The 72089-nt window shown below is 43.0% G+C and overlaps 1 protein-coding gene across 3 annotated transcripts; it reads right to left on the bottom strand.

The window, feature by feature from the left end:
• Positions 1-7034: 7034 nt before the first annotated feature.
• On the bottom strand, positions 7035-44368 carry CEP83 (centrosomal protein 83). 3 transcript variants are annotated; one of them, XM_075856839.1, is made up of 17 exons: positions 44160-44368; positions 41027-41187; positions 40297-40555; positions 39621-39771; positions 36987-37076; positions 35068-35199; positions 34446-34697; positions 33732-33863; positions 24463-24577; positions 23253-23397; positions 22669-22818; positions 20839-20914; positions 15262-15419; positions 13424-13553; positions 11236-11339; positions 8572-8755; positions 7035-7302 (listed from the first exon to the last, which is right to left on the bottom strand). In XM_075856839.1, the coding sequence occupies exons 3-17, from the start codon at positions 40476-40478 to the stop codon at positions 7096-7098; spliced, it is 2208 nt and encodes a 735-aa protein (XP_075712954.1). In that variant the 5' UTR covers positions 40479-40555; positions 41027-41187; positions 44160-44368; the 3' UTR covers positions 7035-7095. The 3 variants fall into 3 exon arrangements, with proteins under 3 accessions (XP_075712954.1, XP_075712952.1, XP_075712955.1); XM_075856837.1 differs by lacking the exon at positions 41027-41187; XM_075856840.1 differs by lacking the exons at positions 41027-41187; positions 44160-44368 and adding an exon at positions 40928-40949.
• Between the last annotated feature and the right edge of the window lie 27721 nt (positions 44369-72089).

The raw sequence follows: 72089 nt of genomic DNA on the forward strand, positions 1-72089 counted from the left end.
TTACTCAGCATATGCACCTTATCTGCCGTAAGATGCGTTTCCTGAAGGCATATAATATGAGGCATGTGCCTCCGTAGTATAGAAAAGACCACATTTCTCTTACCCGGCGTTCCCATCCCCCTCACATTCCAGGACATAACTTTAAGTGTCGCCATATTCCACTCTATACCATATCTCTATGTGAAGGCACCATCCCCCCACAATCAGCGAGCAGTGATAATGGGACCCTGTTCCCATGTCATCATGTAGCAGGCATGCAAAACCGTTTTGAACCTTAAACCAATAACTTTGAACAATTAAGCTCATCAGGAGCTGCTTAAGCCTACAAGGCATAAAAAATGCAAAGTGCATAAAAACGGGGGAAGTTTCCACTGCTTAGGTTAGTAACACAGAGGAATCAAGATAAGCAATAGTACCTTTTCAATGGCTTCACCCTTTGTTAAAGAGGCTCTGTCACCAGATTTTGCAACCCCTATCTGCTATTGCAGCAGATAGGCGCTGCAATGTAGATTACAGTAACGTTTTTATTTTTAAAAAACGAGCATTTTTGGCCAAGTTATGACCATTTTTGTAATTATGCAAATGAGGCTTGCAAAAGTCCAAGTGGGTGTGTTTAAAAGTACAAGTCCAAGTGGGTGTGTATTATGTGCGTACATCGGGGCGTTTTTAATACTTTCACTAGCTGGGCGCTCTGATGAGAAGTAACATCCTCTTCTCTTCAGAACGCCCAGCTTGTGACAGTGCAGATCTGTGACGTCACTCACAGGTCCTGCATCGTGACGGCCACATCGGCAGCAGAGGCTACAGTTGATTCTGCAGCAGCATCAGCGTTTGCAGGTAAGATCGACTTACCTGCAAACGCTGATGCTGCTGCAGAATCAACTGTAGCCTCTGGTGCCGATGTGGCCGTCACGATGCAGGACCTGTGAGTGACGTCACAGATCTGCACTGTCACAAGCTGGGCGTTCTGAAGAGAAGAGGATGTTACTTCTCATCAGAGCGCCCAGCTAGTGAAAGTATTAAAAACGCCCCGATGTACGCACATAATACACACCCACTTGGACTTGTACTTTTAAACACACCCACTTGGACTTTTGCAAGCCTCATTTGCATAACTACAAAAATGGTCATAACTTGGCCAAAAATGCTCGTTTTTTTTAAATAAAAACGTTACTGTAATCTACATTGCAGCGCCTATCTGCTGCAATAGCAGATAGGGGTTGCAAAATCTGGTGACAGAGCCTCTTTAAGCTGTATTTCAGCCATATAAGATTCCATGTTTCCTTCCTTATAACTTAGATAAACGTGAGGGTAATTAATCCAGTTATTTAAACTATAACATTTTACTCCTATGCCGCCTCAATATATCTGCCCCTCTCCCCTTATCTTCTTCAAGGTTTAGTACATACATATACTCCGTACATCAAGAACACTTCCATGTATATAACCCATGTGTGTGCGGGATCAAACATCCACTGCATAGGGACCCCTCATAAAATGCATAGTGCAATCATGTAAACTCACTGTCCCCTTCATATAACACATGGTCCTCAAGTCAGCGTCGAGGAGATCGTCCATGTCTGGTGAGCCACTCATCTGCCGCCTCAGGGGTAGTGAAAAACACGGATCTCTCTCCATCCACAACTCTCAGTCGCGCAGGGTACGCCATAGAATATGGGATCTGACGCTCCCGAAATTGTCTCTTGACGTGCATGTACGAGGCCCTCTGTCGTTGTAGCTCCGGGGAAAAATCCGGGAAAATGGACACCGTCGTGTTCTCCACTCTGATCTCTCCTTTGCGCCTTGCCGCCTGCAGCACCAAATCTCGGTCCTTGCAATTTAGCAATCTCGCCAGCAATGGTCTGGGATTCGCCCCGGGTGGTGGTGGTTTCGCTGGCACTCTGTGCGCCCTTTCAACTGCAAAGGCCATTGAAAATACTGTATCCGGAAATAGGTCTTTCAGCCACTTCTCCACAAATTCATCTGGTCTGGGCCCCTCCGGCCTTTCAGGGAGGCCTATTATCCTCAGATTATTTCTTCTCAGTCGATTCTCGAGATCATCTGCTTTTTGGCGCCACAACTCCACTTTTCCCGACAGGTCTCTCAGCGTGCGCGGTACTCCTGCCGTTACATCTTCCAGGTCCGAAACCCTTGTCTCAACCTGAGTTACCCGGTCTCTCAGATTATGGAGGTCCTGCCGCATCAGACCAACATCCACCTTCACCTCCTCCACCTTCGTTGTTACCGAGGTACGTGTCTCCAGAATCGCCGCCAGGAGCGTCTCCGTCACCTGCTTCAGCATTAACTCGGGGGGCACCGCTTCCACTGCCTCGGCGAATGCAGCAGGCCGTCTCTCCTGAACATGTGCCGACGAGGACTGCTCCCCCCGGGCGCCATCTTGTCCCGAGTTCCTGGCGAACTCTTTCAGTTTTTCCACCGCTCCCGATGTCTTGGAGGGTCCCATATTGTGCCGAGTGGGTTTCCTACCCTTCTTTCTCAACAGGTAAGGAATTTTGGCTGAAATACTTTCTCCACAGGATGAAATACAGGGTTCAGCACACGGAGCTAAGGTTCAGTGCGACCGCTCACATCCGTGCCTGGCCACGCCCCCTTATAAGTATAATTTAGTTAAGGTGGTGTATGTGATTAATAATAAAAAAAAAATAATATATATATATACACACACACACACACACACACACACACACACACACACTGGGCCATTTATATGGATACACCTAAATAAAATGGGAATGGTTGGTGATATTAACTTCCTGTTTGTGACACATTAGTATATGGGAGGGGGGAAACTTTTCGAGCTGGGTGTTGACCATGGCGGCCATTTTGAAGTCGGACATCTTGTATCCAACTTTAGTTTTTTCAATGGGAAGAGGGTCATGTGACATCAAACTTATCGAGAATTTCACAAGAAAAACAATGGTGTGCTTGGTTTTAACGTTACTTTATTCTTTCATGAGTTATTTACAAGTTTCTGACCACTTATGAAATGTGTTCAAAGTGCTGCCCATTGTGTTGGATTGTCAATGAAACCTCTTCTCCCACTCTTCACACACTGATAGCAACACCGCAGAAGAAATGCTAGCACAGGCTTCCAGTATCCGTAGTTTCAGTTGCTGCACATCTCGTATCTTCACAGCATAGACAATTGCCTTCAGATGACCCCAAAGATAAAAGTCTAAGGGGGTCAGATCGGGAGGCATTTCTTCTGCGGTGTTGCTATCAGTGTGTGAAGAGTGGGAGAAGAGGGTTGCATTGACAATCCAACACAAAGGGCAGCACTTTGAACACATTTTATAAGTGGTCAGAAACTTGTAAATAACTCATGAAAGAATAAAAGGAACGTTAAAACCAAGCACACCATTGTTTTTCTTGTGAAATTCTCGATAAGTTTGATGTGTCACATGACCCTCTTCCCATTAAAAAAACTAAAGTCGGATACAAAATGGCCGACTTCAAAATGGCCGCCATGGTCAACACCCAGCTTGAAAAGTTTTCCCCTCCCATATACTAATGTGCCACAAACAGGAAGTTAATATCACCAACCGTTCCCATTTTATTTAAGTGTATCCATATAAATGGCCCACCCTGTAAATCTCAACTGTTGCTTCTATAATTCCGGATTCATGAATGCCATTGTAAAGGATCTGCCAGGCACAGCTTCGGGGTTAACGCCCATAGGTAATCAGTCGGCACCTGAGTCTATGTCTCGGAGACTGACTCCAGCTTCCACCACTCAGGCTGGCAGGCTTAGGAGTGGGAGAACCTATCGCAGCCTGGGCAGACTCAGCTAGCTCCCGCCCTCGGTCTATTTATACCTGCCTTTCCTGTTCCTCCTTTGCTTGTGATTCTTCTCGTGTGGTTTCCTGGCCCAGCTACAGCTTCTGACTATTTGATCCTGCTCCATACTGACCCTGGCTTACAGACTACTCTCCTGCTCTGCGTTTGGTACCTCATACACTCCTGGTTTGACTCGGCTCGTTCACCTCTCTTGTTGCTCACGGTGTTGCCGTGGGCAACTGCCCCATTTCCCTTAGCTTTGTGTACCCTTGTCTGTTTGTCTCGTGCACTTACTGAGCGTAGGGACCGCCGCCCAGTTGTACCCCGTCGCCTAGGGCGGGTCGTTGCAAGTAGGCAGGGACAGAGTGGCGGGTAGATTAGGGCTCACTTGTCCGTTTCCCTACCCCTATCATTACAGCCATTCTTGACGAGATAGTTCAAGGATCCCCAGTGATGCCGAGGCACCTGCCAATAGCCACAACTCATCGGCCTAAGGCAGTATTTTGTTAAATTCAGAGATTTCTGTATCTTAGAAACCGAGTCAATGCGATTTTCATTATGCTATATGAAACTGCATTTAGGAGTGAGTGTGTGCGGTCTATTCATCATAGAAATAAGAGTGCTGTAGGGGTCAATAACCCGATATAAACTGCAGTATTAGCCATACTTGCCAAGTTTTGCAAAGGGATATTAGGGAGATTTCGAAATGTGGTTTAGAAACCAGCGCACAGACATTTTTGGCCATATGCTCTGCGGATTCATGTAGGGCACGTCTCTAACCTACGACACTTGAATCACAAATCGTGCATATGACCTTCTTCATCACATCCCAAAAGGAATACAGATCCCAGATTATACCCCCGGAACAAAAACACAGAACCTAGAACAGACCCCCCTAAATAAACAGACCCCAGTCTTCTTAATACAGCCCTCAGACCAGACCCCATATTAATAAATCCCCAAGATCAGACTGTTCCTGCAGTCATCTTCACTTACAGGCACCATGGCCGTGGAAAACATCCTGTCTGCAGCAGTGTCTGTGAGGGCGGTGCCTGGGAGTATAGAGGACTGCAGGAATGGGGAGAGGTATGATTTAAAGAGGCTCTGTCACTTGTTTAGTAATGCCCTATCTCCTAGTTAATCTAATAGGCGCTGCCACACTGATAACACTAGTGAAAATTGTGTCCCAAAATGTTTATTGTTTTAAAAAAGTTATAAGCTTTTTTTTAAATTATGCAAATGAGCCTTTATTAGACAAGTGGGCGTCAACACCAGCGATTCTCCTGAGGTGGAGCTACCACACAGCCTCTGACACAGTGCGAGACTGGAGGGAAGGAGTATCAATTCCAACAGCCATATCTCAGGCTGTGGACCACTTAGAACAGAGGTTCTGGTGGCATATGAAAGACGAGATTCTAATCTTTCATATGACACCAGGATCGCAGTAGCTGTGAAACAACCAGATATTGCCAGCTTAATACACAGTCAGGAATGGAAGCTGTATACAATATGATCACGCTATGTCGCTGGGCAGGGAAGGGGGAGAAGCTGTATTCGGACTGGACAGCGTCATACAGAAAACATTACACCGCCCAGAGTGAAAAGAAAGAGTCACCTCCCATTTGGCAAGTATAGCCACATTAGCATATTTAGAAAAATGCACATAAAACTTTGCAAATAATAAACGTAAAAAAATTTACACTGTAGTTATCAGCATCACAGCGCCTAATAGATTAGTTAGGAGATAGGGAATTCATAAACTGGTGACAGATCCTCTTTAAAAAAAAAAAAAAAAAGAAGAGGCGCGTGTGGCAGATTTACCATTTCAAGACAGTTGGCAAGTATGGGATTAAATAAAGTAACATATGAATGCAAATATCCAAAACGCAAGCGGATTTGGAAAGCTGCATTTACCCAACACTCCAGGCTCCCCTTTACTGAGATTCATTTGGCTCAGTGTATGGGTGATGATGAATGATGATGAATGATGATGAAAAGTAAAGGCCACCATCCAGACTTGTTTTAAAGGGTTCTCCGAAGTGTATATAAAAAGGAAAGTAGATCCAGAGTTTTATATATATATATATATATATATATATATATATCTTTTACTTGTTTCTCTTAAAAAGTTGCTCTAGAAAAAACATACATGTACAGACAATATATATAAGGTAGCAAGTGCACTGAATTTTTGGTACTCATTCGTAGCCTGTATCCAGTATCGTGAGGTAATTCGATATTAACAGCAGTTCATGCGTGTTTATAGTGAATAGAGAGTGTTCATCAATTTTTATATATCTAGGGATCCTTTCTTGTGAGTAACCAACAGGTGCTTATAGGTGACCAACAGGTACAAGAGTGCGGGGCTCAATGCCCCCCTACCCGTATAGATGTCATCCGTTTTCTCTGATAACCTTTTAAGCTTGGTGTCCAGTGGAACAGGAAAAAACTCTCTTGGTATATGTAAACGCTCGTAATATAGATCAAGGGAGACACTTGCTACCTTATATATATTGTCTGTACATGTATGTTTTTTCTAGAGCAACTTTTTAAGAGAAACAAGTACAAGTTATATTTTATATATATAAAACTCCGGATCTACTTTCCTTTTTCAGTGTATGGGTGGCAATTTTTCACACTTGTGGTTTTCTTGACGTCATGAAAATAAACTATTCATGCGCTGACAACCTAATGGGATTGTTAGTTTACAGAGCAGCCAATCTGAACAAGCAGAGCTGCAGTGTAAAGCACACGGAAGGTACAGAACAGTATCAAGTGCTTGCATTTAGACTTTCTTACAGATGGAAATGGCTCCCCGAGAAGTTGAACTCGACATTCTGGCACGTCATCCAAATTAAATAGGATGAAATATCAATATATAGGAAAAGAATCACAGAAATTGTGCAATACACCACCAAAAGGATACAAATTATTTTGAATTTACAAGACAGCACAGCTGCGTTTAAATATATTGTAAAAAAAATATCTTACCAATACAAATCGAAAAGACACGGTCAGCGGAATCTGCCGGCATCCTCATGTATATGGGGAAGGACTCCACAGTGCTACAGTAACAATATCAGTGCATAAGTGCACGGCAATAAAATTGAAAAAGTATATACCCATCAAAACTGACACATATACAAAAAGAAAACCCAGTAACCGCTTTTTTTTCTTATGAAAATGGAAAACCCCTTTAATGTTATTAGTTTCCAAAATGACACAATCAACATGAATTTGACATAGTTTTTTTTTAATAGAATTTTTACACACCAGTGCCAGCTACAATAAATAATTTTAATGTACAACGGTCTGGAAACCATGTTCTGCTGTTTCACTAATCTCTTCTTCCTCCACATGCTTTTGCGGATACCCAGAGCTGATGTTTTCAGGTTTGCTGCACTCGGCAGGAGGACCAAGTTCTTCTAGTTGTCTCTCCTGGGTTACCTCCAATTCCTCAAGTCTTTTTCGTAACATGGAAAGTTCTTTTTGATGCTGCTCCTCCTGCAAAAAGAAAACAAGAAAAAAACAAAAACACTGCATATCTGTTTTACAGTGGCCAGATATTACATGCATGTGTATGGATATATGTACTAAAGGGGTTTCCCAGTAATCAAATTTATTACCTCGCCACAGGATAGGTGCCAAGTGTACGATCGCTGGAAACCCCCCTAGAATGGGGGTCCCGACCCCGTTCCTCCTCACTGCACGATCGCAGTGGGACGGATTTTGAATGGAGCACTTGGCTATGTTCGCCGGCCCATAAACATTGAATGGAGCGGCAGTGCAAATGCACAACCGTGGATCCAATCAGAATCCTCGTTACTGCTACTGTGCAGTGAGGCGGAACAGGGTTCAGGACCCCCATTCTAGTGAATGGTCAGGGGTCTTAATAATGGGGCCCCTGTGGATAGTTGATAAATGTGCTTAGTGGGAAACCCCTTTAATTCTTAAAGACACAGAGTAGTAGTGCGCTGTGTATCACTGCCACCCCATTCTATGCATCGTCCCATTCTGAGGGTCCTCTTACACGGCCCGACGGCGAGCGCCAATCAACGAGACGTTACTACGATCGCTGGTCCCCATACATTTTTATTATGTTGGCGGCACGTCTCCCTGTTTACAAAGAGAGATGTGCTTCCGACAACGCTAATATTTTACTGCTGCATAAACAATACGATCAGCTGATGAACGAGCATTTGCTTGTTCATCGGCTTATGGTTGCCCTGTTTACATTTATGATTAGGAACAAGTGTTCTATGAACACTCCTTTGCCCGATAATTGGCCCGTGTAAAGGGCCTTAACACTTGCATTGTAAATTATTTTTTTTTTTTTAAGTAAGAACCCATGGGAAAGATTTATCAATAGCAGCGCACCAAACAATGGTCTCTCCTCCAGTGCGGTGTACATAGATTCATCAACAGGGCATACAACCTGTTGATAAATCTGTTGGTATCTTAGAAAAGTGTTAAAAAACAACAACAACCTGACTTGGTTTTATTTAAGAACGGGTCAGAAATCTTTCATAAACAGGTGGTGCTAGGCTAGATCCCAACGACTCACCCACTTTTTTCTGACAGTCGCACAAGTAGGGTAGGGGTTTCTTAAATACAATTTGTTGTTCGGCAGAAAGCCACATTTTTCAATGTATTCATGCCAGAAATCGAAATCTTCCCAAAGGTTTTAAAATACCAGTTCAAAAATTATGTCCTGGAAAATAAAATGTATACTGCTGCAAACTCAATACCATTATCTTACATATCGCTGGTTACCTGCACATTTTGAAAAGAAAACGCCTCTGGAACCATTGTGGATGACAGGTAACTGGATGTCTTCAAGTACCCAGAGGCTCCAATATTTGGACCAAGTATTAAAGTGCGGAACTCATTATGTCTGCGCTGAAGATCCTTCATTCTTTTCTGGAGACGTCCATATTCTTCTTGGGGAATGTTCTGTCTAAAGTAGCAGCGGATATTCAGAAATGCATGCATTGTGGCCGATTATGGTAAACACAGAAAACAGTAATTATTCATTAGGCAGCGCTTCGTGATGGAGGACAGAAAATAAAGTGCCAGTTCTCCACGCTCCTGTGGAGAATGCCATTGTTACTTTTTATAATGTACAGGGGCTAGATAGTGCATATTTTCTACAGTACACTATTACGGGCATGAAGCCACAATATTGACATACAGATGACCATTCTTATTACGATTACTATCTAAGGCAGTAAAGAAACAAAAAAACATTCACATCTATGTACTCAAATATTAGCCACTATTGAAGCCAGTTAGGATGTTGATATTATTCCATACAAGGTCTATATGACAACACTGCACCTAGCGGAAATCAGAAAGAAACATGACGTCATCAGAAACCCTCAGGGCTGCTTGAAACTACAGGCCCAAATCATGTGGGTTTACTTCAAATTTTGGTGTACTCTAAAGGATAAATGTTTATTTTTTGCAATGAAATCTGGTGCGGAAAATCTGCAGTGTATACGCTGTGTTTGTTCCTACCGTTATTGAATGTGGAAATTCCCAACAGTAATAAGCCTACCCAAAAGTTATGCTTACTTTTCTTAAAAGTTAAGGGTTTTCTATACTTTTCAACATTGATGGCATATCGCTATGACTGGGAACTACTCATTTATTAACGGTACCTTTGCACTACATTTTTTCTATTGTTCATTGGCTCATTGTTGATTTTGTTTCTTCAAATGCAAAACAAAGAAACTAATTGGTTTTCATTAAAAATGTCCTTCCATTTTGTTGCTGTAGAGTCTGTGCAGCTCCTGTATATAGCTGGCTGTACTGCTGCTTCTGACGTAGATCTGACAGCACACTGCTCCTGTCGACTCAGGGCTGACGTAATCCGATCTTTCCCTCCTTTCACTCACTGTTGGGTCTCTTCACACACCATTTTTTTAAACTTTTAAACGCTGGTATAAAATATCATAGATTTCAAACGTTTTTCATTTTTGATGCCGTTTCTTTCGTTAGTAAAATTTGAACACGTGTTTTTTCTGCCGTTTTTAAAGTCGTTTAGAAAAGTTGATCAGAAAAAACGCCCCTGAAAAACACACCATACCCATAGTATGCTACATTTTGGGGAAAAAAAAAAACTGCCACTGACCCTAAAAAAACACCACAAACCAAACCGCTTTGTATGTAATGTTTTCTATATTTTGCTATAGACTATAAAGTAATATCTGGAGACAGGGTTTTAGACATAAAAAAAAAAAAAAAAGCAGAAAACGCCAACGAAAAGCGACAGCAGCATAGAGGCAAGGGGAGGAAGTTGTACAGAGAAGGCAAGAGTATAGAAAAGGAGAAGAGTACCTAGGCAGTATTCGTAAGTGGAGGGAAGATTACATACGCTATAGATAGGGAGAAGAGAACCCACAACAGAGTGTGCAGAGGGGAATCACACAGGTTCTACTGTATGACAGTATAGATTGGTAGGTGAGCAGAGAGAATGCAGGCAGAATCAGTGTTCGTGTATGCACAGCAAATTATACAGGGACTGTATTAGAAGGAGAAAGCGGAACAGCAATAAAGCTGTACAAGTACATGGCATCTAGCAGCATCCTAAAGTCACAGGCCTTACAGCCAACATGTATTACTGGGAGGGATTTGCCCACATGAGTTAAGTCTAAAACTAGGAGCAGGTTGCAAACTGCATATCAGGAAGCATGAAAATGAATGAATGAATGAATGAATGAATGAATGGAGATAGCAGCCTAACTTTTTTTTTGTAACTCCAGGTAACCACTGACATGTAAAAATATTTTTCCCCCCATATCAAAAGGTGTCCATTGCCTACACTTTAGGTAATAAACAAAAAGGTGCTTTTGTGATGTAAATTCATAAAGATGGTGGTCCCAGCAAGACATAACTAGACAATCACTACTCAAGTTTCTCATTGCCTATTGGTTGTAGTGTTACGGTAAACAACAGGCACTACAAAGGAAAAAAGGCACAAAGGGCTTTGAAACAAACCTAAATTTCTGCTGGTCTTAAACTTTTACATTTTGAAATATTGCTGAAAGTTTAATATTTTAAAATGTAAAAAAAACAATGAAGTGAATGGCTCATCCATGGCCTCTAGCTTAGTACACACATTGGAGTATACAGAGAGTGTTCACATTGGTAAATGGCTTCTCTATTCAGGAGCTGTTCATTTCTTCTCAATAAAGAACTCCTGGAAGACACTTTAGCTGGCAAATCCCGACAACGTTTACTGGATTCACAAACGGACTGTCTGATTGTCGAAGTAAGGATCTGACTGGTTGGATTTCGGTCTTATGTCATTTCACTTATTGCACACTTAGCCATGTAAAATATACATGATTATGAAGAAGTCATGGCTCAAAGCTGTTGGCTGAAGTATTGTTTCCAAGAATAGAGTGCTGTGTCACAGTCAAGAAATCCACTCACCTATTTAATATAGATATTTCCGTCTCAAGTTCCTCTTTCTTTGCCTCCAAAAGTTCTATTTTTTCTTTTAATTTTCTGCATCTATTCTCATGTATATTCTTTCTCTGCAGGAGTAATAAAAGTGATAAATCATTAAAGAAAAAGTCTGGAATGATACGACTGTCCAACGATTAAAATGTACAATGTGTTATTTGAATATAATGGTGGTTTCTCTTCTGCTGTTGCATCAAGACATTTCTTTGAGAGCAATAGAGTTCCTTTACACACCACGCGCTACCATAAATTTCTCTTTTAAAAAAAAAACCCGTATATAACCTATAATGGCATGTTCACACACAGCAGATTTGGGGCAAACATTTCTGCGAAGTTCCCATACATCTGAATTGGGTTTGTAAAAATCCATGCATATCCTACAAACCCATTCAGCAAAAAAGAAAAAAAAAACCAAAACTGCCAATTGTAAAAATAACCGGATCAGACAAAAATAAGCAAATAGTTCATAATAGTATTCCACAAAAAAAAAAGAGAAAGAAAAAAAAAACTACTGTTTTTGCAGGCAATTCTAGAAAGTAGTACATTTTCAAATATATTTGTGAAAAATCTCCCTTACATTTTCCTTCATCATAGTCCTGCTGCCGAGCACCTAGGACCACCTAACTTAAAAGTTAAATTTTGCGGCAGCGGCGCTGATTGGTAAGATCAATAGGGCGTCCACTGAATTCAATAGTTAGTTATTAGCAGCCCCCTTATGAGAGGTCATAATGAGAAAAGAGAGGTTTACTTAAAGCAGACAAACAACTTTAATTTAAAATACATGTTCTCATAAAAACATATGGGCTACTGTCCATTTTTTTATGTTACATAATATCTGATTAATATGTTATATGGATGAAGTGGAAGTAAAGTGAAACTGTATTCCATCAATAGCACATACAGTAATTTAAATTCCCTTAAAGCCCCCACATGCTCCTTGATCAAAACAGATCTGCATGTAAGAGTAAAAATGTTGACGTGATTCGGGCGTTTTACACCTCGAATTACGCCTGAAAAATGCCCCTAATACGTCTACAAACATCTGCACATTGCTTTCAATGGGTTTTACAGTGTTCTGTTTCCACGAGGTGTAATTTTACGCGTCGCTGTCAAAATACGGCGCGGAAAAAGAAGTGCATGTCACTTCTTGGGACGTTTTTGGAGCAGTTTTTCATTGACTCCATTGAAAAACAGCTCCAATAACGGCTGTAAAATACGCGAGTTGCTACAAAGACATCTGAAAATCGGGAGGGGTTTTCGCCTGAAAACAGCTCCGTATTCAGACGTATTTTGCGTTTGTGTGTGAACATACCCATAGAATAATCCAATCTTTAAACCCCTTAAGGAAACAGTCAATTTTGGCCTCGAGGACAGAACAATGTTTTTATTTTTTTCCTCTTTGAATCACAGAGCTTATAAATGTTTTAATTTTTGTTTGACGTAGCTGTGGGAGACTGTTTTTTGCGCGAAGAGTTGTACTTCATGTAGGTGCCATTTTTTGGTACATATAAATTATCGTTTAATTTCTATAAATTTTTATTTTGGCAAAAATGCAGAAAAAAAAGAATTTTTTTTAAAAGCATACACTAACATTACTATTTTTTTTATTATTAATCCCATAGGGGTATTTATTATTTTGAGTTTTATTTTTTTAACTTTAATGTACTGGCATATATCTATACGCCAGTACATTATCTCCGTACTGATAGTAAACAGGCAGTCGTTGGGGCATACCGAAGTATGCCCTAACAGAAGATATGGTCAGTCCGTCAATGAACCCCTGGGCTCTCTGGCCATACAAGGTATGTCCAGCGATCACATCACAGGGATTTCCTGTGATGCGATCAAAGGGTAGTCCCCCTTCTCATTTTCCCTTTGAATGCCGAAATCAGCTTTGATCACGGATTGAAAGGGTTAACGGCAAAGAGAAGAGGTTTCTCTTATCTTTGCCATTAGAGCAGGGCTGCGGCTGTGTATTATAGCCGTTGCAACGACCCTGATTGCGTAGGCACACTTGTTGTGCCCGCGCTATCAGCATGGCATCTATGCTTATCATGATGCGGCAACGTCCAGCTGCTCATGACGAGCATAGAAGTCATGCGTCCTTAACCGGTTGAAGGTGGAACTGCAAAATAATGAACAAAATCTAATTTACCTTCTTTTGGGCCTCAGCTGCTCTTTGCATTTTCTCTTTAACCTGCTTATATTTTTCTTGTAGCTGAGACAGCTCCTCCTGTAATGTGTGTTTTACCTGTAGCCATTCTATTTGGTTGCCTTCTAATTCTCTGCACAAAAGAAATGAAGCAGCCAATCAGAGATATATACAAACCGCCTTAACTACATACGCATACGTTTTTTTTTAAAGAAATATCCTTAATTTCCCTTTAAGGATAATTTTAACTTTTCATGTGACTTTTCAGAAAAAGCGGTTATCTGCTTGTGCATGAGGAATAACAGTATTTCTGATCATTATAGGACTTGTATATGCAATTTTTTTTTAGCAGTTTTCCCCTCTGCGGGCTGTCTCACTAATTCTCAGTTTTCTCTGAGCAAGTGGGTGGAGCCTAACTGCTATCATGTCTTCTATACACACAGGAGGAAAATAATCCTGCTCTCCTGTCTCTAGCGATCACATAAATAGAAGCTGCAGCAACACGGAGGACATTATACAACAGTAAGGAGCAGTGTAGCTGAGAATCCAACACTGGGGTGACATAAATCTTACCAGCAGCCTGTGTCTCCTCTCTCTGCTCCCTCCTCCCCACTCTATAAACTTCTATGGACAGCGTGTCCATGTCTCTCTCTCCCTGCTCCCTCCTTTCCCTCTCTATAGACTTCTATTAGCAGGCAGTGAAGAGACACACCCGCAGTCCATGTCCTCTGCTTTGTAACTAGAGATGGATTTTGCATGACAACAGAGGATGAACAGCAGATTACAGGAATAGACACACCTAGTGACAATAACGTCACACAGAATTTGCATGGATAAAACAACTACATTTTAACAGTAAATAAATGACAAAGTTGATGTCCATCAGGTATACGATTAGATTAGAATAAAATGTTTGAAAAGTTAGTGTCCATTTAAAATCTGCAAGAATTCAGAAAACAGTGCAAATACCATCATTCCTGGAATCCATATGGACACAAACTTCTGTATTGTAACATTCATTAAAGGGGTTGTCCGAGATAAAAGGACAGTGTTAATGCTTGTAATTTATAAATATAAATAAATTTGTAATATACTTACTTTTTTCCAAAGTGGCCCTGTTTCCAGATCCTGCCGTGGGGTACTTGACAGGTGATGTCACTCTCTGGCCGCTGCGTTGATCTTCAATTCTTTTCAGGGTATATGACACGTCACTTGTGACGTCCCCGGTATGGGATGTTCTGTTGTAATGTGCATGCGCGGTACCTGCTGTTATCTCGAGAACAGCAGGGACCGCGAGAACAGCAGAACAGCCCGTACCGGGCACGTCACAAGTGACGTGTCGTATACCCGGAAAAGAATTGAAGATCAAAACAGCGGCCAGAGCTAGTGCAGAGAGTGACGTCACCCGTCAAGTACCCCACGGCAGAATCTGGAAACAGGGCCACTTTGGAAAATGTAAGTATATTCCAAATTTACATTTATAAATTACAAGCATTAACACAGTCATTTTATCTCGGACAACCCCTTTAAGGAGGTAGTACACTTTGGACAATCTCAGGAAGGTCCCCGGACAATAAGCTCATCCCAGGATGCCATGCTTCTGGGACCCCCAGAAATCAACTGTAATCTGTGGGGAAACTTGGCATGTGTTCAATTTACCTGCAGCACCTCCACAGGGGGAATGAGGCATTACACAGGTCCTATAGAAATCCTGTGCAATGCGACTTTTGAGCGGTAGCAGGAAGAACTCGAGGTGTGCATGAGAGGACATGGGCCACATGTAAGTGTATTGAGTTTTATTACCAAAACAATCACCATTAAAAGAATACAAGTAGGCTTACTTTTCGGCATCCTGTTGGGCTTTTTCTGCCTGGCTTCTAGCACAACGATTTTCTTGTTTAAGTCGTTCTACCATGTCCCGGAGTTTTTCATTAGCATGTAACAAATTGTTTTCTGACTCCGACAGGGACAGTACCTGAGTTCTTAAGTCACTAATTTCCTGCAAGTGAAAGTGAACAGAAAAAAAGAGAACACAGTTAAATAAATAAATAAGAGTGAAGTTTAGATTTGGCTATATTATTGACGCACATAACTTAAACCTTACATTGAAATTCCCAAGTTATTGCAAATACTAAGAGAATAGGGAATGAAGATTTAACACCTTAACGACCGCCCACCGTCTTTTAATGGCAGGCAGTGCAGGCGCTTCGTCTACAGTGACATCTTTTGGCGTTGCTGTAGAAGAGGGTGATGAGTGCTCCTGTGAGTGTTCATCCTCTAAGCAGGAGCTGTAACGAACAGCTCCTTATCTTCGAGGAGCCTGCTGACTACAGCTGGGTTCGGAAAACATTTGGACCCCAGCTGTTTAACGCTTTGATCGACGCGGTCCGTGAACGCGGCAAGATCAAAGGGAACTCACCGCGTTGATCTAGTCATTGGAAACCTGGTGACGTGATCAAACACCGGGGAATCCCTCTGCAGTCAGCCCTGGGGACCTAGAAAGGACCCCAGGGCTCTCTGTTCAGTAAGCCTGCTGTTCGGGCACACTATGTGCTGCCCTAATAGAAGCCTGTGTCATAGTGACACAGTATGATGTATTAGCATACAGGAGTATGCTAATACATTACAAGTAAAAAATAAAGTTATAAACAAAGTTATCCCTTAATCGGATTTTTAAAAAAAAGTGACCAAAAAAATAAATAAATAAAAAAAAGTCCCCAAAAAAAAAAAAGTCATTCTTTTGCATAAAGTATATGTTATTGCCCCTACACTAAATAAAAACAAATTAGGTATCTAAACGACTGCAATAACCTGAAGAATTAATCTAATGGGTTGTTTAGCTTGAAACGTGAACGGGATAAAAAAAAACAAACAAGAAAATCTATGCAGAGTATCGCTTTTTCTTATATTCACATCATAAAAATAAAAAAAATTCTACCTCCAAACTATGAAAAAAAGTAATACTATTTCTTTTGTTTTATAAAACAAGGCCTCATCAATGAAAAAAAAAAAAAAAAAGTTATAGCTGCTGAAATGCAGAGGTAAAAACTGAAAAATGTAGCTGGTCATTAAAGGAACAGTGTCACCAACATTTTTTTTTTATATCAGTTCTCTGTAAGGCTATGTTCACACGGGGTCTTTTGCCGAGTTTTTTGACGCGGAAACCGCGTCGCAAAACTCGGCAGAAACGGCCCGAGAACGCCTCCCATTGATTTCAATGGGAGGCGTCGGCGTCTTTTTCCCGCGAGCAGTAAAACTGCCTCGCGGGGAAAAGAAGCGACATGCCCTATCTTCGGGCGCTTCCGCCTCCGACCTCCCATTGACTTCAATGGGAGGCAGGAGAAAGCGTGTTTTCTGCCCGCGGCGCTCAATGGCCGCGGGCGAAAAACGGCGCGATAATTGCTATTCACACGGAGTATTTTGGGGGAGGAATATCTGCCTCAAAATTCCGTTTGGAGCTTTGAGGCAGATATTCCTCCCCCAAAATACTCCGTGTGAACATAGCCTTAGGGTTTTATTAAAAACGTTTATATTTGTGTGTTTGTGTGTTACTTTTTTCTATTTTTACACTTTTTCTTCCCTATGGGGGCTGCCATTTTTTTTTCCATTTCTGCATGTGTCGATTAACGACACACACAGACATGGAATACGGCAGCTCCAGTCCCATAGGGACTGCGAACGGGGCCCGTTCCATCCACTATGGTGTACGCCGTGTGTGTGGGAACGGCGCATGCGCCGCTCCCACACAGTCCGATTTGAAATGCGCGCCGTATGGCGCCATTTTCCTGTGGACCGGAAGTCGCGGCCGGGCAGTAAGATTACTACTTCCGGTCGCAGCTTCCGGACTTTTGCACATGGAGCAGCGGCAGCAGCAGCAGACGGAGCGGACGGACCGGAGGGAGCGGCGGCGAATGGAGCAGGTAAGTGATTTCTATGTATGTTCGTGTTTCAGTGTGTTTTACTAGTGTACGTAAACCTTCTACACTGTGTGTTAGCTCAAAAAATGGCGACACACAGTGTAGGAGGTTAGACCGTTCAAACCCCTCGTTTCTCCCGGCACTAGCCAGGATAAAGGAGGGGGGGATTCTGAGAGCTCACTAGAGCGAGGGATTTATATTTGTAAAAAACACCAAGACTTAGAGAAAATTAGCAAAAATGTATCTACTTGTAAAACAGATAGTAATACCACACAAAATACTTACTAGTTTGTATTTCCCATATGTCTACTTTATGTTTGCATCGTTTTTTGAACATTCTTTTCTTTTTCTAGGACGTTACAAGGCTTAGAACTTTAGCAGCAATTTCTCATATTTTCAAGAAAATTTCAAAAGCCTATTTTTTCAGGGACCAGTTCAGTTCTGAAGTGGCTTTGAGGGCCCTATATATTAGAAAGTCCCCATAAATCACCCCATTTTGAAAACTGCACCCCTCAAAGTATTCCAAACAGCATTCAGAAAGTGTTTTAACCCTTTAGGTGTTTCACAGGAATTAAAGCAAAGTAGAGGTGAAGTTTACAAATTTCATTTTCTTTTTTTCGAAAATTTATTTGTAATACATTTTTTCTGTACCACAAAAGGTTTTACCCAAGAAATGCAACTCAATATTTATTGCCCAGATTCTGCAGTTTTTAGAAATATCCCACATGTTGCCCTAGTGCGGTAATGGACTGAAACACAGGCCTCAGAAGCACCTAGTGGATTTTGGGGCCTCCTTTTTTTAGAATATATTTTAGGCACCCTATCAGGTTTGAAGAGGTCTTGTGGTGCCAAAACAGTGGAAACCCCCCAAAAGTGACCCCATTTTGGAAACTATACCCCTCAAGGAATTTATCTATGGGTATAGTTAGGATTTTGAACCCACAGTTTTTTTGCTAAATTTATTTGAATTAGTATATGAATAAAGTAGAAAAAACACCAACATATGTAAAGCAATTTCTTCCGATTATAGCAATACCCCATATGTGGTAATAAACTGCTGTTTGGACCCACAGCAGGCCTCAGAAGAGAAGGAGCACCATTTGGATTTTGGATTTCTGATTTTGCTGGAAGTTTTCAGTGCCGTGTCGTGTTTGCAATGCACTGGAGGGGTGAAAGCCGAGGAAACCCCCCAATAGTGACCCCATTTTGGAAACTACACCCCTAAAGGAATTTTTCTAGGGGTAAAGTTAGCATTTTGACCCCACAGTTGTTTTGCTGAATTCATTGGAATTAGTCTGTAAAGGTAAAAATCTACTTTTTTTCTGTAAGAACTTAGACATTTGTATTTTTTACAAGGAATAAAGGAGAAAAAGCACCCCAATATTTGTAAAGCAATTTCTCCTGATTACGTAAATACCCCATATGTGGTCATAAACTGCTGTTTGGACTCACACCGGGGCTTAGAAGGGAAGGAGCGCTATTTGGCTTTTGGAGCTTAAATTTAGCTGGAATAGTTTTTGGGTGTCATGTCGAATTTGCAAAGCCCCTGAGAGGCCAAAACAGTGGAAGCCCCCCAAAAGTAACCCCATTTGAGAAACTACACCACTTAAGGAATCTATCTAGGGGTATAGTGAGAATTTAGGCCCCACACGCCTTTTGCAGAATTTATTAGAACTAGGCCGTGAAAATTAATATCAACATTATTTCCACTAAAATGTTGAATTTTTTCAATTTCACAAAGGATAAAGGAGAACATGCACCCCAACATTTGTAAAGCAATTTCTCCCGAGTACGGCTATACCCCACATGTGGTCATAAATGGTTTTTTCATTAAAATGTAATTAACCCTTTCCGAACTGAACAATGTTTTGCTTTTTCTTTTTCGTATTTCCTCCCCGCTTTCCGAGAGCCACAACTTTTTTATTTTTCTGTCAATAGAGTGGTGTGAGGGCTTATTTTTTGCGGGACGAGCTGTAGTTTTTATTGGTACCATTTTTTGGTACATAAGACTTTTTGAGCACTTTTTATTACTTTTTTGGTAGAGCGAAGGTGACCAAAAAACTGTGATTTTGCCGTTTAAAATTCTTTATTTTTCACGGCGTTCACCGTGCGAGTTCAATAATGGTATATTGTAATAGCTTGGACTTTTACGGACGCAGCGATACCAATTTTGTGTATTTTTTTTACATTACTTTAGAGAAAAAATGTGAAAAGGGTTTCTTTTTGGACTTTAAATATTTATTTAATTTTTTCCACTAATAATAACTATTTACTTTTGTTTTTACATATTTTATTAGTCCCCCTAGGAGACTTGAACCAGCAATCGTTAGATCACTGGTAGAATACACTGCAATACTAATGTATTGCAGTATATTGTCATTTTTACAGGCACCTGTAACAGCGTGTTCGCTGTTTCTGTCCGTTAGTCCCGGGTATCAGCTGTAATACACAGCTGGCACCTGCAGCGTATGGCGCGGGCTCAGCGCGTGAGACGCTCCATAGGTCACCCCCCACACACCACTACATGCTATTAAGTCATGGTGCGCTATATATTCCACTGATGTGCCATTTTAGTGCACTATATATTGTGCCCAGTTTGTGCCACAAATACCTCATAAAATTTTAACCGGGTTCTCCCGGGTATGGCGATGCCATATCGGTGGACGTAAACGGCTGTTTGGGCACGCTGTAGGGCTCAGAAGGGAGGGACACCATTTGGCTTTTGGAGCGCAGATTTTGCTTGGTAGTAGCTCTGGCGTTTTTCTGGTATTTCAGTTTATAATGTGGGGGCAAATGTAGACTGGGCAGAGTACATCAGGGGCATAATAAGAGGGTATAATAATGCGGTAAATAAATAATAATCCGCAGATATGTGGCCTTTGTGGCACTTATAAATGGCGCCTGATCTTATCCGCTTTTGGAACACTGCACATTTTGCATCGCCATATTCTGGGAGCCAGAACTTTTTTTATTTTTTCACCGCCGGAGCCGTGTGAGGGCTTATTCTTTGCGGGACAATCTGTAGATTTCATTGGTACCATTTTGGGGTACATTGTCTGGCGTCCGGTTGCCATGGGTACCATCGCCAGCCCCCATGATTTCACATGGGGGCTGCCGATCGGCGCTAAACACCTTAATTGTGGCGTTCAAAATCGAACGCCGCAATTAAGGGATTAACTGCCGAAATCAGCGGCGATGGGCCGCTGATCGGCAACGGGGAATGCAGGGCAGACACCCTGCACAGTTAACCGCCGCTGCGGTGTAGCGCTGCGCGGCGGTTAACTGTCAAAGCACTGACGTTACTGCACGTCAAGGTGCGCGAAGGGACTGCTCACATTGACGTGCATTAACGTCAGGGTGCGGTAAGGGGTTAAAAACTATTGCCAGTGTAATTTCAAAACGGATTGGCTGTTTTTTCAACTAAAACTTAAGAAATTCATGCACTTGAATCTTTGATCTTTTTTCAAAATCAAAACTATTTGTATGCATGTATTTAGTTACCTGTTTTAAGTCTGCTTCATCAAGTTTCTCTTTTTTAATTTGCTCTGCATAGGCCACTTGCTGTTGAAGTTTTGACCTAATCAGAAGACAATAATAAATACAAGACAAAAATTGCAAAAACGATGCAATACAATAGAACAAAGCACCATATACTTCAGTTTGGAACTTTACCACTAAGAGTAGCTCACTGTATGTGGATAAATACTGCTACTATTGAACTAAATGTCAGCTGTAAAAATCTGTTTACAAGAAGCTCCCCCTAGTGGCTGTTTCCAGCAGAAAGGTTTTTATTTTATCATTTAGCAATATGGCTGGTGTGAGTGCGGATCTCCACTGCCATAAAGGAAGCTGGAGGGGCACAGGGATAGTATGGAAAAGAGGGGATGCATGGGGCAACAATAAAACTGAGGAAAAAAGATGAACCATGGGGGCAGCAGAGTGGGAAATGTAGGAGGCGCACAGCACTGAGAAGACATCAGATGAGAAGCCAAAATAAGCAGGGAAAGCTGTAACATACAGCATGCAGCTCCCCCACTTGCATTAACTTTAGGAAAGTTGGGCAGAAAGTTCCTCAAGAACACTTGCCTAAACTTTCTTTTGCTTTAACATTTTTTTTTTTTCACTTCTATGTAAAGGTGTTAATTGATATTCCCATCTTATAACGTTATGGAATATCTCTAGTGTATGCCATAACATTATGATCGATGGGGATCCAGCCGCTGGGACCCCCACTAATCCCGAGAACACAGGGACCAAGTTCCTTTCAGCTTTTTCCCTCCCGAGTGCTACCGTGCATCCACTGTGCTATTTAAGTAAATAAGAAGCATCATTGCGTAGGCAAAGACTGTCTAAAGAGCCACAGTGGTTTAGGTAAAGTGGATGCAAGACTCAAAAAAAAAGAAAAAAAATAATAAATCAATTATGAGAATTTATTCAGGGGCGCAGTGTATGGTTATTATATTTAGGGGCACAGTGTATGGCACCACGAGAATTTTATTTTCGTTTATAGGTTCAAAAAGTGAGGAGCCGAAGACATCCGAGTGGCAAATTCTGCAGAAATGGGTCATGGCCCGGAGAAGTCGTCATGAGTTCTGGACCAGATGGAGAAGAAAAGAGGAAAGAAAACTACTAGAATCAAAAGAGATGTCACCTATGAGTCACTGGATTTATAGAGAATCTGTCACCTCTGCTGACATGTTTATTATAGGAAATCCGTGTATTCTATATCTTTGTGCAGTCCAGGACTGATAGACAAATGGGTGTTACAATTCCCCTTGTCAGGAGGATGTGTCCCTGCACAGTGTGATACGGTCAGTGATGGTTGGAAATGGACAGTATGTAGAGGCACAGCCCTTTGACAAGGGGAACCCGTAACACCCATTCGTTAATGCTTGCACAAAAAGGTAGTGTTAAAAATAGTTACGGCGTGGCAGGGCAGCTGTAGAGAAGGGGGGGGGCTCAAGTTTGGGTAATAGTCCAGGGCCTATGGTCTATCTAATCCGCTACTGGGTATTGCAGTCTTCTTCTCCCATTGAAGTGAAAGGGAGAAAAGGCTGCAATACCTGTGAATCGCTGCTAAATGTGTGTCGACAATTCACAGTGAGCAAGTAGAAATGAAGGGGAAGCATCGCTCATATGAGCACTGCATCCCCTTCAAAACAGCTGATCGGCAGGGGTCCCGGGAGACGGACCTCGGCCCATCAGTTATTGATGGCCTGCCCTGAGGATAGGCCATTTAGGGACTGGACAACCCCTTTAAAGAGATCCTAACATAATGCTCTTTCAAATTGAACTTCATGTTCACACATTACCACATTAAAGCAAAGTAACCTTAAACTCAGAAGTTCTCTTCTAGCAGATTCCTCTGCTAACTGTGCAATACGCAGTTTTTCTTCCAGCTGCCTGATTTCAGAATGTTTTTGTTGCTCTCTCTCTTCTTTATACTTTTCTAGTTCAGATATTTTGTTTTCCAGTTCAAGCCTAGTAGTAAAAACAGAAGCCAATGTGAATAAAAAAAAAAAAAAAAAAAGTCATAGAACAAATACAAAGCCGTAACACTGAGGGTATGTCTACACAGGCTATTTTCAGCCGTTTTTTCGGGCCGTAAACGTCCCGAAAAAGGCAGAAAATTCGGAAGCAGAACGCCTACAAACATCTGCACATTGATTTCAATGGGAAATAGGGCGGTCTGTTCCAACGGGGCGTCATTTTACGCCTCATTTTCAAATAACGGCGCGTAAAAAGAAGGGTCAGTTCTTGAGCGTTTTTTTTTGAGCCGTTTTCCATTGGCTCCAAAAACGGCCGTAAAAAAGGCTGCAAAAAAAACCTCTAGTACCTTGAAAACAGCTCTGTATTTTCAGCCGCTTTTTGTTAAGCTTGTGAACATAGCCTTATATATTATAATTTCAGCTCACCTTTCATCCTGAATTGTGGCAATTTGTTGAAATCCTGCTTCTTTAACAGCCTGAATTTTACGTATTAATTCCCGTTCCTTTTCAGCCAGTAATTCTTTCTGATGTTCCATTGATGCTTTCAGAATTTCATTTTCAGTCCCTATTGCTAAGGATTAAAAACATAACGTAATTAATATTGGTTTAAAAGCAACTTATTATATGTAGAAATGCATCAGCCACACAGAGACTTAGATAAGAAAACTAAAAAGGCACGCAAAATCTGACTAAGGCCCTATTCACACAACAGGGTTTAAAAAAAAAGGGCGCAGTTGGAACAATAGACCCCAAATGGGGCTATTCCCACGACCGACTTTTTGACGGCCAGGGAAACCAGTGCGAAGTGCATGTGAGGAGGATATTTTTTTTGCTCCCTGTAGCAGCGGAATCCCCAATCCTCGGCCACAGCTTCAGCAACGATGTGGCCGATGTTTCCGCTCCAGGAGAAGTCCCTGACTTCACTGTCCATATATGGACACAGTGACTTCAGGGACTTCTGAAGCAGGATCCCTGGTGCTGTGGCCGGTGTTTCCGCTCCAGAAGTCCCTGACAGTCAGGGACTTCTCCTGGAAAGGTGGTGCTATCTACAGAAAGGTAGGGGGGGTGCCATCTATTGGGGGGGGGGTGCTATGTAAAAGAGGGCTGTGTGGCACTACCTACAAGGGAGCTGTGGGGCACTACCTACAAGTGGGTCTGTGTGGCACTACCTACAAGGGGGGCTGTGTGGCACTATCTACAGAGGGAAGTGTGTGGCAAAAAAATGTACAAATGAAATTCATCCGTTTTTAAAACGGACAGGGGAAAAAAAATGGATGCAAAACGGGTCAAAAATCGACAGTTAAAAACGGAAACACTGCCCGGAACGGACGCAAAACGGATGCAAATCAGCCACTCGGACGCCGTCGTGTGAATAGATCCTAACAGTTTTACATTTTTTGTCCAATTTTTATTACACATCTTGACCGCATATATTATAGAGATCTTTATAGCCATCTATAGATGTGTATTTTAAAACCTTTTTGAGATATACATCCAAAATTACAGTAAAAATGGTCTTCTATAGAGTTGGTTCACTCAAAAAAAGAGGTCCAATATGCATAAAAAATTAGGAATCTGTGACAGGAAATATAAAAATAAATATTGTTGTTTTTTTAAACTACAAGCGTTTTATTACCCTCAAGTTGACTTTGAATCCGGTCTTTGTCTTTCTCAGCACCATTCTTTGCTCTGGCAGCTTCTAGTTTTATATTGTCAATTTCAATTTTCTTGGAATGTTTGAGCTCATCAATCTGATGTTAAGAAAATAAATACAAAAAGTAAAAAATCTGAGGGCTTAGCATCAGAGTATGGCTGGACTGACAGGTATGGAAGACCATCAATATTCGACTCCCTGTTACAGGTTAAAGGGTAGCTCCAATATTTGTGTGACCTGCATCTTCCTCAAGAAGTTTAAAACGGACAGCAGAAGGCACAACCTGGAGAGTGGGCGGTCTGGTTGCCCAGTCAAGGATGCAACGCCAGAAGCCTCCCTTGCAAAAAGAGAGGCTTCCGGTGTCATCTGGCTGCCTAAACTTCTGGTGGGAAACATATCATACCCCATCATTGGAAGTACACTTTAATCATATTTTTATTTTAGTGCGAAAGAGTTGACAATTAAAAACAAATTTGTTACTTAGGGGGGGTTATCCACGACTTTTATATTGATGGCCTATCCCTTAGGACTGAAGGGGCCAGGCAAAGAACTGGATGTCTATGACGCTGTACCTGGTAAATTATGGAACGCAGTTGAACATATAAAGCACCCACTGCGCCTAATTAGACCATTTGTCCCTGACTAAACAGTTTTAGGCCTCATTTACACGAGCGTGTGCGTTTTGCGCAGGCAAAAAAACGCCGCGTTTTGCGTGCGCAAAAGGCACTTGACAGCTCCGTGTGTCATCAGTGTATGATGCACGGCTGCGTGATTTTCGCGCAGCCGCCATCATAGAGATGAGGCTAGTCGACGTCAGTCACTGTCCAGGGTGCTGAAAGAGTTAACTGATCGGCAGTAACTCTTTCAGCACCCTCGACAGTGAATTCCGATCACCATATCGAGTAACCTGTTTAAAAAAAAAAAAGAGGTTCGTACTTACCGAGAACTTCCCGGCCGTTGACTTGGTGACGCGTCCTTGGTGACGCGCCTCTCTTGACATCTGGCCCCACCTCCCTGGATGACGCGGCAGTCCATGTGACCGCTGCAGCCTGTGATTGGCTGCAGCTGTCACTTTGACTGAATTGTCATCCCGGGAGGTCAGACTGGAGGAAGAAGCCGGGAGTCAGAACTTTTTTTTTTTTTACACGTTCATGTATATTGGGATCAGAAGTCACTGTCTAGGGTGCTGAAACAGTTTAACTCTTTCAGCACCCTGGACAGTGACTGTCACCTGCCTGGTTCGGTCAAAACGAGTTCGGCCGAACCCGGTGAAGTTTGGTTCGGTCATCTCTAAGACACTCCGTTCGGATGTTTGTAAACAGAAAAGCACGTGGTGCTTTTCTGTTTACATTCAGTTTGACAGCTCTTGCGCGAATCACGCAGTTCGCACGGAAGTGCTTCCGTGCGACCTTCGTGGTTTTCACGCACCCATTGACTTCAATGGGTGCGTGATGCGCGAAAAACGCAGATTTTTAGAACGCCGTGAGTTTTTTTCAGCGCACTCACGCTGAGCAAAACTCACGGACTGTCTGCATGCCCCCATAGACTTGTATAGGTCCGTGCGACCCGCGTGAAAAGCACGCGAGTCTCACGGACGTATATCACGTTCGTGTAAATGAGGCCTTACACAAAAGTCTTTGGTCTCTACAGTTTTGAAGATTTTGTGAAGAAATGTACACGTAGACACAGGCATAGGTGGCATGTAGTGAACATCTTACCGTTAAAAAAAAAAGTGAGGTCTGCTTGGTTCAGACTTTAAAAGCTATGTACACCTTGGAAAGTGATTTTTTATTATTTTTAATAAAAATGTTGGTGTGTTTGGTGCAACTTTCAAATTAGTTTTTGTTAAAAATGATTTTTACTTTTTGAGATACAGCTGCTCTATATTCTCTATACAAAGCAGCTGTATCGTTCGCGAAGACCTGAATCTGTCAGGTCCACGGGACGGATGGGTTCAGTGTCAGCGTGTCGGGTCCAACTGTAATCTATCACATCTAAGTTATGAACTTTCACTGAACCTGTAAGTCCCGCGGACCTGACGGGTACAGGATTCAGCAAACGATACAGCTGCTCTGTATACAGAATACAAAGCAGCTGTATCTCAAAAAGTAAAAATAATTTTTAAATAAAACCGAATTTGAAAGTGGCACAAAACACACTGACATTTTTATAAAAAAATAATTAAATAAATCACTTTCAAAGCCTTTAAGCCGCAAACATGACTTTTATACATTGTTTACAAACCGCTAGTTTGATGAAAATTGCATGGAGGCTCCCATGAATGTAAAGTGCTAAGTGGCATTTTCACAATGTGCTAGGTGTCTACTTTCAGAAAATATATACTGTAGGTATGGGAGTATAATTATATTTTTTTTTCAGTTTTTTTTTTTTTAGATTTGGAAATGTCAAAATTATAACAAAACCCCTGGCAACGAAAGGGTTAAAATGTAGGATCTAAAACTATTATATCTGTATATAAACTGTAAAACGAGGCTCCAAAAGGTAAAGATATGCTTTAAGACCTTAATTACAAGGCCTGAAAAGGCATAACGACCAGTTACATTTTCTGTTTTGCCTCTGTCTTTCAGCAGCCATAATTGTTTTATTTTTTCATTGATTGTTGTGTAGGAGAAATTGTATTTTTATTCTTCGCGGTTTGGGGGTAGAAAAACGTGCTGGGTAAGTTATAGAATTTAATTCTGCTGCGTTTTTTTTATCCCGTTCACATTTCACGATATATACATTCTTCAGGTTATTACGGTCGTGTAGATATCTAATATGTGTAGGTTTTTATGGTCACGGGCCATGGCGATCAAAGGGTTAAACAGCTGGGGTTGGATTTTTTTCCGATCCCAGCTGTATTCAGGAGGCTTCTCCAAGTTCAGGAGCTGTTAGTTACAGCTCCTGCTTAGAGAATGAGCACTCCCGGGAGCGCTCATATGCCTTTGCTATAGCACTGCCAAAAGACTTCGGACCTGCACCACCTGCCAAGACAGTGAGCAGTCAGGAGGGGGTTAAAATGAGGGTACAAGGATTTGCGAAACATAATTAGTATTTTTTTATTGCAATCCTTTTGTACCTAAATATCCATAGTCAATAATTTTTTTCTAATGTTTAGATCTGTGAATCTACCAGAATCCATAGCAGGGCAGGTTTCCCCTATAGGATGACTAATGCAAGCATTTGTTCTATAGGGATTCTTCTCTAAGGTACGTATGGCAATTAACTCATATATATATATATATATATATATACCTAAACTAGATACAATTGAATTCACCTCAGCTGAGAGAAGGACTAGGTTTATGTGTTTTCAGCCTGTAGCTGTAAACAGGAATGTTTTAATCCACTGACAGCAATCAAACTTAAAAATGGTGAGGAATTCAAAGATGAGGTAGATTAGAAAGTTTAGAACTTTCCATTATACAGTGAGCAAAGGGGATGTCTCAGGAGGACAACAACTGCCCATATGGCCTTTTTTTTTGGTGGATTTTCGCCCTTGTTTTTGTACGGTGTTTAACTGGCAGTTTAATTGATGTGTTAACTTTATTGCTCGGGTCATTGCGATTGCAAATATACCAGGGATGTGTATTTTTTTTTTTTTTCGTACACTACTAATAAATAAAACCACTTTTTATGGGGAAAAAGTGGTTTTATTTTCATATTTAATGTCATCTTTTTTATTTTTTAATAAACTTTATTAAACGGTTTTAATGTTTGTTATTTTCGTCCCACTAGAGGACTTTACAATGTGATCCTCTGATCGTAGATATAATGCTTTGGTAAACTTTGTATACCAAAGCATTATTGCCTGTCAGTGTAAAACGGACAGGCAATCTATTAGGCCACACCGCTGGCACGGCCTAATAGGCATATAGCCAGGGCAGGCCAGGGGTCCTTGGTTAGGCTCCCGGCTGCCCGGTAACCCATCAGTGCTCGTGGGCCGCCGATCGGTGTTAGTGTGAGCACCCTCCCTCTGTCAAACCACTTAAATGCTGTGGTCTCTATTGACCGCAGCATTTAAGGGGTTAAACGGCCGGGATCGGAGGTTACTCTAATCCTAGTCGTCGCAGCAGGAGCCCGGCTGTCATTCACAGCCGGGCTCCCGCGGTGATCGTGCTGGCAGGGCTTCTGTGCCCACACGATCTGTTGCCTTCCTATGCCGTGCATGTACATGATTATGCGCCAAGGGATTAAAGGCTATATACACCTCTGAATTATTATTTTTTATAAACATGTGTAGCTGTGTGTTTAGTGCAACTTTATAATTACTTTTTATTAAAAACTATTTTTACTTTTTGAGATACAGCAGCTTTGTATACGGTATATAGAGCAGCTGTATCTTGCGGGACTGACGGGTTCAGTGTCAGCGGGTCCTGCGTGTCAGATCCACCTGTTATCGAACATATCTAAGTTCATAACTTAAATGTGATCGATAATGGGTGGATCCTGCGTGTCAGAGACACACAGGGCTAGCTGTCACTGTACCCGTCCGCCATGCAGGTCGCAGCGCAAGATACAGCTTCTCGTTATACAGGATACAAAGTAACTGTATCTAAAAAAGTTACAATATTTTTTAAATAAAAAGTATTTAAAAAGTTGCACCAAAACACAGTTATACACATTTTTATTAAAAAAACAAACAAACAAAACGTTTTCAAAGGTGTACACAGCTTTTAACCCCTTCCCTCTTTAGCCACTTTTGACCTTCCTGACAGAGCCTCATTTTTCAAATCTGACATGTGTCACTTTATGTGGTAATAACTCCGGAATGCTTTCACCTATCCAAGCGATTCTGAGATTGTTTTCTCGTGACACATTGGACTTTATGTTACTGGCAAAATTTGCTCGATATGTTCAGTATTTAATTGTGAAAAACACCAAAAATTAGCGAAAAATTTCAAAAATTAGCATTTTTCTCAATTTAAATGTATCTGCTTGTAAGACAGGCAGTTGTACCACACAAAATTGTTGCTAATTAACATCACCCATATGTCTACACTAGATTGGCATCGTTTTTTGAACATCCTTTTATTTTTCTATGACCTCACAAGGCTTAGAACTTTAGCAGCAATTTCTCACATTTTCAAGAAAATTTCAAAAGGCCATTTTTACAGGGGCCAGTTCAGTTGTGAAGTGGTTTTGAGGGCCTTATATATTAGAAACCCCAAAAAAGTCACCCCATTTTAAAAACTTCACCCCTCAAAGTATTCAAAACAGCATTTAGAAAATGTCTTAACCCTTTAAACATTTCACAGGAATTAAAGCAAAGTAGAGGTGAAATTTACAAATTTCATATTTTTCTGCAGAAATACATTTTTAATACAATTTTTTTTATAACACAGAAGGTTTTACCAGAGAAATGCAACTCAATATTTGTTGCCCAGTTTCTGCAGTTTTAGGAAATATCCCACATGTGGCCGTAGCGTGCTACTGGACTGAAGCACCGGCCTCAGAAGCAAAGGAGCACCTAGTGGATTTTGGGGCCTTATTTTTGTTAGAATATATTTTAGGCACCATGTCAGGTTTGAAGGGCTCTTGCGGTGCCAAAACAGTCAAAATCCCCCAAAAGTGACCCCATCTGGGAAACTAGACACCTCAAGGAAATTATCTAGGGGTACAGTGAGCATTTTGACCGCACAGGTTTTTTACAGAAATTATTGGAAGTAGGCGGTGAAAATTAAAATCAACATTTCTTCAAAGAAAATGTAGGTTTAGCGATTTTTTTTCTCATTTCCACAAGGACTAAAGGAGAAAAAGCACCGCAAAATTTGTAAAGCAATTTCTCCCGAGTAAAACAATACCTCACATGTGGTAATAAACGGTTGTTTGGAGACACGGCGTGGCTGAGAAGGGAAAGAGCACTATTTGGCTTTTGGAGTTCACATTTAGCAGGAATGGTTTGCGGAGGCCATGTCACATTTACAAAGCCCCTGAGGTGACAAAACAGTGAAAACCCCAAACAAGTGACCCCATTTTGGAAACTATACCCCTTGAGGAAATTATCTAGGGGTATAGTGAGCATTTTGACCCAACAGGTTTTTTGCAGAAATTTTTGCAAGTAGGCTGTGAAAATGAAAATCTACATTTTTTCAAATAAAATGTAGGTTTAGCTAATTTTTTTTCATTTCCACAAGGACTGAAGGAGAAAAATCACCATAAAATTTGTACAGAAATTTCTCCCGAGTAAAACAGTACCCCACATGTGGTAATAAACGGCTGTTTGGACACACGGCGAGGCTGAGAAGGGAAAGAGCGCCATTTGGCTTTTGGAACTCAAATTTAGCAGGAATGGTTTGCGGAGGCCATGTCACATTTACAAAGCCCCTGAGGGGATAAAACAGTGGAAACCCCCCACAAGTGACCCCATTTTGGAAACAACACCCATTGAGGAAATTATCTAGGGGTATAGTGAGCGATTTGACACCACAGTTTTTTTGCAGAAATTATTGGAAGTAGGCCCTGAAAATAATAATCTACATTTTTTCAAAGAAAATGTAGGTTTAGCTAATTTTTTCTCATTTCCAGAAGGACTAAAGGAGAAAAAGCACCACAAAATTTGTAAAGCAATTTCTCCCAAGTAAAACAATACCCCACATGTGGTAATAAACGGCTGTTTGGACACACGGCAGGGCTTAGAAGGGAAAGAGCACTATTTGACTTTTTGAGATCACATTTAGCAGGAATGATTTGCGGAGGCCAGGTCACATTTGCAAAGCCCCTGAGGGGACAAAACAATGAAAACGCCCAAAAAGGGACTCCATTTAGGAAACTACACCTCTTGAGGAATGCATCTAGGGGTGTAGTAAGCATTTTGACCCCACAGATGTTTCATAGAATTTATTAGAATTGGGCAGTGAAAATAAAAACAGTCCTTTTTCTTCAATAAGACGTAGCTTTAGCGCAAATTTTTTCATTTTCTCAACAAATAAAGGAAAAAAAGAACCCAACATTTGTAAAGCTATTTCTCCCGAGTACGGCAATACCCCATATGTGGTCATAAACTGCTGTTTGGGCAAACCGCAGGGCTCAGATGGGAAGGACCGCCAGCTTATGACGCTGGAGACACACACCCCAAAAATTGTTAAAAGGGTTCTCCCGGGTATGACGATGCCATATATGTTGAAGGAAACTGCTGTTTGGGGACGCTGCAGGGTTCAGGGCCGAGGGAGCACCATTTGGCTTTTGGAGAGCGGATTTTGCTTGGTACTATATTTGTTTGAGTATTGCTGGTGTTTTATAATGTGGGGGTACATGTAAGCGGGGCGGAGTATATAAGGGGCATAGTCAGGTGGTATAAAAAAATAAAAATAATCCATAGATGTGTGTTACGCTGTGAAGCAATCCTTTCTGCACAGGCCGGTGTCGCACTGATAAATGGTGTCATTTCTTATCCCCCTTTTGGTCCACACTCCACGCCTTTGTAGTTTGGGGAATTTTGCTGGGAAAGTGTTGTCCTGGTATAATACGGGCACCGTCGCTTCCAGCGGATATGTTTGGGCCCTCCCCTTCCTGGTTCCCTAATTTTAGGTCCTTGATAAATCGCCTCTTGAAACAGAAGAAATGTTCCCCTCGGGCACAACTGCATATTTTTTTATTTCCTGACTTATTGGAGCCATAACTAATTTTATTTTTCATAGACGTAGTGGTATGAGGGCTGGTTTGTTGCGGGACGAGCTGTAGTTATTATTGGTACCATTTTGGGGTACATGCAACTTTTTGATCACCTTTTATCCTATTTTTTGGGATGCCAGGTAAACAAAAAAACGCAATTCTGGCACAGCTTTTTTTGTTTTTTTTATACAGCGTTCACCATGCGTTATAAATTACATGTTACCTTTATTCTGTGGGTCAGTACGATTCCGGCGATACCTAATTTATAGCACTTTTTTATGTTTTACAACTTTTTGCACAATAAAATTACTTTTGTAAAAAGAATGTATTTTTTCTGTCGCCAAGTTGTGAGAACCATAACGTTTTAATTTTTTTGTCGACGGAGTTGTATGAGGGCTTGTTTTTTGCGGGACGAGCTATAGTTTTTATAGGTACCATTTTTGGATACGTGCGACTTTTTGATCACTTTTTATTGTAATATTTGTAGGGCAAAGTGACCAAAAAACAGAAACTCTGGTAACGTTTTTTACGGTTTTTTTTTACGCTGTTCACCGCGTGCAATAAATAATATAATATTTTGATACCTCCGGTCGTTACGGTCGTGGCGATACCAAATACATATGGTTTATTATTATTTTTCAATAATAAAAGGACTTGATAAGAGTAAAAGGGGGATTGTGTGTTATTTGATTACTTGAAACTTTTATTGTTTTCAAACTTTTATTTTTTGCACTTTTTTTTACACTTTTTTATACTTTTTTTACACTTTTTCTCAAGTCCCACTAGGGGACTTGAAGGTCCAACGGTCAGATTTTTTTTTTTCTAATACATTGCACTACCTATGTAGTGCAATGTATTAGATCTGTCAGTCATTCACTGACAGCAAGCCGTTTAGGCTTCGCCTCCCGGCGGGGCCTAAATCGGCTTCCGTAATGGCAGAGCAGGAGACCATTGTGTCTCCTGTTGCCATAACAGCAGTCGCCAGTCCCGATTGCCTGTCAGGGCTGGCGATCGCTACGATGCAGCAATCGCTTTCGATTGCTGCATCGAAGGGGTTAATGGCAGGGATCGGAGCTAGCTCCGGTTCCTGCCGTTACAGGTGGATGTCAGCTGTACAGTACAGCTGACCTCCACCGCTGATGACGCCGGATCAGCTCCTGACCCGGCGCCATCTTGCCGGCAGCTACGGAAGCCCATCAGGCTCCGCCGCCGGGCGGATCTTGACCGGCTTCGGTGCTAGGCAGACCGGGAGGCCAGTATTAGGCCTCCGGTTGCCATTGCAGCCACCGGAACCCCGGCAATTTCATTGCTGGGGCTCCGATGAGCTGCAAACACCTTAAGTGCAGCGATCGCGTTTGAGCGCTGCACTTAAGGGGTTAATGGCGGGGATCGAAGCTAATTTCGGTCCCCGCCGTTACAGTCGGATGTCAGCTGTAAGATACAGCTGAGATCCGACGATGATGGCACCGACTCAGCTTCTGAGCCGGTGCCAAACGTTTGACGTACATGTACGGCATTTTGCGGGAAGTCAATGCTTTCCATGACGTACATGTACGTCAAATGTCGGGAAGGGGTTAAGATTTAGTTGCATAAAAATGCATCTGGCACTATGTATGTGGTTCACATTTAACACTTACTTTGCTAGTAAGAGTATGAACATCACTCTTCGCTTTGTGCAACTTCTCATTTAAAACGTCATTTTGTCCTGTGGCTGCCTGAAGCTCGTTCTCCAAACGTTCATGCTGCAGTTTTAAAGACCTCTTCTCAGCCTATAGAAAGTAAATTGGCATCGTAAAACATACAAGAACTTATTTGGAGTATTTTATTCCTATTGCTATGCACAGTCATCTCATATGTAGCCCAGAGGGACTGTATACGGTTTTGCCAAATAGCTGAATTGTCACAGAATGAGGGAATTCCTGCAGGTTTGCAATAACTAATGTTACATTGAAACCCATTTCTATACTTGAGGTATTCTTAAGGTTAGCTACTTTACCATAAAAATAATATATATATATATATATATATATATATATATATATATATATATGTTTCAGCTCACTCCACGGAGCCTTTCTGGAGTCCACCACCACTTTTTGGTGGCCTCCAGAAAGGCTCCGTGGAGTGAGCTGAAACATGTATATATATATGGGTAGACAACCCCTTTCTGTATACCCAATAAAGGCATGATAAATGTAATAGAGGGGGCCTCCTGATCAGAAATCCCCTTTATTAGCCCCAGCTCCCCACTTTTGATAATGTGCCTTTTTCTGTGTAGATTTCAATGGGTGACTTGTAATACTTCATATCCCTGCAGCATCTGTAATTCTTTCTTGTCCATTATTTACAACCTCAAGAGATCGGAGAGTTGCTTGAGTCTCAGTCATCTGCCGCACTTGTATCCTCTGGACATTTTCTGCTTGTGAACCATAGTGCTCTCTCTCGGCACGCAGTTCTTTCACCTCAGCTTTCAAATCCCCCACTTTTTGGCATAGTAAGACTTTCTCCGCTAGCAGAGCCTCTACATTTTTGTTATCTCTTGAGGAGTCAATACTTTGAATCTGATGATGAAGTTCTTCTTTATTTTTTTCAAGCTGTGTAATCTATAAAAGTGAAATATCAGAAAAGTGATTAAAAAACTATGATGGGATATGGCGGCCAAAAACGCAATACTTTACAAAGAACAAGCTAGACCATTGCCTCCTAAACCCCCTCCTCCAGTTCTTAAGCGTGCCACAATCTAGAAAATATTGCTTACTAATAGAATATATTTTACGCATAGATGAAACAGACCATAGTCTAGGTATCCTGAGTAGTAGTGGTTCAGATAAAGTGATCTTTCATAAATACCCTCATCAGGGGAAGTATTACCATCAGCGTGTTCCAGTAGGTAAATAAACACTTTTCAATTGACCTTTGGTGCTTTTTGCACGTGCATAACACTAACCGGACACAGGAAAAATAATGTATCACCTGAGCTTCATATTTCATATTTTGTTCTTCTAACATTCGATGTTGTTCTTCCCTCTGGTGTTCAAACTGAGTTGTAAGGATACCATTTTCATATCGAAGTTTGTTGTATTCTCCTCTGTATTTTTTAACTTCCTGCAAATATTATAAGCATGATTGTTAAAAACGGTAAAAAGAATTTCTATCCCAACAGCCTGGAAATGTAAGTATTGTCACAGCAGATCTGAACTGTAATATGAAATCTACATCAGTAGTGGTCACCCTTTTAGAGCATATTGACATTATAACAGGGGGTACCCACTCATGACCCCTCAAAATAGTAAGGAAGATTGTAGAACTGCTGCAAAGTGCGGCTCCTGCCCCAGCATGACCATGCAGTACATGGACGGCCTATTGTTTTGAATAGGTGCCGTTTAATAGCAGAGAAAATGTGTGCCCTACCACAGCTTCACCAATGACAGTTGATCGCCAAGGTTTGAGGTGGTTCAAATGGGACTACCCCTCGAAGTACAATACAGAACTAAAATAAATAAAATTAACCCCTTCGGGACAAAGCCATTTCTTTATTTTTGATTTTCGTTTTTTCACTCCCCGAATTCCAAGAGCCATAACTTTTTATATTTTTCCGTCAATAGAGTGGTGAGAGGGCTTATTTTTTGCGGGAGGAGTTGTCCCATATAATGTACTGGGAAACTGAAAAAAAATTATTTGCGTGCTGAAGTTGGAAAAAAACGGATTCCTTAACAGTTATTTGGGTTTCGTTTTTACGGCTTTCACCATGCGGCAAAAATGACATCTTTATTCTGTGGCTCCATACGATTACGGTGATAAAAAATTTATATAGTTTATATATATATATATATATATATATATATATATATATATATATATATAATCTTACTACTTTTATTGATAAAACATTTTTTTTTTTTTTAACAAAAAGTTTATTGTGTCGCCACCTTCTGAGAGCCATAACTTAATTTTTTTACCGATTGAGCCGTGTGAAGGCTTATTTTTATGCGGGACGAGCTGTACTTTTTATTGGTACCATTTTTTGGTACATGGAGCTTTTTGATCACTTTTTATTACATTTTGTTGGAGAGCTAAGGTGACCAAAAAACAGCGATTTTGGGTTTACAATTTATTTTTCACCATGCGCATTAAATAACGTAATAGTTTAGACTTTTTGGGACGCAGCGATACCAATTTTGTTGACTTTTATTTTTTACATAACTTTAGGTGGAAAATGGCAAAAGGGGGGGTTTTTTAAACTTTTAATATATTTTTTTCACTACCATAACCTTTTTTTTCCCTTTTTTTTTTTTACTACACACTTTTAGCCCCCCCCAGGGGACTAACCTATTGCAGCATATCATCATTTTTAAAGGCATCTGTTAAGACCTGCCACAGGCAGGGGCCTAATGATAGGTCCCAGGCTGCCATGGCAACCCATCAGTGGCAGTGGCATCGCCGACATTTAGGGGTTACTTGGTCTCCGATCCCAGCCATTGCAGTGGAAGACCGGCTGACAGTCAATTATAGGCTCCTGTGGTGATCACTCGGGCACATCTTCTGTGCCCACGTGATCACCATCACAGTGGCTTAACAAGTTATTATAGACGACACAGAAAATAAATAATACATTTAAAAAAAAAAAAAAAATTTTCTTTTTTTAAACATTCAACATGAAAACTTGATTTGGACTACCAATTCCTTTTTAAATCAGACTGGACTGTGCTCTATAGAGCCTTACAATACAGTAAAAATTATAACAGGCACCTCCTCTAAACTATGCATATCTGTAGAAAAAACGCACAGAAAACCACAATGGCATTGACCCTCAAAAGATCTGAATGCAAATATGTACAAAAGATATAGGAAAAAATAAATAAGTGAAAAAAAACCGGCAGTGGTGGACATACGTCATTCAGTTTTCGAATTTGTTCCCGCATCGGAGCTTCTACTTCCTGCTGCAGCTGAATTTTCCAGTCTAGTCTCTGAGGTGACAGCACCTAGAATTGAAGGGGTTATCCAGATTTTAAAAATTAAATGCAGATGCTTTGCATGCAGGAATGTATGAATGTACTGTCTGTAGGTGAGATGTCTCTGTTAGGGTATGTTCAAACAGAGTTTTTTTGTTTTTTTTTTAAGTGGTTTTGCACCAAAAGCGATTTTTGCCGTGATTGTTAACGCTTTTTTTTTTTAACCTATCTCTTCAACAGAAAGATGGAATAACCGCGAGGGTTTTTTGCCAAAAAACGCGTCAAAAAAAGTATTTCCGTCTCCCATTGATTTCAATTGGGTTTTTGAGGAGGGAAAACGGCTCAAGATGGGGCATGTCGCTTCTTTTTCCCGTGAGCGTTTTTTTTTGCTCGCGGTAAAAAACCGCCTCCATATCCCATTGAAATCAATGGTAGTAAATTTTGGCTGTCTTTTGCCGCGGAAGACAGTGAGTGATTACAGAACTACCTTGTAATAGAGGGGCGGGCAGGCAGCAGTAAATATAGGCAATGTGTGAGAGGGAGAGGAATCATGGGAACTGTAGTCCTTTACATAGTAATCCCACCCACAGCAAGTCTTCCCATAATTAAAACAACAGTGCTGCACACAGGTAGGTAACATAAGGAAATATAATTACTTCTGAGCTATAGTGGCTTTACCTGGTGACTATTCAGACACATACAGGAACTTTTCATATTCTCAGATAACCTCTTTAACCCCTTGGAGACGCAACCATTTCCATTTTTCTATGGTCATGGTTCTATAACCAATTTATTTTTCCATCGATTGATTAGTGTGAAGGTTTGTTTTTTTCGGAGTGCGATGTCATTTTTATTGGTACTTTTGGGGTATATGCAACTTTCTGTTAATTTTTTAATTCCATTTTTGGGGAAGTGAGCAAAAAACAGCCATGCTTGCATTAGGAAAAAAAAAAAATTCTACGGCGTTCACCCAACGGGTTAAATAATGTGATATTTTATTAGCGCAGACTTTTACAGAAGAAGAGATACCAATTAAGTTTGCTTTTTTTTCATTGTGTATATAATTTTTTGTGAAAAACGGGGAAAGGTTTTTTTTACTTTTAGTTTGTCACTCCGCAATTTTGTTGCAGGGTGCCAATTGGGGAGACAGTGGGAGCCCCCGCCCTCTGTCAAACCGCTCAGATACCACGGTTTCTGTTGACCCTGGCAATAAGGAGTTAAACGGCCAGGGATGGAGTTATCTCCGATACCGGCAGTTGCAGGCGGGTGTCAGCTGGTACCTGCCACTTATGGAGCCGTCTCAGCTATCGAGCCTGCGCCATATTGTGAAGGAATACATTTAACGTAATAGTACGTTGAATGTCACCAAGGAGTTAACACGTGTATTGTGAACAATGAAGGTCTCAGGAATATTAAAAAAACATAAATCTTTCTTTAAAAAAGGCACACACAGTATTTCAGATGTAACATGCTGGAGGCCATTTTGTAATGGGGAAAAGATGTTGTAGTTGCTTTCCGTAAATATTAACAATATATTAAAAAAATAACAGATTGGCCAGGTGTCAAAACATTTAAATAATTGCAGCATTAACGGCTCCTACGAGCGGGTAAACAGGAATGGTTTGATTTCATATGTGCACACGCAGTGGTAGCGGTGCGACACAAAACTGAAGCGCGTTTACGCAGTAAATGACAAGCAATAACACACACATTTCACTGCAATCGCCAACAAATTCTATAAACGGTGATTAGGATTTTAACTAGACTTTCTAAGCTCTGGCACATTTAGTTGTCATGACGGCCAAGCAGCGAAATAATGAGTGGTCTCAGAAGACCTAAGTAGTATCAGGTGGATGTAATATATAATGAACACGGGTTACAAATAACGCGGCCGATTAAAATCAAGGAACATTTACAATATTAAAGTGTAGCTAAACGTTTGACAAACTTCTGACATCTCATAGTGACCTGTCAGAAGATGGATTGGTGGGGGTCCGAGCACTGAGACCCCCACCAATCGCTAGAACGAAGCAGCTGAAGCACTCGTGTGAGAGCTCAGCCGCTTCGTGTCTGTTCGGCTTTTTCCATCGATTGATTAGTGTGAGGGTTTGTTTATGATCCCGTACACGATACATTTATTTCCGGAAAAAGCCGAACAGACACGAAGCGGCTGAGCGCTCACACGAACTCTTCAGCTGTTTCGTTCTAGCGATTGGTGGGGGTCTCTGTGCTCGAACCCCCACCAATCCAAACTTCTGACATGTCAGAAGTATGTCAAACGTTCAGCTACACTTTAAACCTCAATCAAAATTGGCACTTCATGTCATGCAATACTTTAGGGCAACTGAATTGTACGGTTGTTGCATTTTGTGCATCGGTTATACAAACAGTCTTGAATAAAGAGAAAAGTTAAAAACGGTGACGCCATTCTTCATAGTTACACATGCTATTTTCTGTGAGAAGAAACTCATATCGGATCCACAGAATGTACGCTACTTTACCGGTTAAGTGAATGAGTTTGAGGATTGTTGACCGCATGTCCTATGAGGAATTGAAAAGGTGCAAAAGACTTACTTGTAGTTTCAGCTCTTCCACTTCTCTTGTTTTATCTAAAAGTTCCCCTCGCAGTTCAGTAAGTAAGAGTTGAAATTTTTCCTGTATGTTCTGCTTCTCTCCGGACAGCTGTTTACATTCATTCTGAGACCTCGAGAAGTCAGCCTGCAGCCTGCGAGCATATAATAATGAATATTCACTGCCAAGGTACCATCTAAGGCCCTGTTCACACAGAGTTTTTTTGCAGGAGGAAAATTCTGCCTCAAAATTCCATTTGGGATTTTGACCTGCCTGCACGTGGCGTTTTTCGCTCGCACCCATTGAGTGCTACGGGCAAAAAAAAACGCAGCAAAATACGCTTTCTCTGCCTCCCATTGATGTCAATGGGAGGTCAGAGGCGTAAACGCCCAAAGATAGGGCATGACGCTTCTTTTTACCGCAAGACGGTTTTTCCGCTCGTGGTAAAAAAAACGCCTCTGCCTACCATTGAAATCAATGGGAGGCATTTTTGGCCGTTTTTTGGCGCGGTTTCCGCGTCAAAAAACCTCAATGTGAACAGGGATGATATAAAAGTTATATGACGATATAAAAGTTAAAAATAAAAAGGGTGAACTTAAAAATAACGGTTACTGAACTCACAATATGGACCTCAACTGCACATGCGCCAGGTTATTGCAATAAATATTGGGAACCTTACCTGGAATGCTCGGTTTTCAGGGTTTCATAGTTGGTCCTGTGGTTTTCACATCTCATCTTTTCGCTAATTAAAAGTTTATGTAGTTCAGTGTCTGTCATATGGGCACTAGTGCTGCCACTCAGCTGGGGAGGGAACGCAGGAATAGATTCCATCTTGTCAGATGCAGGAGTGCTCGCTACCATGCCACAGAGCAAACAGGAGACCGCTTTCTTATTGCTTCATTTACATCATCTCCCACAGGAGTAAGCTACATCTGTACCTAGAAGGTGGAAGGCAAGGCCAGAGAAAGACGGATACCTGATAACTCTTATACAGTAGATACAATATAAGCAGCTGTGTATTAACAATATTAAAGTCAACCGGTCCATATGGGCCGATCCCCTACTGCTGGTACGACATACACAGTGATCAATTTAACCAGAATGTAGTTAAAACATGAAGAAGAATTCATGTCCATGCAAACACAAAGCTTATGTATTAATCTGGTCTAGACAGAATAAAGGCACAAATACGTAGTAAATATAATGACATGTTTGCCAATTGCTCCCTCCCTATACTGGCAGCTTTCTGCTACAAACACGTCCTTGGCTACGTACACATTGAATAGTCCAACAAAACAGCTTTTACTTACAACAAGAAATAAACTATATATCTAGCCCCTTCTCTTCAAGTTGCAACCTGTTGCCGGAATGCCAAGGGAAAAAGAAAAAAATAAACACACTGGCATTACCCGAGAGATGCACCAGCGTGATAATATTTTGACTGAAATAACTCCGGCTCCATGGATGTTGAAATAACCATAAATCATTATTCCAAAGTTTCTGTTACATTTTCCTGACAGCTTCAGGGCTCACTTGCCAAATCTACAGGCCCATAGCATGGATTTTTTTTCTAGAAAAAAAAAAAAGGAAAAGAAAAAACTACGGCATTCTCTATCACACACCACATTATTAACACCTTAATGACCAGGTCAATTTTTCGAGTTTCCGTTAAGCCATAACTTTTTTATTTTTCCATCGACATAGCTGTATGAGGGCTTGTTTTTTGCAGAACGAGTTGGAGGCTTTATGGCACAATTTAATTTACCATAACGTACTGGGAAACGGGAAAAAAATTATTTCTGGGGTGAAATGGGCAAAAAAGGGTTAAAGTGGTTGTCCACTACCGGACAACTGATGACCTATCCACCAGATAGGTTATCAGTATATGATCAGTGGGGGTCCGATACCCGGACCCCGCACTGAACGGCTGCTCTGGTTACCTGCAGACACCGGATGTCATTGCACAGTATGCAATGTACAGGACCGGAAGCAGATGGCTCTGTGCATTGCATAGCGGCTGTGTTGCAGAACTTCAGCTCGGCCGCTATTCCGTGGCCGTAGCCCTCTGCTTCCGTCATGGACATCCAATGCCCGGAGGCAGCCGATCGGTGCGGGGTCCGGGTGTCAGACGTCCCGCCGCTGTCCGTGAGTCACTAAGTAGAATTAGGAGCTGGTGTAAATTTCCGCTAAAATAAGTGACAGTGTCTGAATTTTTTATTATTTTTTTTACACTTTCCTAGACAGTTTTGAAAACTTTCTTTGAAAAAGGGGCCACAAAATGTACCAGATTTATTAACATCACACGCTATTTTGTGGTGCAATTATAAAGGTGTAAAGTATGTCAGCCAAAAGCCGAGGCAAGACAAAAAGTTTAAAAAAAAAATAATAATTCTAGCAAAAGGGACCACTGTGATAAATTCGGCGCAGTTTTGCCTTTCTGATCTAGTTTTATAATGTCTAAATTTATGGCAGTATTAATAAATCTCCCCTAATATTCCTAGCATCTGAAATCTTTCCAGAATTAAAATTGACTGAGGGGGGAGTTTAATCTCCGTGTAAATCTGATCTTTATATAAATGGCGATTGAAAAGAGGATCCCATTTTTTTGAACATCAAGGCCCCTGTACACGAGCTAATGATCGGGTGAAAGAGCGTACGTGTGAACACTGGTTTCAGATCATTGCACTGTATAAACAGGGCAAAAATCAGCTGATAAATGAGCAAAAACATTTTATGCAACCAAAAAAATGGTCGCTAGTCGGTAGCACATTCGTAAAGAAGGAGATGTGCTGCCGACATGATGGAAATGAATGGGGACGAACGATCACAGTAATGATCATTCGTCCCCATGCTTAACGATCGTTGCTCATTGTGAATGGAGAAACAAACGACAATCGGCAAACTGTATTGTCGATTAGTGCTTGTTATAGGTGGTAAACACGGGTGATTTCTGCCCGTGTAAAACCACCTTTAGGGTGTGTTCACACAGGGCAGATACGTTGCGTAAAAGCACATAGAGTATTCGCACTGGGCGCTGCAGGGAATTCCGTCTGAAAAACCGCACCAAATTGTGGTGCAGTTTTTCGGCCGGAATGCCTGCTGTGGAAAACTGCACATAGAGAAAAAAAAAATAAACATACCCTTTGACGTCCTGCAGACCGGCCTCCTGGGATGACGTTTAATCCCATGTGACCACTGCAGCCTGTGATTGGCAGCAGCCAGGGCCGGCTCCAGGTTTAGGAGGGGCCCCTGGGCGTCACAGACTTAGTGGGCCCCTTTGCGGGGAAACTCACGGCGGCAGTAAAGTCCCACACAGCCCCCCTCCCAGGTATTGCCACACCGACCCCCCCTCCCTGGTAGTGCCACACCGACCCCCCCCTCTCCCTGGTAGTGCCACACCGACCCCCCCTTCCCTGGTAGTGCCACACCGACCCCCCCCCTTCCCTGGTAGTGCCACACCGACCCCCACCTCCCTGGTAGTGCCACACTGACCCCCTCCCTGGTAGTGCCACACTGACCCCCTCCCTGGTAGTGCCACACTGACCCCCTCCCTGTAGGTAGCGCCTTTAGGGCTGCCTCTAGGTGTGGAATCCGGGGATACCGCTTCAGGAGGAGCCCCTGACTTAACGGTCCATATATGGACAGCGATGTCAGGGGGCAACCCCAGAGCCATAGTCTCTGGCAGAGTGCTACTAGCAATCTGCCTGGGACTCCTGCTCTGCTTCTGACATCTAAGTCCATATATGGATAGTGATGTCCGGAGCAGAGCTGAAGTCCCGGGCAGAGCGCTAGTAAGGCTCTGCTCCGGGACTCCGTCTTTGAGGAAGCCCCTGACATCACTGTCCATATATGGATAGTGATATCAGGGCAATCCCAGAGCCAAAGTCCCGGGCAGAGCGCTACTAGCACTCTGCCTGGGACACTCATTTACACAGCGTGGGGATGAGATTTGTTCAAATCTCCTCAGCTTTGCTGCTACTGTATTATGCTGCGGAAGACTTGCAACTAAATTTGTTGCGGAAAATCACCAGTATTTACTCTACATGTGTTATCCTTAGGACCCCTGCACACTATGCAGATTTTGGTGCAGATGTGCTTGCTGAGGAAACAACCACATTAAGATGAATAGAGCGGATTTCAGTCACAGAAATTTCTGCAACAAAATCTGCAGCGTGTGAAGGGAGCCTTACGTTTTCATTTAGCGGAGTATACCTGTAAAAACAGTTTCCATGGTTCCGCCTAGAAAATTGGTCTGATTAGTGCAAAGCCAAGCCTAACTTTACTAATGTCTAGCTGAAATCACATTATTATTGCGGATGCAATGACATGTAAAGAAAAGGTAAAGAACTGAAGCACGCGTCCTGTTCCCATAGCAACCCCTCTCCTCCCTGCCCATAGAGCTACACCTGATCATATACATAGTCCAGCGGGCGCCCAGCAGAAAGTGCCCACTACACACAGGAGTACCAGCTGCTGCCAGACAGAGAATCGCATGCTCTCTTCTAGTACAATCTGAGAAATGTAAACATCCACTCACAGTACCTTGATGTCCCTGACAGGACACTCAGACGCTGGAAGATCAGAACGCTCGCTGATTCCAGAGCGAGAAGCAGCTTATTCGTGAAACATTTTAAAAATGGCGCCGTAGCTCCTCCCTCTTGATCACTACATGTGGGAGGGTGGGGCGATCAGAGCGACATTGCGGAGAGGCCGAGTCTAGTAAAATCCTGAGTGAAGAAACCTCCCCTGGAGATGCGCACATGCGCGTACACGATGACTAAAGTCGCTGTGTTGTAATGCCGCGGGAAGGCGCGCTTAGCGCTTCGAGCGGGAAGACAGGCGGGCTGTGCTGTACAGTGGCTGATAATATATCTATTGCTGTACGCTACAGATATTTCTAATCTGTTGGGAATTCTGACTGAAAAGCATATACATGAATAGAACCAAACCTACTGCATACAAATTGTAACGAAACCAAGCTCATTGTATAAATATGGTACCATAACCAATCTTAGGACCTGTTCACATCAACGTTCGCTTTCAGGTCCAGGGTTCCAGAGGTTTCAGTCAGGTGAACCCCTCGACGAAAAGTTAAACCACAGCTTCCGTTTCAGTCACCATTGATATCAATGGTGACGGAAACATCGCTAATGGTTTCCGTTCGTCACCATTCTGGCAGGTTTCCGGTTTTCCGACGGAATCAATAGTGCAGTCGACTCCGCTATTGATTCCGTCGTTAAAACGGAAACCTGCCGGAATGGTGACGAACGGAAACCATTAGCGATGTTTCTGTCACCATTTATCAATGGTGACTGAAACGGAAGCTGTGGTTTCACTTTCCGTTGCGGGGTTCAACTGACGGAAACCTCAGACGGAACCACGGAACGGAAAGCGAACAGTGATGTGAACACGCCCTTAGTATTAAAGGGGTTGTCCACAACCGGACAACTGATGACCTGTCCAATGGATACGTCATCAGTATATGATCGGTGTGAGTCCGACACCCGGACCCTGCACCGATCAGCTACTCCGGGCACTGGATGTTTTGAGCTGTATGCAGTACTTGGAGCCGGAAGCAGATGGCTCCGGTCACGGAATAGCTGCAGTACTGCAGCTCTTCTCTTATTCAAGTGAATAGGAGCAGAGCTGCAGTTCTGAAGAATGGCTGCTGTGCAGTGGCCATAGCCATCTGTTTCCGGATACAACTATTGCATACCGTTCAAATTATCCAGCTCTCGGAGGCAGCCGGAGCAGCTGATCGGTGCAGGGTCCGGGTGTCGGACCCGCACTAATCAAATACTGATGACCTATCCTGTGGATAGGTCATTAATTGGTCGTGGACAACCCCTTTAAGATTTGCTAACAGAACCAAGCTTAATACGTTGATATGATAACAGAACCAATCTCAGTACATAGATATGCTAACAGAACCAATCATACTGCATAGATACGGCAACAGAACCAGGCCTACTGCATAGATACACTAACAGAACCAGGCTTACTGCATAGATACTGTACGGGTATGTTCACACGGCAGCGTCCAATACGCCTGAAATTACGGAGCTGTTTTCAGGCGAAAACAGCTCCTGAATTTCAGACATAATTGCTCGTACTCTCGTTTTTCGCGGCGTCAATAACGGACGTAATTGGAGCTATATTTCAATGGAGTAAATGAAAAACGGCTCCAACTACGTCTCAAGAATTGACATGCACTTCTTTGATGCGGGCATCTTTTTACGCGCCGTCTTTTGACAGTGGCGCGTAAAAAAAAAGCCCATGTGCAAAGAACATCGTAACCCCATTGATTTCAATAGGCAGATGTTTGGAGACGTATTTTCGGACGTAATTCGAGGCGTAAAACGCCCAAATTACATCCGTAAATAGGGTGTGTGAACATACCCTCACAGAACCAGGCTTACTGCATAGATACACTAACAGAACCAGGCTTACTGCATAGATACACTAACAGAACCAGGCTTACTGCATAGATACACTAACAGAGCCAGGCTTACTGCATAGATACACTTAGGCTGGGTTCACACGACCTATTTTTAGGCGTAAACGAGGCGTTTTTTTTACGCCTCGAATTACGTCTGAAAACACGGCTCCAATACGTCGGCAAAGATCTGCCCATTCATTTCAATGGGTTTGCCGATGTACTGTGCCGACGACCTGTAATTTTACGCGTCGCTGTCAAAAGACGGCGCGTAAAATAACAGCCTCGTCAAAGAAGTGCAGGACACTTCTTGGGACGTAATTTGAGCCGTTTTTCATTGACTTCAATGAAGAACAGCTCCAAATTACGTCCGTAATGGACGCCTCGCAAAACGCGAGTACGAGCAATTACGTCTGAAATTCAGGAGCGGTTTTCTCCTGAAAACAGCTCCGTAATTTCAGACGTAAATGCAGTTATCGTGTGCACATACCCTAACAGAACCAGGCTTACTGCATAGATACAGTAACAGAACCAGGCTTACTGCATAGATACACTAACAGAACCAGGCTTACTGCATAGAAACACTAACAGAACCAGGCTTACTGCATAGATGCGGCAACAGAACCAGGCTTACTGCATAGATGCGGCAACAGAACCAGGCTTACTGCATAGATACACTAACAGAACCAGGCTTACTGCATAAATACACTAACAGTACCAGGATTACTGCATAGATACACTAACAGAACCAGGCTTACTGCATAGATACAGTAACAGAACCAGGCTTACTGCATAGATACAGTAACAGAACCAGGCTTACTGCATAGATACACTAACAGAACCAGGATTACTGCATAGATACACTAACAGAACCAGGCTTACTGCATAGATACACAAAGGGTATGTGCACACGATAACTGCATTTACGTCTGAAATTACGGAGCTGTTTTCAGGAGAAAACAGTTCCTGAATTTCAGACGTAATTGCATGTACTCGCATTTTGCGGGGCGTCCATTACGGACGTAATTTGGAGCTGTTCTTCATTGGATTCAATGAAAAACGGCTCCAATTACGTCCCAAGAAGTGTCCTGCACTTCTTTGACGAGGCTGTTATTTTACGCGCCGTCTTTTGACAGCGACGCGTAAAATTACAGGCTTACTGCATAAATACACTAACAGTACCAGGATTACTGCATAGATACACTAACAGAACCAGGCTTACTGCATAGATACACTAACAGAACCAGGCTTACTGCATAGATGCGGCAACAGAACCAGGCTTACTGCATAGATACACTAACAGAACCAGGCTTACTGCATAAATACACTAACAGAACCAGCATTACTGCATAGATACACTAACAGAACCAGGCTTACTGCATAGATACACTAACAGAACCAGGATTACTGCATAGATACACTAAAGCCTAAGGCTGGGTTCACACAACCTATTTTCAGACATAAACGAGGCATATTATGCCTCGTTTTACGTCTGAAAATACGGCTACAATACGTCGGCAAACATCTGCCCATTCATTTGAATGGGTTTGCCAACGTACTGTGCCGACGACCTGTCATTTATGCGTAGTCGTTTGACAGCTGTCAAATGACGACGCGTAAATTGACTGCCTCGGCAAAGAAGTGCAGGACACTTCTTTGCAACGTAATTTGAGCCGTTCTTCATTGAAGTCAATGAAGAGCAGCTCAAGATTACAGGCGTCAAAGACGCCTCGCATAATGCGAGGAGGAGATTTTACGTCTGAAACGACGCAGCTGTTTTCTCCTGAAAACAGTCTGTCTTTTCAGACGTAAAAGACAGTTCTCGTGTGCACATACCCTAATTCACGCGACCGCGTTTGGTCCGTGATATACGTACCGCATGTCGGCCGCATTTCCCGGACCGAACACACTGCAGGTAGACGGGCTCCTAGCATCATAGTTATGTATGACACTGCCTCCCCGCGGAACTACTGTCCCGTGCTGAAAACATGATTACAGTACGGGACGGTTTTCCCGCAGCGAGGTAGTGACTCCTGGCATCGTACATAACGGTGATGCTAGTAGCCAGGCTCCCTGCACTGTGTTCGATCCGGGAAATACTGCTGACATGTGGAACGTATATCACGGACTGAACACGTTCGTGTGAATTAGGCCTATCAGAACCAGGCTTACTGCATAGATACAGTAACAACCAAGCTTACTGCATAGATACAGTAACAACCAAGCTTACTGCATAGCTACAGTAAAGAAAAAACTACCTCAGTACATAAATACATTAACCGAACCAACTTACAGCATAAATACAGTGACAGAGCAAAGCTTACTGCATAGATATGGTTTCAAAAAACAAACTCAGTTCATTGATATGGTAACAGAACGATACTTAGTACTTAGATATGAGGGCAATATTATTTATAGCGCGTCCGGGGACAGTGTTATTTAACCCCTTTAGGACGCAGCCTGTTTTGGCCTTGTGACATAGCCGATTTTTTCAAATCTGACATGTGTCACTTTATGTGGTAATAACTCCGGAATGCTTTTGCCTATCCAAGCGATTCTGAGATTGTTTACTCGTGACATATTGTACTTTATGATAGTGAAAAGATTTGGTCGATAAGTTCAATATTTATTCGTGAAAAACACCAAAATTTAGAGAAAATGTGCAAAAATGTGAATTTTTCTAAATTTAAATGTATCTGCTTGTAAAACAGATTGTAATACCAGACAAAATAGTCACTAGTTAATATTTCCCATATGTCTACTTTAGATTGGCATCGTTTTTTGAACATCCTTTTATTTTTCTAGGACGTTACAAGGCTTAGAACTTTAGCAGCAATTTCTCACATTTTCAAGAAAAATTCAAAAGGCTATTTTTACAGGTACCAGTTCAGTTCTGAAGTGGTTTTGAGGGCCTTATGTATTAGAAAGTCCCCATAAAATACCCCATTTTGAAAACTGCACCCCTCAAAGTATTCAAAACAACATTCAGAAAGTTTCTTAACCCTTTAGGCGTTTCACAGGAAATAAAGTAATGTAGAGGGGAAATTTACAAATTTTTCTTTTTTTTGCCGAAAATTCATTTGTAATAAAAACAATTGTGTAACACAGAAGGTTTTACCAGAGAAATACAACTCAATATTTATTGGCCAGGACCTGCAGTTTTTAGGAATATCCCACATGTGGCCCTAGTGCCCGAATGGACCGAAACACCGGCCTCAGAAGCAAAGGTGTACCTAGTGGATTTTGGGGCCTGCTTATTTTTAGATTATATTTTAGGCACCATGTCAGGTTTGAAGAGGTCTTGTGGTGCCAAAACAGTGGAAACTCCCCAAAAGTGACCCCATTTTGGAAACTAGACCCCTCAAGAAATGTAGCTAGGGGTATAGTTAGCACTTTGACCCCACAGGTATTTTGCTATATTTATTTGAGTTAGTCTGTGAAAATGAAAATCTACTTTTTTGCCGAAAAAACATAGAAATTTTTAATATTTACAAGGAATAAAGAAGAAAATGCACCCCAACATTTGTAAAGCATCTTCTCCAGATTACAGAAATACCCCATATGTGGTAATAAACTGCTGTTTGGACTCACGGCAGCGCTCAGAAGGGAGGGAGCGCCATTGGGATTTTGGAGCGCAGATTTTGCTGGATTGGTTTTTAGTGCCATGTCGCGATTGCAACACCCTGGAGGGACCAAAAGTGACCCCATTTGGGAAACTACACCCCTCAAGGAATTTTTCTAGGGGTATAGTAAGCATTTATACTACACAGGTTTTTTGCAGAATTTAGTAGAATTAGGCTGTGAAAATGAATATAAATATTTTTGTCCACTAAAATGATTAATTTTTCATTTTCACAGGGGATAAAGGAGAAAAAGTCACCCTAAATTTGTAACGCAATTTCTCCCGAGTATAACAATACCCCACATGTGGTAATAATTTATTTTTTTAATAGAAATTAATTAACCTTTGCAGGACTGATCCTTTTTTGCTTTTCCATTTTAGTTATTCACTCCCTGCCTTCCAAAATGCCATAACTTTTTTATTTTTCCACTAATTGAGCGGTGTGAGGGCTTATTTTTGGCATGACGAGCTGTAGTTTTTATTGGTACCATTTTTTGGTACATGCAACTTTTTGATCACTTTTTATTACATTTTATTTAGAGCTTTGGTGACCAAAAACAGTGATTTTGGCGTTTTTAAATTCTTTATTTCTTACGGCGTTCATGATGCGCTATAAATGAGAATTGTACTTTATTTCTTTATAAAATAATTTATTTTCTGTGTCACCATATTCTGAGAGCCGTAACTTTTTATTTTTCAGTCAAAAAAACGGTGTAAGGGCTTGTTTTTTGCGGGACGGGTTGTAGTTTTTATTGGTACTATTTTCGGGTACATGCGACTTTTTGTTCACTTTTTATTCTATATTTTGGGAGGGGTGGTGATCAAAAAATAGTGATTCTGGCATTGTTTTTAGTTTTTTTTTTTTTGCGGCGTTCACCATGCGGTAAAAATAACATTATAGTTTTATAGATTGGGTCGTTATGAACACAGTGATACCAAATATGTGTACTGGTTTTTAACGGTTTCATTTTTTCCTTATAATAAGAGACTTATTATAGGAAAAAAAAATCTTTTATTTTTACACTTTTGTAAAACATTTTTATTAACTTTTTTTTACTTTTTTCTTTACTTTTTACACTTTCTTTTTTTACTTGTAGCTCTGATCGCTGCTAGAATACTTTACACTACCTACGTAGTGTAACGTATTCCAACTGTCAGTGTGACGTCACAGTCACTCTGACAGTTAGTCTACGAGGACCAGCCAGAGGCTGGTCCTCATTGGCTTCCGTACATGGCAGACCCGGAGGCCGTTGTCTGGCCCCCAGGTGCCATTACAAGCATCAGCAGCCCGCATGGGGGCTGCTGATGTACTACAACCCCCTACATGCGGAGATCGCAATCGAGCCCCGCATGTAATGGGTTAATTGCCGAAATCGGCAACAGTGGAGTGTCAGCTGTCAAGGACAGCTGACCTCCCGGTTCCCGATGCACACTGTCGCCGACACAGTCACAGACACTGTCATCGACAGTGTACATCGCAAACGGCAGTGACGTCCTGTTACTCTGACAGGAAGTCTATCAGGAGGCTGGTCCTGATAGGCTTCCGTACATGGCAGACACGGAGGCCATTACTTGGCCTCCGATCGCCATGCTAGCCATCTGCAATTCTAACGATTACATTGTGAGGTCTGCCGATGTGCTAGAAACCCCTGAATGCAGTGATTGAAATCGATCACCTCCATTAAGGGGTTAATTGCCGAAATCAGCGGAAATAAGCCTCTGATCGGCATACAGTGGAGTGTCAGCTGTCAGCCAGTTCCCGGTGCACACTGTCGCCGACAGTGTGCATCGGGAACCACGCAATAACTGTACGTCCCTGTGCGCTAAGACACTGGCCACTGTTCGCCTAGGGGTTAAAGCACGTCGGGGGCCACATTTTTGCTGATATATTTCAGGCGGTGTATAGAAGAGTACCGGAATTGCGGAAAACTGTGGCGCAGCCTAAAGTGATTCTCATGGTGGGGCTTAGCAGGATACATGGTTATACCGGCCAAAAATAGGAGAGCGGCAGCAAATGCTCCTTAGGGTATGTGCACACGATAACTGCATTTACGTCTGAAATTACGGAGCTGTTTTCAGGAGAAAACAGCTCCTGAATTTCAGACGTAAATGCATGTACTGGCGTTTTTCGCCGCGTCTTTTACGGACGTAATTTGGAGCTGTTCTTCATTGAAGTCAACGAAAAATGGCTCCAATTACGTCCCAAGAAGTGTCCTGCTCTTCTTTGACGAGGCTGTTATTTTACGCGCCGTCTTTTGACAGCCACGCGTAAAATGACAGGTCGTCGGCACAGTACATCGTAAGACCCATTGAAAGTAATGGGCAGATGTTTGCAGACGTAATTCGAGGAGTAAAATGGCTCCATTACGTCTGAAAATAGATCGTGTGAACCCAGCCTTACAGTGCAGCTCGGGGCAGTTTAATTTATTGCCAAGTGGGGGACAAATGTTCTACACATTGCATAACACAAGGCAAATATCGGGGCACAGATTCCAAAGACAAAGGCACTAGTGGGGATAGGTCCCAAAGGGTAGGCAATGGGCAAGTTTCTTAGAGGCTTCTGCAGACAGAAGGATGCAGCAGAGTTGGCAAGGTAGGTATCCTCAAGGTTATCAGCCTAGCGATAATTTGAGGGCACATTGTAGGATGATGGGCCAAGTGAAAGGGCTCTTGCGCAGGGTTCCTGGATGGGTGAAGGAAGCATGATCCCAAAGAAGTCCAAATAATCTGAACATGGGAGAGAAGCAGCTTGGTTATTGCCAAAATGTTTACAACACATGGTACTGGCACAATGTTCGTGATTAGGAGCAGAGAAGTACAGGAAGAGCAGCAGGGGAGGCAAGCAATGGAAGCATATGCGGCAGTCACTATGGAATATCCAGAAGGACAAGACAGCAATAAGACAACCAGTGAAGCAATGGAAGAAGTGGCACAGCAATAGCAGCCGGGTGAGTCTGATTCTGAATCTGTCAGATGATGACCTGGATGAGCGGTCTAATGTTGAGGGTAGAAGGACTAATGGCAGGGGCGTAACTAGGAAAGACTGGGCCCCATAGCAAACTTTTGACTGGGGCCCCCCCTTCGCTGGGTATCACACAACCCCCCCTTGTAGATAGTGCCTCCCTATAGATTCCACCACACAGCGCCCCCTATAGATAGCACCATACACAGCCCCCTGTAGATAACGTCTTACAGCCCCAATACCCCCTGTAGATAACGCCATACAGCCCCCTGTAGATAACGCCATACAGACCCCCCCTGTAGAGAACGCCATACCGAGCCCCCCATGTAGATAACGCTGCACAGACCCCCCTGTAGATAATGCCACACAGACCTCCCCGTAGATAACGCCATACAGAGTCCCCCCAGTAGATAACGGCATACAGACCCCCCTGTAGATAACGCCATACAGACCCCCCCCCTTGTAGATAACGCCATACAGACCCCCTGTAGATAACGCCAGAGTCCCCCCTGTAGATAACGCCATACAGACCCCCCTGTAGATAACGCCATACAGACACCCCCTGTAGATAACGCCATACAGACCCCCCTTGTAGATGACGCCATACAGAACACCCCCCTGTAGATAAAGCCATACAGAGTCCCCCCCTGTAGATAACGCCATACAGTCCCCCTGTATATAACGCCATATAGCCCCCCCCCCAAAAAAAACGGCCTATAGTTTGTCCTACAAAAGTGATCCACAGGATAGGGGATACATGTGTGATCGCTGGCAGCGTTAAGGAGAACGGGGGACCGAAAGTCCCCCAATGTTCTCCATGACTAACCTCGGACTTCCGGCATCTGCGCAGCTCAATAAAAATGAAAGGTGCGCTGGTCACGCATGCGCACAAGCGCGACCTGTGCACAATTTATTTCTATGGAGCTGAAGACGGACCACGGAAGTCCAAGGTTTGTCATGGAGAACTTCGGGGGACTTTCGGTCCCCCGTTCTCCTGATCGCTGGACGTCCCAGCGATCACACATGTATCCCCTATCCTGTGGATAGGGTAATCATGGCTTTTGTAGGAACAACCCCTTCAGTGGCGTCGCGCTGTAGCAGCCATAGCAGCTGCTAGCGGAGCGTCCGGCCATGGGGGGGGCTGTGCCGGCGGGTGGCAAGGGCCCTCTCATGCTGCGGGCCCCGTAGCAGCCGCTACGGCTGCTATAGCGGTGGTTACGCCACTGACTAATGGCAAAACTAACGAAGAGAAAAAGTAAAAAGCGAGGAGGGGCGAGTGAGACCAGGGGTACTGCAAGCTAATCCTTTAGTGGAAGGAGTGATGACTCCAATCACTTTATGTAATATATATGCCACAAATACATCACAAATCCCCTTCTTAGAGAGGATTTTGGCTAAAATATCTCGCCTACCATCTACCACTTTATTTTTAAAGATGTCTTTAGCCTTTCTCTATCCGATACTTTAGATAGACAATGCCTCCGTACGACTTCCCCGCCTTTAGACTTACGTAGACAGACATACGGCGTCATTTCGTCGTCTTGTTCGTAAATATAACTTATATGATTTATGGTGAATCTCCAATCTGACGGCTAAACAATATACATTTTACTCACACCCGCACGCTACACATACACGTATAGATTTCTTTCCAGGAAATCTCCCTGCCCTCCGTTCAACCTCTGCTGTTGATATAGACCCTATTACCTGGTCTTACCATGTTCCGGTTATCCTAAACTTAAAGTCTGGCCTACGGACTACCAGAGTGTGCCACTGGAGACTGAACGAACGTCTACTTAAATCCACAATCCATAGGGGATCCCTCAAAACTCATATTGACTCGTATTTTACTCTTAATAAAGATTCGACCTCTGAAATATCCACAATATGGGAAGCGCACAAATCAGTCCTGAGGTGACAATGTATATCCCTTTCCGCTTACCTAAAATGAGAAACAAGTACTAGCCCTGACGACCACCTTAAAAAAAACTGAAAAGAAAATGTCTCTTTCCCCCTCCACATCTACCCTTAGACGTATCATTGAGACAAGGGGTAGACTGAAAGATATCTCTCTATTGCCAAAGTAGAAAAGTTACTAACATATACCAAACAACAGCATTATGAAAGAGGGACCAAAGCACACTCATTGCTTGCAGCCCAACTAAGAGAGAACTCGACCCAGTCTGCCCTCATGCACTCAAGGATGCACGAGGACGGATACTCTGACCCGAACCGACAAGCAAATATATACCATCAATATTACACAAAGTTATATTCCCTCGCCTCGCAACTCCCCACAGACCCGACCACCCGTACCCAATGTCTATCGGACTATCTAAAAACATGCCCTCTCCCCACTATTACTTCAACTGATTCACTTATGCTCAATGCCCCTAATACTATGGCAGAATTGCTGGACACTATATAAGAGCTTCCTATTGGTAAATCCCCAGGCCCTGATGGGTTTCCATGCCTTTATTATAAAGTCTTTCAGCACTCATTAACAACTAACATGCTGGATCTCTTTAACTCTTTCCTGTTGGGGCCCCCGATTCCCCCTTCTATGCTTCCCTCTTTTATCATGGTCATATCTAAACCTGGGAAAGACCAGTCTGAATGTGCCAGCTATCGGCCAATATCTTGTGTTGAATGCCAACCTCAAAATATTTACCAAGATATTGGCCAATAGGCTTGTCTCACTTCTTCCTAGTTTAATACACAAAGACCAGGTTGGGTTTGTAATGCACAGACAAGCTGGGGACAACACCAGACGTACGATTGACCTTGTCGATGTTCTTACTAGTACTGATTCTTCGGGCCTACTCCTTAATTTAAGCGTTGAAAAAGCATTTGACCGACTCTAATTGGTCCTTTCTCTTCGCTACTTTAGAAAAAATTGGCATTTCTGGCCCTTTTCTTACTGCGATACACTCTTTATATTCCTCTCCAACTGCGCCAGTTAAACTACCACATGCGGTCTCCCAATGCCTGAACATCCACAATGGCACACGACAGAGCTGTCCCCTATGTTCCCTCCTCTTTGTAGTTTGCATATAGCCATTGGCCTCTCGAATACAGAATAATCCGGACATCCAGGACATTATGATACGAGATTGCGAGTTTAAAATCTCTCTTTTTGCATACTATGTCCTCCTGACTCTACGCAATCCAGAAGTTTCTTTACCTAATCTCCATTCATTCCTAGATGAATATAGCCTCTATTCGGGATAGAAGATTAACAACTCTAAGACAGAAGCCTTACCAATTAACCTCCCATCGTCGGTTACATCTGCCCTAAGACTTTCCCTCAACTATACGTGGAAAGAGGACACTGTTAAATATTTAGGTATTAAGCTTACCCAATCTTATAACTCTTTATAAACATAATTTTTCTCCCTTCTTTCAAGAAATTAATAGATTGTTATCCAAGTGGCCCACCCTCCCCCTTTCCTTTCTCTGGGGGGGGGGGGGGAGGGGGGGTCTGCAGTTAAAATGAAAATTTTGCCAAAATACCTCTACCTCTTGGAAACTCTCCCGGTACCCATACCACGGGCCAAGGTTCGGAAGTTCCAAGCATCCTTATTGAATATTTGGGTGGGCAAACTCTATAGAACCCCAAGGTCAGTTCTACTTCATACTATTTCATCAGGAGGACTGTCAATCCCCGATGTATACCGCTATTACCTAGCAGCTCACCTACGAAAGGATTCACAGTTGGGCCTCGTTATCTGCATACAATAAATGGACCGAGATTGAGAAACTCTGGATTGCCCCTACCTGTCCAAATCCACTGTTGTGGTCTGGAGCTGTAGATACCATACCGATGCCCTTACTTAGCTTGATGGCTTTCAGTAACATTTGGAAAATTTCTAATAAACTCCACTCCCTTCCCTGTCCTCCATAAAATCCCTGATGACGTCCTTTTTATTCACTCCTTCACTACCTGACCGTTCAATTGCAAGAATGACCAAACCCTGGTCAGAGGTTGGCCTTTTCTATTTTGCGGACATAGCGGACCCATGCATTAGAACTATATTACCATTCCAAACTTTGCAATCTAAATTTCATTTACCTCCTACTGCATACTTCAGCTATCTCCAAATCGTTCACTTAGCCTTTTCTCACGTGTGAGGCCTTCCAAAATGGCCGCTGGCACCCATCATTAGGGACGCAGAGGCGGGAAGTGTGCACACGGCCCTCCCTGGAGACTGCATCTCTTCAGGCACCATCCCTGTTGCCTGCGGTCCCTCTCCCCGCAGTATTCAAATGTTGGATGCCTGCTCCAGGATTGAGTTCTCCTGCAATGGCGGCCGCAGGGCCCCTTTGACTGTGGTCCGATTAATCGGCCTCACCCTCTGTCTGCTCCATGCCAGGTGGCACCACCTCCACTCCTTTCCCGACGGGGGACAGAGCACAGTGAGTACTGAGGTCATAGACCTCATGTTTCCGTGCCCAATGTTGCACCCTCTGTGTCACAGCCCCACGTGCCCCTGCATGGCCACATGTCCCTGGGTGGTGCCGTGTCGTGGTCCGCAGGCTCTTCCTGGGGTGGCCCCCCTCACGTCCGGCTGTCCACTCTGCCCTTACAGCCTCAGCGGTCTCCCCCACACCATTGGCCTATGTTCTCATCACCTTTCTCCACCCAAGGATCCCATACCATCTCTCCCAGTCTTCATGTTCTGGACTCTGCTCACGACCCGGAGGGTATTCCGGATGTTTTCAGATTGAGTCATCCAGACACCTCATCTGTACCTGTCTGTGAAAATAGACCGGCCACACTCTCAGATATTCGTCAGATGGTTCAAACTGGGGGGTGATGTCTTCCTTTGCCAAGCAAATTGTGGACGAATGTAAAATGGAGTTTACCCTGTTTCGTGCTGAACTTTCTTCACTTTCTTCTCGGGTGGATACTCTCGAACATGACCATGTCACTGACACTGCATCACTTGCAACTATACAATCCACTCTGCAACAACATTCTGCTTAACGGTTTGCTTTGCAACAACATCTGGATGATGTAGAGAATCATAATAGGAGGAACAATCTGCGTATCCGGGGCCTACCTGAATCTATCCCTGCATCGGATCTTATTACTAAACTGTCTACCATCTTCAACAACCTATTGGGTCGTCCACCAAATACACATATTGAACTTGATCGTGCTCATAGAGCCCTGCGCCCACTGAATCTTGAAGACCAGCGGCCCCGAGATGTCATTTGTCGGATTCACTTTTATGCCATAAAAGACTATTCTGAAAAAAAATCAGACAACAACCTACCATCTTCCATCAGGGTACGCAGATACGTATCTTACCGGATCTGTCAAGACACACCTTAGCGCAACGCGCAGCTCTCAAACCCCTTCAGGAGGTACTTCAGAATCGAGGCTTCATCTATAGATGGGGATTCCCCTTTGCCCTAATGGTCAGACAAGGAGGACATACCTATACTCTGAGAGCTCCGCGTGACCTACCTGATTTCCTGCGGGACCTAGGCCTTCCTCCAATTACTATACAAGAATGGCCCTCACTGTGTTCTTCTGCTGGCAGAGGCTCTCATATGGGTCGCCCTCCTTATTCGCATCCGCCTCCTGCTGGGGGGCGCGCCCCCACGAGGTCCCAGAAGACGGTCTGGGCGCAGACGTGATAGGGAGCCTACACCGCCCAGGGATCCTGCCCATTCTCTGTGGTGTACGATCCCCTGTTTATGACTTCCAGGATTTATTTCGCTACATATCATTGAGTGTTTAGTTCCTTGACATCCTCTTTCGCTCCTGCTTAATGTGGGTCATCTAATTTGCATTCTGCCTCGGGTATCATTTTTCTTTCTGTTCTAACATGCCTTCCCCTCTATTTTCAATTTGTCTATAATAACTGTTTACTTTTATGTTATTATACGCTGGGGAGCACGGGTTGCTCTTATGCGTAGCTGCCATTTTCCCTCCGCAGGTACCGGACCAGCCCGGAGCGTAGTGGACGCTACGTGACCCTCCACATTTTTGTGCTTAGCTTGTGTGGCAGCCTCTACACCATGTTCCAAATTATTATGCACATTGGATTTAAGTGTCATAAACATTTAATTATTCATTTTTCAATTAAACTCATGGATAGTATTGTGTCTTAGGGCTCTTTGGATCATTGTAATCAATCTCAGACACCTGTGATAATTAGTTTGCCAGGATTGCCCAATCAAAGGAAAACTATTTAAGAAGGACGTTCCACATTATTAAGCAGGCCACAAGTTTCAAGCAATATGGGAAAGAAAAAGGATCTCTCTACTGCCGAAAAGCGTGAAATAGTGCAATACCTTGGACAAGGTATGAAATCATTGGATATTTAAAGAAAACTTAAGCGTGATCATCGTACTGTGAAAAGATTTGTGGCTGATTCAGAGCACAGACGGGTTTGTTCAGATAAAGGCATAATGAGGAAGGTTTCTGCCAGACAAATTAATAGGATTAGGAGAGCAGCTGCTAAAATGCCATTGCAAAGCAGCAAACAGGTATTTGAAGCCGCTGGTGCCTCTGGAGTCCCGCGAACCTCAAGGTGTAGGATCCTCCAGAGGTTTGCAAGTGTGCATAAAGCTATTATTCGGCCACCCCTAAACAATGCTCACAAGCAGAAACGGTTGCAGTGGGCTCAGAAATTCCTGAAGACTAATTTTCAAACTGTGTTGTTTACTGATCAGTGCCGTGCAACCCTGGATGGTCCAGATTGATGGAGTAGTGGATGGTTGGTGAATGGCCACCATGTCCCAACAAGGCTGCGACGACAGCAAGGAGGTGGCGAAGTCATGTTTTGGGCTGGAATCATGGGGAGAGAGTTGGTAGGCCCCTTTAGGGTCCCTGACAGTTTGAAAATGACCTCTACAAAGTACGTAGAGTTTATGACTGACCACTTTCTTCCGTGGTACAAAAAGAAGAACCGTGCCTCCCGTAGCAAAATTATCTTCATGCATGACAATGCACCATCTCATGCTGCAAAGAATACCTCTGTGTCATTGGCTGCTATGGGCATAAAAGGAGAGAAACTCATGGTGTGGCCCCCATGTTCCCCTGACCTCAAACCTATTGAGAACCTTTGGAGCATCCTCAAGCAAAATATCTATGAGGGTGGGAGGCAGTTCACATCAAAACAGAAGCTCTGGGAGGCTATTCTGATATCCTGCAAAGATATTCAAGCAGAAACTGTCCAAATACTCACAAATTCAATGGATGCAAGAATTCTGAAGGTGATATCAAAGAAAGGGTCCTATGTTAACATGTAACTTGGCCTGCTAAGTTTTTTTTAATTGAAAGAGATTTTGATTTCTGTAAATATGACCTCCTGATGCTGCAAATTCAACAAATTACCATTTTAGTTATCTTTACAACCTTTAAAATGTTTTGATCTCTGTTGTGCATAATAATTTGAAACAGTGCATTTTGAGTTTTTTACTTCTAAAAAAAATTTGTTAACATTAGGAGATTTGTTCAATAAAATTTGCATTATACTCCAACGGTTGATGGCTTGAAGATTATACTGACTGTCATTTGCATCGACTAATTAGGAATATCAGCGAAAAATAACATTTGCATAATAATTTTGAATGCGGTGTATTTTGCTGCCTTTTTTGTTGATGTTTATGTTTTTCTCTAATGCGGTGATTTTTATCCCTAGACTGTCTCCCTTTCTTATCTTCCCTGTGGTGATCCTGGACACCTGCCATTCCTGTTTTTTTACGGAATATTTGAGAGAGCGGTCTTGCTTACATCCATGGCTGACCTTACAATAGCCTCCTTCAATGTGAAGGGGTTGAACAGGCCTGAAAAGAGAGCGCAAATCCTGCACCACCTTCATAAACGTAAGGTACATATTGCTTGTTTCCAGGAAACACACTTTAGGGAAGGTCACTCCCCTGCTATTAGACACAAATTTTACACACACTGGCATTTTAGCAACAATTCACTTTCCAGGTCTTGTGGAGTTGCTATAGTTCTTCATAAATCCCTCACTCATCAGGTCGTCAATGTTGTAACGGACTCTGTGGCTAGATATATAATCCTAGTTCTAAACATTGGTGGGCGTGAGTTCACTGTGATCATCGCCTAAGCCCCTAATACCGGTCAGGTCCCTTTCCTTCTTCATCTCATAGATACTGCCCTTCCGATTGTGCGGGCGACAATGGTGCTATGTGGAGACTTTAATCTTATTTTGGATCCGACACTGGATAACTCCACTGGTCACTCCAGTATTGCATATAATGCTATAAAACGGGTGCAACGCACACTTTCGCAGCTCCAACTCTGTGATGCTTGGCGCCTTCAACACCCTTCTGACAAAGATTATAGCTTTTACTCTCCTCCCCATGGCACCTACAGTTGCTTGGACTACATTCTTTTTCAACACCATTCCCTTCCTTGGGCTACTTCCATGGCCATTGGCAACATATTATGGTCTGATCATGCCCCAGTGTATTGCACCTTACACCTTCCTTTTCTCACTAAGGCTCCCTGGTCCTGGAAACTTAATGAGTCTCTGCTTCTTGATGGGGTCTGCAGTGCTGAACGGTTGCAGACGGTTGAGCACTTCACATCTGATCACACACATGATTCCAAGTTCCCTATGATGCAGTGGGAAGCCCTTAAATGTGTGCTCCGTGGTGTCCTCATAAAGCATGGGGCACGCCTTAAAAGAGAAAGGGCCCATTTCCTCAAACTTGCTCTCCAAAAAATTAGCTCCCTTGAACTGGCTCACAAGCGTGCGCTTTCTCTTCCGCTCTTACGGGAGCTACAGAGTGCCCGCCAGGAGGCCCGACGTCAGTTAGACTCGGCTCAAAAGCGTGCCCTCCAAGCTTGTCAGTAAATTTTATAATACCTTGACTGACTGGCGCCCCTTTTTCTCCAAGCCCTTAATTCTATTTCCCCTGATGTGTTGTTCCCCGCTGGCTCCACCCTAGCTCATCATACGGTCATCCCTAAATCGGGCAAGGATCCTCAGCTCTGCTCCAGTTATTGCCCCTTTTCCCTGCTTAATGTCGACATAAAAATTTATGCCAAGTTTCTAGCCAATAGACTGAACAAACATCTCCCTAACTTGGTCCATCCTGATCAGGTGGGATTTGTGCCTGGTAGGGAGGCGCGCGATAATACCCTTAAAACTTTAGATATTATCCACCACGCCCAGACTCCCTAAATCCCCCTCATGATCCGGTCTCTAGATGCCGAAAAGGCGTTTGACAGAATATCCTGGCCCGCCCTTCATCAAACCCTTCAACATATAGGACTAGGACCTTCCCTTATGAGTAAAATAATGGCCCTTTATCAGTCCCCATCCGCCCAATTCAAAATAAATGGTTCCCTCTCTGCGCCGTTTGCTATTCATAATGGTACCAGACAGGGCTGCCCTTTATCCCCATTGTTGTATGTCCTCGTTATGGAGCACCTCATGGCCTCAATTCGGAACAGCACGGATATTAAGGGTGTTCTCATAGGCGGGACAGAATATAAGTGCTCTGCATTTGCTGATGACCTATTGGTTTATCTCACAAATCCACATATATCTCTTCCCTCATTGATGTCCGAGCTGTCCCGTTTTGGAACATGGTCCAATTTTAAGATTAACTTCTCCAAGTCTAAGGCTTTAAATTTCTCACTCCCACTCTCGACGTTATCGCTCCTCAAAAGTAATTTCCCCTTCTCCTTGCCTGTTAGGGGTACAACATATTTGGGTGCGCAAAAAAGCTTGGATCTCTCACAGTTGTTTATCAATAATTTTGCCCCTTTACTAGCCAAATTTCACACGGACCTTGCCTTTTGGCATAAAAGAGAATTCTCCTGGTTTGGTCGGATTAATATTATTTAAATATCACTCCTCCCCAGACTGTTGTATCTCCTGCAGATGATTCCTATCTCCATCCCATCCTCGTATTGGCTACGTATCCAACAATGTTTTGGATCCTTCATATGGCCCATGTACTTCACTCAGGCTCTGACTCCTCTCTACTACCATAGGCCACTATCTGTCTGGCGGATACGCCTTCACTGCGTCACATCTTTGAATATTTACAGTTGAAACATTTCTATAGTGTCACTAAGCGCCAGGCTCACCTTCACCAGCCGCTTACTGACGAGCGCTTATGTGTCTCCACTGTGTCCCCCACACACACCATCTCCACACTCTATAAACTACTCCTCTCCCAGCAATCCCCTAGTCTCCCATCCTTTTGTAGGGCATGGGAGGCTGAACTGAACACGACCTTCTTTGACACGCAATGGAGACGTTGTTTTTCCCTTTCCCAGAGGGCCTCGATAGCCGTACGAGCCCAGGAAACTAGCTACAAAATTGTCTCTAGGTGGTATCGAGTCCCCACTGCCTTGCATAAATGGTACCCGTCTGTACCCGGCCTGTGTTGGTGCTGTGGTGCGTCGGAGGGATCCATGTCTCACATTTGGTGGAGTTTCCCCTCCTTGCGGAGTTTTTGGGAGACCGTTCTTAAAATTATTTTAGAAGTCACTGGCTTCTCGGACCCTAAATCTCCCGATGCGGCCCTTTTATTTATGTTCCCCATGGTACTATCCATTTACAAACGCTCCCTAATTAGACACATTCTCCAAGCTGCCAAATCCGTTATCCCCCGCAAGTGGAAAACGGCTGTCCCTCCTCTGCTGGATGAGTGGTTTCAGGAGGTTGCTTTAATACAGCATATGGATCGCGTTCTGGCTCGTTCCTCAGCTGCTTCTTTGAGATACAGGGACACTTGGACTCAGTGGCTCACGTTCCTCTCCTCTTCTACCTACCGAACTGCAGTGACTTGAGACACAATGCATATCCTCTTCCATGAGACTTCCTCTGAGCGGGGTCTACATACGGGTGAGTGGGGGTTTACTTGCTCCGATCACATATATGCCAGGTACGTAGCTGCTTCCTCTTCTTTATCCATGATAGATCAGGAACTGGAGTCCAGGTTCACCATGAACTTCCCCTGTCTCTTCTTTGTCCTTGTTTGTTTTCCTTTCTATCTTTTCCTTCCTTTTTTGTGTCTGTCTTGTGTGGTCGTTTTCTTCCTGTGAATATGCTTACCTACTATTTTCACTGCATTTTTGGCTGGCTAGGGGGCTGAATTGTTTTTTTTTTATTATTATTTTCTTTATCAAGTCATGCTTCTTGCCATTATGCTTATTCAGTTTGCTGTCGTATCTTACGCTATTTACGGGTGGTGGTGTTCACCCTTATGTTTATGCTGTGCCCTAATTTGTCACGTTCTGTTTATTAAGGGAATTTGTATATTTCGTGGTGTTATATATCCCCCACCTGGATAATGGTTAATTCACTTCTCCGTAGTAATAGAATAATGAAAAAAATTATAGATCCGGAGTACTAAAATTTAACTTTTACTAGTATGAATAAAATAGGTATAAACAGATATATAAACAATAGGAGGAACCCATTTGCCAATACTGCATACATATACTTAATTGTTTCCCATCGTTTCAAATTGTTGTCAACAATATTTTTGTATTGACAGCAGATAAAGATCAGTCCGCCTTTATAAGGTTTCCCAATTTAGAATGGTTCTTTTGGTCACATATGGAGGAAAGGAATGTTGGGACACATGTCCTCCTACCCCGTTTCTGTCGGTAAATAGTCCTCCACATCAAAGTGTCCAGAAATAATGTTACGTCCTCTCCTGGATGGTGAAAGAGCGACAGGTGGGTCTCCCTACGCGTTTCTTGCTGACCAAGCAATTCCTCAGGGGAGATAGGTCAGTGAAGCATGGATGTCCGAGGTTGGAACTTGCTGCTTAAAATGTGGCTGTCGATTCAAATGGAGAGGAATGCTCTATAATTCAGAGCATGTTGAATCAGTGGAGCAGTAAATTTCAGTTTCTGCTCAGCTGTCGTTGCACGAGGGAAAAACTCATTAGTTTGAGCAGGTCTGCAGTGGCAAAAGGGAGTCCATTGGTTAAAACACCCTTGCAGTGGCAAGTGATGTAACCTTCCTGGTAGGAGGCAAACACAGAACGCCTATCCCTGGCGTGTCCAGGAGAGGACGTAACATTATTTCTGGACACTTTGATGTGGAGGACTATTTACCGACAGAAACGGGGTAGGAGGACATGTGTCCCAACATTCCTTTCCTCCATATGTGACCAAAAGAACCATTCTAAATTGGGAAACCTTATAAAGGCGGACTGATCTTTATCTGCTGTCAATACAAAAATATTGTTGACAACAATTTGAAACGATGGGAAACAATTAAGTATATGTATGCAGTATTGGCAAATGGGTTCCTCCTATTGTTTATATATCTGTTTATACCTATTTTATTCATACTAGTAAAAGTTAAATTTTAGTACTCCGGATCTATAATTTTTTTCTGTTTATTAAGGGGACACATCTTCCCCAATTGTGTTTGTATTGTTTGTATTGAATATGAAAAAAAAAACAAAAAACGCTTGCCGCAAAGCACTGATGCCATACGCAACGCACACCGATGGCATAGACATGAAATACCCGACAGCCTCTATGAATAATCAGATGGATCACTTCAATATGGTATGGTCATGTTGGGATACATATGACTCCTCTAGACAACCTTGAGTTGACCAAATATGTACATTACGTTCCTATTACTCACCCACGAACGACTAGGATATCTCTTTACTTCCTCCCCCACCCTCTATCCTTTTGTGTCTGTTTATGGTCTTGCTTGATATGAATATAGGTAATGTGTTCTTTTTGATAGAGTTTAAGTGCAAAGCTAGGAAGTATGTTGGAATAGACTATGGATAGAAACGTCTATGTACTGCTGTTGATTGTATGTAAAGACATCTGCTGAGTATATATATACGACAGCTTGCTATCTGATACAAATTCCTATCATTATTAATCTGAATTATTGTTTTATATGTTTTAGCTCCTTTTATCTGAGAATTATAGGTTGCAAAAAAACGTTTCCGAAGGCAAAAAATGCTTTCCTGGTCGTCCTACGCATCAGCACAGAAACAAATGGGTTAACTCCCCACTTCTAGTAGGACCAGTGACAAGAAACAATCAAATTCTTAATTAGGCAGACTGGAACCTAAATCCCACCTCCTTGAGTCTTTTTTTCCTACCGTTGGTAGTGGCACGTGATGTTGTCTTTTACCTAGTTGAAGGTATTTTTTTTTTCCTTCCCAGGATCCTTTTTTTCTGAATAAGTAAGGCTTAAATGGATTGCTGGCTTCCTGTCAGCAACAAATACCATCTGGGTTGTTTTTTCCTCTAGTTTTTTTTTTAGATACTTTTGGGCCCCAGCTTCTATTCTTTGGCAGCACGATTGGTAGCGTTTTCATGTGGGAGATTTGCAGCCGGGCTTTGCATCTCAGCCCAGGCTAATCTTCCTGTTCCGCTGGCTGCCGTGTGATTGGTCAGTTTTGTGCTAGGGTCGGAGCTGTGTGGGACATCGGGCTTTGTTCGGTAGCGTCTTGGGTGCCGCCATCTTTTTGGGGTCGGTGCCCGGATTGGCTGCTGCTCCGTTCCGGTCAGCAAGAGGGCAGAGCTACAGGCAGCGTATGTTCCCTGCTCTCTGCAGGGAAGAAATAGACTATAATTGAAAATGTTTTCTAGTCTCCTAGATATTAAAGGAGGTTGGTAGCTCCTCTATTCCTTGGAATATAATTACATTTTCCCTATGGTAGGTGGTTTCTGGATAGGGGAGTCACCTTCCAGGGGGATCTTCCCACTGGGAGTGTTTTTTCCCCCCCTAGAGTATTTAAGGCTTCAGTTTGAGGTCTATTGCTGCCTGTGAAGAGCTTTTTTCATCATAGGCTGCAGGGTTTTCTGCTTGCCCTTCTAAAGTAAGTTTGCCAAGGAGTGGTGATCCATTTTCTGTATTGTAGTTACATTCAATTCTTTTTTTATCAGATGTCTAGTCGAGGTCAGAAGACTCAAGGAGATATGAGCAGAGAAACGGAAAATCATCTTTTAAGAGAAAGAACTTAATCTGCTGCGACTGTAATACTCCATTACCTGATGGTTGCCAGGAGAAATTATGTAGACTGTCTACAAAAGGAAGGCGGGACTACAACCGCAATGTTGCGAGAGATGAAAGCTTTCATAAAAGAATGTGTGGCCATTCGTCATCTAATCGGATGTTCAACCCTAGAACTCCTAGAGAAGATGCATCTGTGTTATCCTATGGGGACCTACAGGTATCGGATGAGGTGTATAGGTCAGCCTCAGAGGGAGTGGAAGATCCGATGGTGGCTCTGTTCCCTCTAGAAAAGATAAACAGACTGATTCGGGCAGTCAGGGCAGATGGAGCGGAGGATTAGAGAGTTATCCACTCGAACCCTAGTGCCTGTAGAGGATGGGGCAAGCCTTAGAGAGGCCCTTGATTGTAAAGCCAACTCAGCCTTTAGGAAGTCCTATGATTCAGGAGTAGCAGTCTAAGGCCTCATTTACACGAGCGTGTGCGTTTTGCGCGCGTAAAAAACGTAGCCTTTTGCGTGCGCAAAAGGCACTTGACAGCTCCGTGTGTCATTCGTGTATGATGCGTGATTTTCGCGCAGCCGCCATCATAGAGATGAGGCTAGCCGACGTCAGTCACTGTCCATGGTGCTGAAAGAGTTAACTGATCGGCAGTAACTCTTTCAGCACCCTCGACAGTGAATTCCGATCACCATATCGAGTAACCTGTTTAAAAAAAAAAGAGGTTCGTACTTACCGAGAACTTCCCGGCCGTTGCCTTGGTGGCGCGTCCTTGGTGACGCGCCTCTCTTGACATCTGGCCCCACCTCCCTGGATGACGCGGCAGTCCATGTGACCGCTGCAGCCTGTGCTTGGCTTGTGATTGGCTGCAGCTGTCACTTGGACTGAATTGTCATCCCGGGAGGTCAGACTGGAGGAAGAAGCCGGGAGTTTTATCGGTAAGTCAGAACTTTTTTTTTTTTTTACACGTTCACGTATATGGGGATCGGAAGTCACTGTGCAGGGTGCTAAACCAGTTTAACTATTTCAGCACCCTGGACAGTGACTGTCTCCTGACGTCGCGTCCCGCAACATTTTTTGCCGGGTTCGGCCAAAACGAGCTCGGCCGAACCCGGTGAAGTTCGGTTCGCTCATCTCTAAGACACTCCTTTTGGATGTTTGTAAACAGAAAAGCACGTGGTGCTTTTCTGTTTACATTCAGAGTTTGACAGCTCTTGCGCGAATCACGCAGTTCGCACGGAAGTGCTTTCGTGCGACCTTCGTGGTTTTCACGCACCCATTGACTTCAATGGGTGCGTGATGCGCGAAAAACGCACGATTATAGAACATGTCGTGAGATTTACGCAACGCACTCGCGCTGCGCAAAATTCACGCATCGTCTGCACTGCCCCATAGAATAATATAGGTGCGTACGACACGCGTGAAAAGCACGCGCGTATATTACGCTCGTGTAAATGAGGCCTAAGGTAGAGATTGCCAGTTCAGCAATAATTAAAAGCCTTATGAGTTGGATAGCACAGCTGCTGGATGACATACAAGATGAAGTCCAGAGGGACGATCTCTTGAGAGCTTTCAGGTACATGTCTTTAGCCACGGAATTTCTTAGTGACGCCTCTGGCCAATTGATAAGATTAGCGGCCAGAAATATGGCTTTGTCTATGGCAGGCCGGCGGGCCATATGGCTCAAACCTTGGGTTGCGGACTGGAAGTCCAAGAACGCATTGTCCGCGGTGGAATATAAGCCTGGGAGGCTTTTTAGAGAGGAGTTAGACTAACTCATGGATAGACTCTCGGATAAGAAGGGGAAAGTCTCTCCCTTTTTTTTTTTCTTCCCCCAGAGGCCAAGAAGATTCACTCGCAGAGGTTCCTCGTCAGCGGCAGGTTCTAGGAACCTCAGAGAAAATTTTCGTTTTGATAGGAACCTTAAAGGGAATGTGTCGCAAATGAAACCTTTTTTTTTAAGTGTCGTTACTTATTTCTATTATATTTTTTACGTTTTTTTGCTGTATTTTTTTTTTTTCCCGTATGTTGGAAAGTATTAAAAATTAAATAATAATTTGACATGTTTTCCAATGTTGGCCACCAGGGGGAGCACTTCCCAGAATTACAGCCAGGTGAATAAGGCAAAGCAACCTGACTCACAGCTGCTGTAAATGTGGGAGGGAATCTCACCCCCCCTCTCACAAGCCAGGTAAAGTTGTCTTCAAATTGCTAAGCAGTGTCCGGCAGCCATATTGGGTGTGATTCTGCAGCTAGAAGAAGTTATAGGACACACCAAAAGGCTAAGTGTATGTTCACACGCTTACTAAACAAAGGGAAAACAGCTCCTGATTTTCAGCCATTTTTTAATCAAACTCGCGTTTTTTAACGGCCGTTTTTGGAGCTGTTTTTCTATAAAGTCAATGAAAAACGGCTCCAAAAACGTCCCAAGAAATGATGTGCACTTCATTTTGGTCGGGCGTCTTTTTACATGTCGTTTTGGAAAACTACCACGTAAAAAACGCCCTGTCGGAACAGAACGCCGTATTTCCCATTGAAACCAATGGGCAGATGCTTGTAGGCGTTCTGCTCCCGATTTTTCAGCTGAAAACATTGTGTGTGAACATACCCTTAGGGTATGCGCACATGCGAACTGCATTTACGTCTGAAATAACGGAGCTGTTATCAGGAGAAAACAGCTCCGTCATTTCAGGCGTAATTGCTCGTACTCGCATTTTGCGAAGCGTCAATTACGGCCGTAATTTGGAGCGGTTCTTCATTGAATTCAATCAAATTACGTCCCAAGAAGTGTCCTGCACTTCTTTGCCGAGGCTGTTATTTTACGCGCCGTCTTTTGACAGCGACGTGTAAAATTACAGGTCGTCGGCAAACCCATTCAAATGAATGGGCAGATGTTTGCCGACGTATTGGAGCAGTCTTTTCAGGCGTAAATCGAGGCGTAAAACGCCTCGTTTACGCCTGAAAATAGGTCGTGTGAACCCAGCCTTAGAATGATGAAAGAGAAGTGAATGACTTTTCAGTTGACCGGTTCACACGCCGTGTATTTGACGTTTTTTTTTTTTGCACATTTTACGTGCAAAAAAACACATAAAAAAACCGCTTGATTTTGCGTGTTTGGGGGATGGGGGATGGGGGATGTGTGTGTGTGTGTGTGTGTGTGTGTGTGTGTGTGTGTGTGTGTGTGTGTGTGTGTGTGTGTGTGTGCCGTTGATTCTTCAAAACAGATGATAAGCGGCTATGAAGTATCAGCGGCGCCCGTGCACACTCCGCTCTGCCACCCACACACACACACGGGAAAAGTCTTAAAGGGGTCGTCCAGGAAAACATGGCGCCGCACCTGTCCTCAGGCTGTGTGTGTGTGTGTGTGTGTGTGTGTGTGTGTGTGTGTGTGTGTGTGTGTGGTATTACAGCTCTGTCCTATTCACTTCAATGGAGGTGAACTGCAATACCAGACACAACCTGAGGACAGGTGCGGCGCTGTGTCTCCAATCCGGACACCCCTTCTGTCCTGAGATGACCCGACGGGGGAGGCGGGTGTCAGAGCCACCCACCGCCATCACTGCAGACAGAACCACACAACTACGGCATGAGGGCAGGGCTTGTCCTGAGTGCACTGTCTCTTGTTATGGACAGATTTATAGTCACATGAACCCCGTCTGATGAACCGGTAACCTAGGTCCGATCACTTGACAGAGGGGGATCACCAAAAACCCTGTGCACCCTCAGCCCGACCATCCAGCCCTTTCCTGGTTATATCTGCGTCTGGGAAAGCTGGGTGACCACCATTACCCCTCCTACTGGAGTGTGTTTGGGGATGTGACTAATGAACCTCTCACACTCCAGTGGGAGGGGTAATGGTGGTCACCCAGCTTTCCCAGACCCCTGAACGGTAAATCTCTCTAGTTGTGCTGAGACTGTTTGTGAATGTGACTAATGAACCTCTCAGTCTCAGCACAATTAGAGAGATTTATCGTTCAGGGGTCTGGGAAAGCTGGGTGACCACCATTACTCCTACTGGAGTGTGTTTTGGGATGTGACTAATGAATCTCACACTCCAGTAGGAGGGGTAATGGTGGTCACCCAGCTTTCCCAGACCCCTGAACAATAAATCTCTCTAATTGTGCTGAGACTGAGAGGTTCATTAGTCACATCCCCAAACAGTCTCTGCACAACTAGAGATTTATCGTTCAGGGCTTTCCCAGTACAGTTTCATCATGTGTCCTTCATACAAGGGGGGGGGGGGGCGTCAGGTGGGGGGGCCCGTCGGGGGTCACGAGAGCAGGGGTCTGTGAGATAGAGAGTGGGACATGCAGAGACGCACATCTTACCTGCAGTGCAGCTGGTCTTCAAGATGGCGCCTGCTCTCTCCCTGAAAAACAGCTGCTCTGCTGTGTGACTCTGACCTGCGTCTGCGCAGTACAGAGCCATAGAGCAAAGTCAATGGAACGGCTCCCGTTCATTGACTCCTATGCACTGTAGCTGCCGTATTCCATCTCTGTATGTGTCGTTAATCGACACATACAGAGATGAAAAACAAAATGGCAGCCCCCATAGTGAAGTAAAAGTTAGAAAAAAGAAAAAAGTAAAACAAAAACACACATAAATAAAAGATTTTATAATAAAACACTAAATGCAAATTGATATAAAATATTTTTTTTTCGTGACACTCGTCCTTTAATGCTGTCCAGAGGACATGTGACTACCAAGATCTACAAAAGAGTGGTGGAAACCTTCAAGAAATGGACGGTAAATCAGGGGGAAGACAGAGCAGGAGCCTTCGGTTGCTGATATTCTTTCGTTTCTTCAGACTGGGTTTGACCTAGGGTTAAAGCCAAGCTCCCTAGCAGTTCAGATATCAGCGTTGTCAGATTGGTCTGGAAAATATTTGGCCAAAGAATCGCCGGTGAAGAGATTCATGAGAGCGACTAGGAGGCTCAGACCAAGGGTTTTAGAGCCATATCCTAGTTGGCACATTCCACTGGTCTTAACACTTACAAGACCTCCTTTTGAGCCTTTACAGGATCTGGATCTGAAGATGCTAACATATAAGGTGTTATTTCTGACTGGAATTACATCTGCGAAAGGAATAAGAGACATCCAAGCTTTGCCATGTAAAGAACCGTATTTATCTTTTTGCCCAGGTAGAGTAGTACTAAGAACTCTACCAACGTTTCGGCCAAAGGTGCCGTCAATGGCAAATATTAAATCAAGAAATATGTTTACCATTGTTCTTGACTGAAGAACCAGAAGCTTCAGTGCAGAATCTACACACCCTGGATGTAGGTAGAGCACTACAACTATATGTTGAAGTGACTAGATCCTTTAGGAAAGTGGAAAATCTAAATGTTATGTTCCTCCCAAAGAAGAAAAGATTTAAAGCGTCTAAAGCTACATTAGCCAGATGGCTAAGTGAGACTATTATCCTTTGCTATAAGTTAGGAGAGCCGCCTCCTGAAAGAATTCGTGCTCATTCAACTCGGGCTATGGCAGCTTCGTGGGCG

Source organism: Rhinoderma darwinii, chromosome 3, assembly GCF_050947455.1.
Source record: "Rhinoderma darwinii isolate aRhiDar2 chromosome 3, aRhiDar2.hap1, whole genome shotgun sequence".
Lineage (NCBI taxonomy): Eukaryota > Metazoa > Chordata > Amphibia > Anura > Rhinodermatidae > Rhinoderma > Rhinoderma darwinii.

Coding starts and splice junctions, on each gene's coding strand:
- CEP83 (XM_075856837.1), bottom strand. CDS start 40,478: ATGGTAGCGAGCACTCCTGCATCTGACAAGATGGAATCTATTCCTGCG. Junction 39,772..40,296: donor CTGAAAACCGAGCATTCCAG/GTAAGGTTCCCA, acceptor ATATGCTCGCAG/GCTGCAGGCTGACTTCTCGA. Junction 7,303..8,571: donor TTTCTTTTCAAAATGTGCAG/GTAACCAGCGAT, acceptor TTCTTTTTGCAG/GAGGAGCAGCATCAAAAAGA.